The 72,089-nt window shown below is 39.3% G+C and overlaps 1 protein-coding gene across 9 annotated transcripts; it reads right to left on the bottom strand.

The window, feature by feature from the left end:
• Window positions 1–24,290: 24,290 nt before the first annotated feature.
• On the bottom strand, window positions 24,291–67,819 carry AKAP11 (A-kinase anchoring protein 11). Of its 9 annotated transcripts, none has more exons than XM_015635784.1 (12): window positions 67,763–67,819; window positions 59,709–59,816; window positions 53,664–53,780; window positions 50,185–50,232; window positions 48,690–48,824; window positions 47,505–47,769; window positions 42,400–47,056; window positions 39,975–40,130; window positions 36,092–36,205; window positions 35,331–35,377; window positions 32,778–32,938; window positions 24,291–28,644 (listed from the first exon to the last, which is right to left on the bottom strand). In XM_015635784.1, the coding sequence occupies exons 2-12, from the start codon at window positions 59,766–59,768 to the stop codon at window positions 28,498–28,500; spliced, it is 5,907 nt and encodes a 1,968-aa protein (XP_015491270.1). In that variant the 5' UTR covers window positions 59,769–59,816; window positions 67,763–67,819; the 3' UTR covers window positions 24,291–28,497. The 9 variants fall into 9 exon arrangements, with proteins under 9 accessions (XP_015491270.1, XP_018863193.1, XP_018863194.1 ...); XM_019007648.1 differs by having other exon boundaries at window positions 36,092–36,175; XM_019007649.1 differs by having other exon boundaries at window positions 39,975–40,085.
• Window positions 67,820–72,089: the final 4,270 nt, after the last annotated feature.

The following is a 72,089-nucleotide window of genomic DNA, read 5'->3' as shown; positions in this document are numbered from 1 at the left end:
AGATTTCTGCTTATAATGTTTCTAAGAATGACTTTGTGAGAGTGCATGTCTGTCCTTTCCTGTATTATATAAAAAACTGTTTGTCAAGGAGTGTGAATGACATTGAGTCAGAAAGACACTTTTAACAAGGGACTGCACATCACTGGTTTTATAGCATCATTTGTCAAAGCCGAAGCACAATTTAAGTACAATGACTTCACATTAATTTGAGAATTCCAAGTCCCTTGAAAATTCTTTTTTACTCAGAATATTAAAAAAATCAATAAATAAATGGAAGTAGGAAAAGAAGTAAAATTATCCCCCTGTTATGCTAGCGTGAGGAGTGCACTTTTATCTTTACGTGCTGAAAAAAATATTCCTACCATCTTTTAGCCTGAGCTCTTTTCCCAACAACCAAGTTCATATTTATCAGGAAAGCCCATGGATTGTCTGGTCATGGTGGGGGGAGATGTCACTTTTCTGAGAAATGTAGAAGAATTGTGGTGGTTCCTAGCTGACTGACAGATACCTTGCCTCAGTGTCAGAAGTGTAGGCTTGGAAAGCAGAGTCCCACGTCTCTTGACTTGACCTTTGATCAACAAGGATACTTACGGACACACCACCCAAAAACACCAACCCAATGCTAAAATCACTCCAATAAATTGTTTCCCTTTTAATACCAGTTCAAAGCTCATTTCAAGCCAGTCCTCTCTATATGCAGGAAAATAAAGCACATCAGGCAAAGTTTTCAAAGCCTGATGGAGTTTCCTGCCAGCCATGGCCAAATCATTCAGCCAGGCGGGTGTTCAACCAAATGTCCACTCTGGCACCACCAGACCATTCAGCTGTTGGGAAGTGGATATGCAGCTGAAAAACTGCTTTACACATGCAGTCAGCATTCCTAACAATACTTTCCTTGCTATTGTTTCTGCTACATCTAATCTGCCACAAAATATTTGGTCCATCCACTTACTTCATTTTACTTTTAGCAAAGTTTGTAGGCTAAAGGCTGCTTTTGCTTCTCACGTGTTCAATCCACACAGTAAAATGAGGTTCCTGTTTTGATAGCAGCTGCTGATGGTTACAAATAATAGCAAAAATAAACTGCTGCTACTATTTGACATGACCTATTTCCAGATAGGAAATGGTCTATCATAGCATAACTGAGAAGATAACCCATTATTAACTCCTGTCTCCAAAACTTCCAAGAAGACTGATTATATGGTTCACCCTGAAACACTGCAATTTTACTAACATATTTGTTGAAAGCAATTATAATCTATACAGTACTTCATAGATCTTGGAATACAATAACTTTAAATGGAGTAAATGGCTTGCATGTCCTGATCTCAATTGAAATATGACACTATTATATCTTCAGAGGTTACCAACAAATCTCTTTCTCCTGGGTAAACAAAGGAAATCATGAGGAGGAGAGAAAAAGAAAATATTTTGAAAACTTGTGAGTCCAGTTGTTCTCTGCCAACAGCTATGCAGACACAGGGGCTGACTTGTTGCCAGAGTCAGCACACTAGTTAGAGCTCTCACATTCTGCAGGCAGCAGCTTGATGATAAAAAAGGAAAAATCTTTCCCTTCTTGCCGCCTTCAGCAGATGACTCCAGCCTAGAAGGGAGTCAGCCCAAGTGTTTGCAACAGCAATTTGTTGAGTTTTTGCTCATTAAAAACTTTGCCAGAGCTTTACTCCATGACCCGAGCAGCTGGCTGACTGGATGCCTCTTCCCGGACTGAGGAGGCTGAGCCAAGGAGGCACTTTTCTCGCAGCCTCGTGTCCTAAATGGGCAAAAGGAGAGGGACTTCCACCTCTCAGCCAGACAAGGCTATGATAGAGAACTGCTGAGTGGCTCACGAGGGACCACTACAAGAGGTCCTGTTCCATCAGCCCATCACGCAGGTCAACCCTTGGGCACAGGCAGCAAGGGTCCCAGTGTAGCACTCTGGTCTGTGTTCAGAGCACAGTCGACACAAAGCAATATCTTAGGAAGCTACAGAGTTAGATTTTTGTCCTCTATTCTCTCCTGCACTAGGGCACTGCAAAAGAGCACTGCAGGCAGGGACCACAGAACCATGGAATCAGAATGGTTAGAGTCAGTAGGGACCTTTAAAAATCATCTAATTCCAACACCCCCACGTGGGCAGGAATACCTTCCACTCAGTCTGGTTGCTTGAAGCCCCATCTAACCTGTCATTGAACTCTTATCTGGGGAGCAGCCCTGCAGAAAGGAGTAATCTGAGGTGAAGTGTGGGCCAGCTGTGTCCTGGCAGCCAGGAGGACTAAGGACATCCTGGGGTGCATCAAATACCCTGGCATCACCAGCCAGGCAAGAAAGGTGATTACTCCACTGTAGTCAGTGCTGGTGAAGCCCCGTCTGGAGTACTGCACACAGGTCTGAGCCCCACAACTTAATAGGTGCATGAATGCACCCAGAGAAGGGCAACAAAACTGATGAAAGGGCTAGAAAGAGTGTCCTGTGCAGAGCAGCTACCGATATTTGGGCTTTTCTGGTTTGGAGAGAGGGATGCTGAGCTGTGACCTCACTGCTCTCTACAGCTTCCTGAGCAGGAGAAAGGGAGAGGGAGGTCTGAGCTTTTTGCCTGGGATCCACTAATACAATGTGTGGAAATGGTTGAAAGCTGTGTCAGGGGAGGTTTAGACTGGACATTGGGAAGCATTTCTTTACCAAAAGAGTAATCAAATGCTGGAACAGGCTTCCTAAAAAGGTGGTCAATACCCCAAGCCTGTCTTAGTTTAAGAAGCATTTTGACAATGCCCTTAATTGTATGCTTTAACTTTTGGTCAGCCTTGAACTGGTCTGGCGGTTGACTAGATGATCGTTGTAGGTCTCTTCCAACTGAACAATCCTTTCTTTTCTATTCAAATTGAATTTAATTTCATCATTTCCAGTGATGAGGCACCCACAGCTTCTCTAGGCAACATGTTTCAACGTTTCTCCACCTTCATCATAAAATATTTCGTCCTTATATGCAGTATAAATTTACCCTAAATTTACCCTCTTTTTGATTAAAACCATTAACCCTTGTCCTATCTCAACAGGCCCTGCTAAAAATTTTGTCTTTGTCTTTTTTATTAGCCCTCTTTAGGGACTAAAAGACTACTATAAGGTCTCCCTGGAATCTTTTCTTCTCCAGGCTGAAGAAACCAAATTGCCTCAGCCTTTCCTCATAAGCAAAGTGTTCTATCCCTCAGATCATCTTAGTGACCTCCCTCTACACTCACTCTAACAGGTCCATGTCCTTCTTGTGCTGGGAACTCCTGAGCTGGACATAGCACTCAGAATAGGACATATGAGAGCAGAGCAGAGGTTCAGAATTGCCTCCCTCACCCTGCTGGCCTCTCTGTTTTTGATGCAGCCCATGACATTGTTGCTTTGCAGGCTGCAAGCACATGTTGCTGGCTTATGTCCAATTTTTCATCCAGCAATATCCCCAAGTCCTTCTCATCAGGGCCACTCCCAATCTCTTCATTCCACAGCCTGCATTATGTTGGTTCTGATAATTTCTCCAACCCACAGTTCAATGACCATTATCTATGCAGCTCCCTGACCTGACTGAAGATCTGTTGCCTTATCTATTGATCCCACAGCTCTCTGGCTGTGTTATGGAAATAACATAGATTTTTTAACAAAATAGATTAAGATTACTCTGAGTGGGGATTCTAAGGCATCCCTGTATCCCTAGTCCTTCCTCCTGACTGGGTGGAGGTGGCTTCCCAAGAGCATGTTTGATCCTTGATGCCAAGAGATGGCCTGTAACTCCATGATAGAGAGCATCCAGAATGCTCACCTCAGAGTTTGGGCCCTGCTCCTAAGCACCAAAATCCTACAAGCATCTGTATCCCTTTCCACTATTGTTTTTTAAAACTTCCCCATCATGGAGGTCTCCTTTTTTTTTCCCCAAGGCTCAATCCCTCAATAAGGTGAAATCAGAGGTTTCTTCTGGGGAACCTTGGATGTGAAGGAGGAACCTAAAGAGGCAATGGCTGCTTCCCCCTCGATGAAATGGATAAGAAAAGATGAGGTTCTTCTTTGTCCGTGTGGTATGGTTTTGTAGCCTGTTTCCCAAAAGCATCAAGCAGAAGCCAAAGAAAGTAATTTGTCATGCCTCTTCCTGCCTGCACATTGTGTGTGCATCATGGGGGCAGACCTGCTAAGAGGAAACTTAGGGAGGATGTGATGTACCAAAAAGAGTCTGGGGAGTTTTTGGTGGTTAAAATACACACCTCTGTCATCAGTTCTTAGCAGAAAATGAGAGTCAAAAGACCAAAGTATCTATGAGGTAATTTAGAGAAACTGAAAGGTCCTCAAAATAACAGAGGTTTTGTCTCTGTAATCATACTGCACTGAGGAAATCCATTATCTTATTTATGGTTTGTTTTTCAGCGTCAGAGCAGACATGGTGCTGTATATTGAGAAATACAGGTTGTAGTGCTCTAACAGGTTGGGCCTCCTCTGTGGGCTTGTCATACGGTCCTGTACAGTCTATTTTAACTAGGGTGTACTCACTGAGTATACAAAATCAGTTAGAACTTTACTGAAAGCCAGGCCAGGATCTGCTAACTTGCAGTGTTTTAATTCTGTAAGACAGTCCAAAGGAGACTTTGTAAACCTAATGCAAGAAACATGAACTCAGATTTAAGAGGACAGCAGATAAAAATGTCAGGACACTTAGTGTGTTTCATTTGGCCAGGAGAAGAGCCAACCAATTTAACTGCAAGCATCTGCAAGGAATGGGTAGTATCTGCAGGGCTCTTGAAACAAGATTCACAAATTCCATCAACAGCAATCAACCAGATATTGCCACTCAGAAGCAAAGTGGCATTTTGCAAGCAAACCATGTCTGCACAACAGAAATGAACAGAACAGAAAAGAAACAGTTCAGTGTTTATAACAGCTCACAAAGTATCCTGTGCTTCCTCACCTGCTTTCAGTAATGGAAATACAGACACTGGCTGTGCCTTGCATCTCACCTAGCTTTACATCTGTTCCATGCAGTAGTCAGCTCTTGAGTTAGGCTCCTATTACTGTCATCCACCCTCTTCTTCTGACCTATTCCAAGTGCCATGGAGATTAATAGCGCCATAGGAGTCCTTCTTCATTGACCAGAAAGTGAGTCAGGGGGGATAAAGATGACTGAGAATGGCTAACACAAAATCTACACAGAGAGATGAAGATTCATCAGTTTGCAAGTGCAACCGCGTCAGCTCTTGGTTATCCAGCTGGGGAATGGTGGAATCAGAGAAAGTTTGGGTGTGCCTATCCCCAGACTTTCCTAATGACTTTTCATGGCAGTTTCTGAGGAGCCATTTGCACTGTGTTCTTTTCCAGAGGGCTTCAACATCACTTTCTGACAGCTTGGAAATGAAAACCCAAACTCCTAAATCATTCTTGAAGTGTATCCAGTATTTGTGGTTTAATGGTTGGGACTGAGCATGTTTGGTTGTCTTCTTAAAGCCCTAGACCCTAGAATGAGGTTATTTATTACCTGAGAATTCCACCTACTTTCATCTGAAAGCCACTGTAATCACAGGGAGATCACAGGAGAAAAGCCACAAGGGAACAGAGGGGAAAACATGTGAGTATAAAGAAAAATAAACAAGTAGTTCAATAGTAATGATATTGGGATCCTAATGATTCTTAATCAAGTGTCTTGATTTGCTGGAGTCTGACACGGGTTTTGAGCAAATTGGGCTATTGCCTGTCACTATTAATTTGACTGGTTCTTCAAGTTCTGAGGACTTCTTTAATTTCCAGCCTTCTCTCAGGCTTCAAAAGATGAAGGTGTGCACCTGAGAAACATGTTCTTCCATATTAGCCAACTTTTCTTTAAAATGAGTATCTGCGGATAGTCTGAATTATCTAAATTAAACTAAAGTCTAAATTAACTTCTTTGAGACCAACTTGGAAGTTGTTTAACCAAAATGATTCTTGTGCTGACCCATGGTCTCTTCTTGCATGTCAGTGTGAATTTCTACAAGCAAACCTCATGCTGTGAAGGAAGTGGCACATCAAGGACAGAAAGTTTCCAGGTTTCCTGCCAAGAGGGATCACACATCACTGTTGCCTTGGGGTGGTGGGCATATGCCATTTTCAGAATTTCCACAGCCCCCCACTGCTTGCTTTCAGTCTGAGTAAATCTGACCGATACTGTGAGTAGGCTGGTTTCAAGCAAAGGCAGAGTGGGATGGGGTGGGTGGATAGGGTAGGAATTAAGATAGCTAGAAACTGAGCATAAGATGGTTGGTGTTCATTTGTACCAAAAAATCCTTGTCCATCCCAGCTTCTGGATACAGCATCGTGATCCCCTGAGCTGCTAGAGCCTGCCTATAGCTATTTTGGTCCAAAATATCCTGGCACAGGCAGGATGTGTCATAACATAAGAGTGTGTCTTCCATCCATCTGGTTTACTGATAGCTGCCTCCAAGTGCTTTGAAAAGTGCTGACTGAAGATACAGAACAATAAATCCACAACTTGCCATTCAAAGCCTCAAGAAAAATAATAACCTTGAACCCTGTCCTGAAATTTTATCACTTCATGCTCCAAAAGGACCTCAATGTCTCAAATGGGCTATCCATCTTGAGAGCCATGTTTTATTGGCAGCTCACTCTGACACAAAAGGGCTAAGAGTGCATGCCTGGCCTTAAAAACACCCACTTGAAAGTTTTCTGAAAAAAAGCTCAAAAAGTCTGCCTGGCTGGTGGCTTGGTTTCTTGCTCCACTACCAGTAACTTTGCATTTGCTGTCTCACTCAACAAATTGATGGGCTGAAAAGTTTCTCTTTGGAAACTTCTTTTCCTCCCCAGCAACTGATAGCTTTCCACCTTCCTGGTAGCAACCCCCAGGCCAGCTGTCTGAGGGCACCAGGCCAGCACAAAAGTGTGTTCTGCCACAATAAATTGGGTTCTTTTAAACTATGTTTGCTAAATTAATTTTCAAGCAAGAGAAGGGAGCAGCCATGGGGCAGCAAGACCCAATGCCAGCATGACAGAGGGTGCAGGGGGGCCAAGGTGGGCCTGGCAAGGGGGAAAACCTTGTGTGAAATGTGAAACCCCAACTTTACAGCTTCCCTGGGTCCAACCAGCACATCCCACCTGAATGCACCCATTGTGCAAGCCCTTGAAGATTCGCAGTCATCGCTTCTCTTGCACACTACCAGAGCCAACAGTGCTGCTGGCTTTGCCAAGGCTTGTGAACATATTTTCTGCTTACAGAAGACCAATACAGGACAAAACAAAGGCTTCCCCATCTATTTGCTTCTCTCAGGTGTCCCGTACCTCATTGCAACCCCTTCTACTGTTCCCACAGCCTTCTAGTTCATAAGGTTCTGATCAGCTACCTCATTGTTTTACCTCTGAGGAATGCAATTATCTCTGCTTCTGCATTTGTTGCTTTTGATATCAGCTCCCCCATAGCCATAAGCCATCAATGTTTTGTGTAGGTGAGAACATCTTTCTCTCTTTTTCCCTTTCTCCTCTACTCTGGACAGTTTTTCACTCCAGTTTCTACCTGAGACCTGCTTTTAAGTGCTCTCAAATGCTCTCAGTCCCCTCTTCTTATTGTACTTCTTGTCCTTGCAGCTCAGCCTTATTTTGTGACACATATTCCTTCAGTTCAGCCATCAGACCATGCCCAGTGTGCTGATGGTGTCTATAGGTAAGTAAAAGTTCTTTTCTCCATCCCATCCAAGTGTTTTGTAATTCTCTTCTGTGGCACTAAACTCTGTGAAAGACTGCAGTTTTGGAAAAAAAAAATAAAAATTCTCGTGCATGATTCATTTTGCTTGTGTCAAGAGTTTACTTCTTTCATCTTTGCAGATGAGTAAATGCATTTGCTTTTAAGTCTGGCATTTTAGGCTCGTCTTTTGTCACAATATTTATCAGCAAGTGAATGGGATGGCTACCCACCATCGGGAACCAGCAATGCTAGTGGCAGGGAAGAGTATGAGGGTTTTCAAGGATGAACCAAGTTACCTGTTGTAACTACTGAAACACAGTGATAAAAGCAAGGCATACAAGTATGTAATTCCCCAAAAAGTACTTAGACAATCTGCAGGTCAGAACTGTGTCACTTCTCCTCTTAACATCATCCTTAGGATAGGCTGTTTAAAACATTCCTGATTTTTATTTTTTCTTACAGGCTTCTGTACTTCCAGAGTACTTCCAGCATACCATCTGGAAAAGTCTCTAAAATGTTCTGATGAGGGTAAAGCTGAAAGGCACGTTCCTTCAAAATCTCATTGTTATGTAAGGGCTGTGATAGGAAATATTTGCTGCCCAGGATACTAAATATTTCTCTAAATTATTGTATGCCAGGTACATCTCTAGTAGCTCTGTCAGCCCAAAGACTGGAAGCACAGAACAATTAATCCCTGTCCATAAGAACCCTAGCATCTCACAATGGCACTACTTCTGTACACTCCATTTGGAAGGGTCCCTTGGCCACACCACCCTCCAGTGCCTGCACAGTATGTGCTGATTACTGGTACCAGTGGTGCTAGTTGGTAGAGCCCACATGGCAGTTTTTAACCTTTCTCTTTTGGTTTCTCATTTGCCAGTAGCTAGTGATGAAAACAAGGCTCAACCACTACTACAAAGTTCCACCCAAAAGAAATGCATCTTTTCCAATGGGTTTAATTCAATTACCTGTGTGTGGGAATCACGGGCAATAACCACGTAATACCACTACTCTTCTGTCCAGTAAAGGTATGAGACTCAAAGACAAAACCATTTGATTCCCAAGCATGTACTGAGAAAGGAGAGCAAATGCATCGAGGCTCAGCCAAGCACACAAACTCAGCCACAGGCTGTGAAATAATCGAAACTTGAGGCTGAAGCGGGATCTTCCATTCCTGTTGAGGGGAGCAGGAGCCCAGCTTTTTTGATAACATGAAGTGTACTCAGCTGCATAAAGGCTCCAGCTATCCATGCCAGGTCAACAAGAGATGAGACAGAGCAAGATATGCTCTGACATCTCATCATAGGGGGGAAGGTTTGGGACCCAGAGGCTAGGGATCAGACCATGGGCCTGTCATCATATCAATTTAGTGATACAACACACATTTGCAAATTTTGCCTTGGATTCCCTGACTTAAAAAAACCACATTTATGAATCTTTCCTTGGATTCTCTGAGTGAAAAAAAATGAAATATGTATTTAAAGGCTTTAATCTGATTTTCACCTGCTGCTACATGTCCTATGTACACATGCCAGGGTGAGGCCCAGAGCTGAATGGCAGACTCTAGTCAGAACATTGGTGTTTGGCTTCTGTAATTATTTTCAGCATTTAAAATCTATGGACTAGTTTGTGGACCCCCATGATACACTGAGTGACTTGTTATAAAATGAATCTTTAAAGAAGCTGAGAATACCATTAAAACCTAGGGAATTACTAGAAAAGCTTTTGTTTTAATTTCTCTTACCTAATTGAGGTGAATGTATCCATCTCTTCCTGTACATACAAAGTCTAAAATGCCTCCTTCAAATGAAAATATGGGAATGCATATGCATATGCACCAAGTCTTCCATCCAGCATCTTCCATCTAAGAAGCTGAGCAACCTCTTTGTTATCTCCTTGTTTAGAGGAATCATGCTTCATTTAGCCCTGGAATCAACAGATTCCCATTTGCATCGGATGTTGAATTTGTTGGAGTCAAGATACACTAATGAGTAACAGTCATTTCTCATACCTCGAGGTAACAGGGTTTGCTCTTGTTTACAGAGCCTCCTTTCATAGCTGTAACAACTTGCCCAGGCAGAGAGGAGATGACCTGCTGGCGACTGCCTGTCCCCCTGACAGAGAGCCAAGACTGACAGTGCAGCGCGGGGCGGAAAACGTAACAGGAGACACGGGGAGGATGTCCTACACCGCAGACGGGGCACAGGGCTTTTAGTGGTTAAGATGACAACAAATGCGCACCTCTGTCATCAATCCCTAGTAGCAAGCCATATCCATGGAGAAATTTAGACAAACCAAAAAGGTCATCAAAAACGAGTGAGGTTTTGTTTTTTGAATAATGATAATGTACTGAGGAAAGCCATTATCCTATTTATGGTTTGTTGTTCAGACTCCCAGCCAACAGCGCACCATACTCCGTGAATATATACATTCTAATGATATGATGGGGCAGGACACAGATGTTACGGGTTTGTCACACAGTCCTGCCTGGTTTGGCTTCACCAGCACGTAATTGCCAAGCATATGAAGCACTTGCAATTTATAATGACTGCCAGGCCAGTGTATACTAATTGCTGTACCATGATTACATATGACAACAAGAGAGACAGGGGAAAAAGAAGGAAGTGATAAAGAGATGAATTCAGGGGACCAGTCCGAAGAACAACAAAACTGCATTCTGAACAATTCAGGTTGAAACTGTTTAGCAATTTTGTTGAAGCAGAACTGGAACTAATTTAATTCACTAAAGAATGAAAGGACAGTCTGATCTCAAATACTGCCAAAGACCACTTTCTGCTCGTCTCTAGGGATGGTCAGGCAATAGAAAACCTAACACATTAGGGTTATGTATCACTTTGCCTCTTCCCAGAACCACCGAGGTGGAAATGTGTTTCTCAATCATCATTCTCATTCTCCTTTTCTTGTGTGCTTTTGCAGCCAAAGTCTTAACAAGATTTTTAAAGTCTGGGGATTTCACATATACATGCCTTTCCCCTCAGACCCATCTAACATTCTACTTCCCAAGAAAAGCTTGTAAAGGTAAGAACTACTTGAAATTCCCCTAGACCAAATTCTGGGTCTCTAGTCAATCCCCTAAATATCTGAGGCACTGAAAATGAAAGGCCATTGTCAAAAGAGTTTTTCGTGAATAATCTAGGTCTATCCATCATGGAAAATTGGAAAAATGCTCAGAAAAAAATTTATTAGAAGAAAAGTGAATTGTTGATACAGCACAAATAAGTGTTTACTTGTATGTGGAGCTGGATTTTTGAAGAGCGTTGATTTTTGCTACATTTCAGTGTTAGATTTCTACCTCTTTTGTACAATTTGGTGTCTTAAGAGATAAATGAAAGAAGGTGAATGCCTGAAGTGGGATCCAAATGGGCCTTTTGTCCTTACTGTACAAAGCTGACCCCAGTTTACAGCAGGTTTTCCCTGAAGACAACCTCTGAGGGATGTCTGAAATTGTGATGGAGAGCAAGCCAGCTCTTCAGCACTGTGGATAACTGGGGCTCACTTCCCAGCCCTTTTTTATTTGGCCATGTAGACATACCCTTAAAATCCTTCCTCTGTCTCTGCAACTGGACAAGTACATCCAGAAGCCAATTCAAACTTTGGGAGAGCTGCCTTATCTTCCTTTGGATATACCTCTATCCCTCCATTGCATATAGTGAGAGCCAAAGCAATTTGGTAACTAAATCTTCTTGTAAATCTAGCCACTTAAAAAAGAGAGAAACAAACTGAGATTGTTGTGGGACTTGAATTTTTTTTTTCTTTACAAAATATTTGAAGATTGTTGAGGAATACATTCAGTCCAGTTGGATCAGTGTGAAGATACAGTGGGAGCTGCAGTTGAGCTCTGGGTGGCCTTGGAATGCGACTGCCAGTGCCTTACAAATGCTCAGAGTGGGAAGTTTCCTTAACAAAAAGCCATCACATGCTTATGAGGATGTTAAAAAGTCAATCACATTTTGAGCACTTTGGAATATATTAGCTTGTCTGAAATTTCATCCAGAAATACATTATTTGCTTCAATTATTGTATCGTTCTGTTGGCAATCATAAAAATAAAAAAAAAGCACAGCATTTTGTATAACAAAACTATATTGTGAGGAGGTAAAATGAACCTTTTCTCAACAATCTATATGCAGAAGTGCTTTTATGTAAACAGATTCAATAACACCTACGAATACCTACAGCTAATGAAAAAAAGGAATTTCCCTCTAGTGAGGAAAGAACAGAGTATGTTCAAATCTCACCATACTTCCTACTATGGGAGAAAGCATGAATTTTGTATTTTAGGGAAGTTATAGCTCAGACAGAGGTCTAGGCTCTCAGGTCAGATCATACTTCCCTGCTGTATGACAGCCACAGATATCTGTGATGCATCTCATAGAGAAGATGTATGTCAAAAGCCAGGAATGGCAGCTGGAGAGCTCTACTCTCCAAAAAAAATGAGGTTCTGGAACTCAAAAAAGAATCCTTTAGAACTTTAGAAGGCATGGGTTAATATTAATACTAAATTAATCTTTTTATTTTTTCATTTGGATTCTGTCAAGCAACTCCCCAAGCATCCTGGATCCTCCCAACCAACAAATGTTACGTGTTGATGGAAACATGTCAGAAAAAAAAAAAAAATTAAACCATCTTCCTGTGGTAAATTTTGATTTTTATGAGAACCACATTTTCCATTTTTAAGATAGAATTTCCAAGCAACTCCTAAGTATGTCTAAAAAACATATCCACAACCATCAGGAATCGATGGTTAGCAAATGGAAAGAAAGCTCAGGTTCAAAACAAACAATGTGGGTTTGCAACCTTTTGAGGTTTCATTGTAGGTATCATGATAACCAGCTCTTTTACCCCTAACACCCATCAGCAAGAATTTGTTCACTGTCTCAAACCTCACAAAGAAAACAAAAATGTGAGCCCTGAATGTTCAACCACCAGCAGGAAAATAAAAACAACACAAGACACATTCTTTGCACATCTCTCAGTTTTGACTGGTTGGGGTCCTGACTCATGAGTGTTGAAAGTTTGGGGTTGCCAAAACTGCTTTTGTTTGTCACTAATAATCACTCATCCCAAGGAACATGTGGTTTACTGTCTCATGCCAGGCCTCCAATGCTAGGGGCTGAGGTTCCTTGGTGAGACAGCCTCTCCCAGCTCCAAGACATGTTCTTCCGCATTATCAGAATATTTTATTTTTTTAAGCATCAACTGTAAAACAAATAGGTTTTTCCCTTGATAGACATAACGATTTTTATTTTTTTTAAGATTAACTTTGGTAGCCACAGAACTTTTGCAATGTTTCAAGACCACTGATAACTGACCAGGATGGAAAAGAACACAAGTACATGCAGCTTGCTGTTTGTTTGGTTTTAATTACTTTCTGTGCTATGGCTAGAGACTTCTGGAATTATCCTCTTGGTGGAAATAAAGTTAGGCAGTTGGGATTTCCTATCAAAATACTTAGCTGCATCATAAGGGCTGGGGAGAAAGTAACACAGGGTGAGTTTAGAGTTGCATCGAGTTGTCTGGTAAGCAAAGGTACATTCTTCAGAAGTGCCCAGATAAATTGCATTTTCTAATGTGTTTTCGTTCTCTACACTCCCACTGATAGAACAGTCTCAAGATTAGTCATTTGGTTTTCTATATGGCCTCTTACAGGCAGATTCAGGCAGTCCACAAATACCACCTGCCCCAGAGAAGGCAGTGCAGAGTTCTTTTATGGCAGCTTCTTCTCTAGGAAGAAGCTCCCGTAAGAAAATACTCCAGTCCCTTTTCTGCTTGGCAGTATCTCTGCATGAACAAGCGATTAACAAGCAATTCCACTTCAAACACTGACTACAACTGATGTCCATTCCCTGCTCCCAGTTTCTTCCAGGAATATGGTAATCTCAGAACTATTCAGAAAAAAGTCCTTCAAGCAAGTCATATAGACAGAAATTTAGTGCAGATATCTTATGGGACTGAGCACTTATTCCAAAGGGCCAGATGCCCAGAATGGGACTCAACTCTTCTAACATCAAACAACCACTATTTAATCATCCCAGTACAAGAAAGAAAAGTTTTACCGTGAGTGTCCTCACTCATTGGAACAACCTCCACAGAGGCAGTATGTAGTGCTCCTATCACTGGAGGTTTTCCAGTTAGGACTGGACAGGGGGCTAGATAACTTCATTAAGGCTACTTTTCCCCCAAAGTATTGGACTAGATGATCTTTCAAGTTCTCTTTCAACCTGGACTGTGATACATGATTCTGTGATACATATCAACACATTAACTAGTAATCCAGATTCCTTTATAGTTTTAAGCAGGTGAAACGACTGAGGAATAAGTTTTATGGGGAGTGACTTAGAGAGTGGGGGCTGTTTAACTTGGATAAACGGACACTCAAGGAAGACCTTATCATTCCTTTCTCACCTGAAAAAAAAAAAAAAAAAAAAAAGAGGCTGTGTGAAGGTTGGAGTCAGTCTCTCCTCCCAGGTAACAAGTGACAGGACAAGAGTAAATGGCCTCAAGTTGTAAATGGCCTAGAAAGGTTTAGATTGGATATGGGGATCATTTTCTTCACTGGAAGGATGGTCAGGCATTGGGAGAGGCTGCCCAGGGAAATTGTGGAATCTCCATCCCTGGAAGTATTCAAAAATATGTGGTTCTGGCACTCAGGGACATGGTTTAGTGATGGACCTGACAGTACTGGGTTAATGTTTGGACTCTGTGATGTTGGGGGTCTTTTTCTACCTTAACAATTCTATAATTCTCTGTTTCTGTGATTGTTAAAAGAAATAGAGACATTTGCTCTGTTTTCAAATGTCTCCATGAAAAGAGACAAATCTTCCTCCAGAAGGAGGTTTAGTTTCCCCTGATTCCTACAGGGAACTTATAGCAGCTGATTCCAACATAAGTGCAAGGCGAAAAGTCTTTTATTACATTGCAGGTTTTATGGCTGGGGTTTCAGCTATACCCCAAATCACTGCTGTAATTCCAGACTGGAGAGGGAAGGGATTCAGAACCTTATGAAATTCACTGGAGAGGCTAGCACCATTCTGCTTAAGCAGTGTCTAAAGGATGTGGACTCACAGGAGATCCATAGACAACTGAGACATCTCTTGCTGTTCTCATACTTGCTCCTTGGTAGGAACATTGCTCCCAGAAAGAATACACTTGCTCCTGTGCCTGTCTCTTCTGAGGGGGGATTAAACTACCAAGGCACTTGCACTCCAAGAGTTGATCATCACTGCTACAGCAAAATTTGACTTTACAGTTCTCACCAACTGCAAAATACTCTGTGAATGTCAGAGAGAGCAATAGAAATAAGAGGAGCGTTCTGACTGTAGCTCCATAAATTTGCTTCTTCTCTGAAAACAGAGAATGTCTTGGTCTCCCTTCTAGGCCTGCTTATGCATTTTACAGGTCTCATTTAAACTACTTTAGAGAAAATGCATAAACAGTTGTGTTAGAGCTGCCAAAAGGGGGTCCCAGGCCCATTCCTGAAATTAAGCCTTAAATGCTTTGTAAAATGTCTTTCCATGCCCACCTTAGCATACAGAACTTGGCCCGACTATTCATAGGCTGGAGCCAATTGGATTTATGCTGTCAGCCATGCTAAATGGAATGGAGGGGAGGTGCTATAAGAAAATAAAGATATCCAGCAGCAGATCAGGTATTTAATCCTCTCAGCCATTCAGAAGCTCCCTGCAGAAGTTTGCAGTCTGCACACAGCAGTACTCATGGCCAGTCCTCAGCCTGTCCATCAATGGTCCGACGCTGCCTTCATACCTGAGGACAGGAAAACAACAGAGGTAGTCAGCAGTGGGCTTTGGGCTGACAAATGTCTGCATTCTTCTAATGGGCTGATAAGATCATTTTCAGCATGAAGCAGTATGCGCTACTATATTGTCAAATACTGTTTTTCTATACACAGGCCATTGTCCTGCATGTTTCTGGGAAGTAAAAGTTAAGTGCTGTAAAGTTAGCCCCCAACAGAAGAAATAGATTTTGTCTACATAAACTCACTGATTTTAATTTCTAATAGTAATTTTTTGGTCTAATAAAGTAAATCTAATGACACCACTGTGTGTTTATTTCTGATTCTGAAACCTAAAAAAAGCCAATAACCCAGTAAGGAGTCCTAGCTATTTATTTTCCTCTTGATTCATACCCATTAGTCTATCAAAGTGGCAATTTTCCAAACAGGCACTCTTTTTGACAAATGCATTTTACTGACCCCTTTTAAGAGGCCAGACCTTGGAGGGTATGTAGAGGTTTCTGTAGAAAATTACCTCACTGTTAAGTAGTAAGGACGCCAGACATCTCCATCTCAGCCATCCATAAGTCATCTTGATTTGTCAGATGCATTGGCTTTTATAAAAGCTCAAGGTAAGAACAGCCACAGGAATAACAAGCCTCGTCAGCTTCATTTTATGTTTCTAGCAACAGTCAATAGCAAAGGCGTCATCTTCCAACATGATTCTTATGCTTCCAAAATTCTTCCTTTATTTACATACTGCCATCAGTCTCAAAAGACTTTCCAATAACTATAAATTCCAGTTTAAATAATTGCCTAATTGGAAATTAGGACCAGGATTTTCAGCACTAAAATCCTCAGACTGCAGCCATCTGTGATGCCTACACAAATTCTTCTCCCCGAGTAACTCAAAAGCTTCGTGAAACTGCAAATTTGAGAACACTGTTTATCTTCCTTCTCTCTCTCTCCATCTAAAAAATCCTGCCAAAAGCTGGGATTGGTGACACTGCACACATCCTCTAAAGAGCTAAAAACTGTGGACTGACAAGCTTCCAGTGGCAGAGTCCTTATCCTAGAGCTAAATATGCAGAACTCTATTTATACCAAGTGCATATATTCAGCTGGGCTTAAACCTGGGTGTTGCACATTTATAGCAGTTCAGGTGTTCAGCTAAATGTGAGCTTATGCTTATAGCCAATTTGAGAAACAAGCAGACAGGCATAAAGTAATGACAATGCCAGATTTGATGACGTGAGTACTAAGCACGTCCATCTTTGAAAATCTGTTACTTCTATTTGGCTTCACTAGGCCTGTAGTTTTACCTCTGTCCAGACTTTTATTTCTGGTTCTGCAAAGTGTGACATTTTCTTCTTTGGCTGCACACTGGCTAGAGGTGCATGTACACAAGCCAAAAGATCCTGCCTTTCTCCAAAGATCTCTTATCGAGCACTCACCTTACAGCAGAGTTGTCTGTTTCATTTTTTGCATTAAAACTCTGACAAGTTATGGTGCCTATTTTTGCTGTTACTTAGAATTCCCCATCTCCAACACCTCTTTGTTTTTCCAGTAATCTCTTCCTTTTCTTTGACCTATATACCCACAGTTCAGCAACTGAGCCATACTGGGTACACCACTGGTGCCTGTGGGTAACCTCATTCACCCCTTGGCCAACAGCTCTTCTCACTCTCTTGCAACACGTATCAAACGGGAAAATCCACTTTGCAGAAACCCATCTCTGTCATCTTCACAGATGGGTAAATCTACATTTTCTTTAATTCTAGAATTGAAATCACAAAACCATAACAAATTTCCCACAATCTGGAATTGCCACTCCTACTGTGATAAGGAGGAAGGTGACAGGGTTTTAAAGCAAAGCAAAGATTTTTCAATTCAGTTATGAGCCAGGTGTTAATTTCCAGAGCAAAGTTATTAAAAGGAGATGCAGAAAAATGTAAAGAACTAAAAATGGGCCAATATCCTCTAAATGGTCCCAGGACACTACTTATGTGATATTGCAGATGTTCAGTCTTTCTGACAGTGTTTTTAGTCAAGTGAGGGTGGGAGGTAGGTGGAAGATGCGGAAGATCACTTAAGGCTGCTGAAAATAAAGACACATCTATCTCATAGATGCAGTTCACAGTAAGGACCTGATAGGAAATATTTACTTCACAAAATGTCTAACCCCACAATTTAATGTTCTATGTTCATCCTTAATGAAAAAGACACAAACAATTGAAACTTACCTACTAAGAGAATATACATCCAAGGAAAAAAAAATATCTGAGTAGAGACAATTTTCTAAGCATTTAAAAGTCTTATTTTTGTGTCATTCTTTTCCTTAAATGGCTTTTGAAATTGTCAGTGATTAGTACAAAGATTAAAGCTGAGCAGAAGTATAAAACTATGTGTAAGCTAAAGAGGTACATAAAAAGGGAGCAAAATAAAACAGCAATAAAAAAAAGGACCGGATGTACTCACTCATCACTAGACATGTTACATGATTAATCACTTGTCCTCATTGTAACAACGAAGCCAGGAAATCCACAAAACCTCAGTATGTATGTAATAGTGCATTTCTAGCTAACAAATTACAGCTATCAAGCTACAGAGAGAAGCATGCACTACATTTACTATAATTTAACATACTGCCCTTGCCTGAAAACCTGGCAAAGTGTGCTACCATGCAAGCCCATAGCATCAAAGCTCTGTATTTCTATGAGGGTGAAAATTCAAGCATTTACATGAGACTCAGGCAGAAAGACCACGACAATATGCAATATGTGCAGAGTAGTTCATTGTGAAGGTGCTTGCCATGGTCCGGTCCAGCCCAAACATCCATCACTAACCATGCACACAGCAAACATTTTAAACAGGTTGTGGTGGCGTTACCTGGAGCCAAAGCACAAGCCTGGCTTCATTTCATGTCAAACCACTGACCAGCCCTGCTGCCACTTGGAAAGTATGGCTGACATCCGATTGTGGGCCGCCCCGTGAGGTTCACCAAACCACCAGCAGGAGAGTGGTTATGCTGCTTTCTTCAAAACATTTTTGTGGCTTTCTTGAGAGCACGGTATTTGTCAGGTGAGTAGCACAGCCAGGATGGTTTTATCTCCTCGTTGCTATTATATGTGCTTCAGTACCATCCCAGAGGCCTCTCTTCTGCTCAGCTGTAAATAGAGTGTATGAAGAACCATTCTCTGGAGGGGCTGCAAGCGTCAGAACACATTTTAAGGCTAACAAGGAGCACTTTCAGTCTGAACTCCCATATGCCAAGAGGAAATACCCAGTTATTTATGTAACTCAAAGTATTTTTTATTTCTGTCAAACATAACACAAAGAACACTTTTACCTTTTCTGCTGCAATTTTCAATCATGTCAACCCATGACCAATACTTTCTCAATGGGAAAGGACTGCAATTCTGAAATGGGTACTTCAGGTCTTAAGGGGTGGTTAACTAGCTGTTAAATTAGCTCTCTGCACCTTAATTAACACATGACCACCTAACATGCCTGTTAACATCCATCTGCCACACATCATCCTCTGCCAATGACCTCTTTCCCTGGAGCCTCATCAATCAAACTCAGCTTGGCAGGAGACTTCTTGTTTGCAGAGAGAAGAGAGGGAGACAATTCCCACCACCTCCATGAGCAAAGGGCAAGCAGCATCAGTCAGCTTCACAAGGCAAGAAACAAAAAAGAATAAGACAGGAGACCTACTCAAAAGATCTCCCAGATGCCACATATCAGAGCTGAGCAGAGAATTCCCTTAATCCAGGCAATCGCAATGCTATAAACATCATAATGCAGTCTTTACTGTTGTGGCTTTTATTACAAAGTCATGCCTTTGGGAAAACAAAACAAAGAGGGATAATGTCATGTGGAACGTTATATCCTTTTATTTCTAGTGTTATCTTTGGGGATTCCTAGACTTTCACATAGCCATGGGTTTGCTACTGCCTTAAAAGGTGAGTCATCATTTAGAACAGGGTGAGACTTCATCCTTTTGACTCCCCACAGAAAGGTCAAAAATCAGACTCAGGTACTTGGAAGGATAAGATGGTTTGGGTCAGAAGGGACCTCAAAACTCATCCAGTTTCAACCCCTCTGCCATAGGTAGGAACACCTTACACAAGGTCAGGTTGCTCAACCTGGCCTTGAATAATTCCAGGAACAGGGCATCCACAAATTCTCTGAGCAACATGTTCCAGTACCTCACCACCCTCAGAGTGAAAATTTTCTTCCAAATATTCGATTAAATCTCTCCTTTTTCAGTTTAAAGCCATTCCCCTTTTTCCTATCACTACATGCCCCTGTAAAAAGCCTCCCTCCCAGCTCTCTTGCAGACCCCTTTAGGAACTGGAAGGTGCTGTAAGACCTCCCCAGAGCCTTCTCCTCTCTAGGCTGGACAGTCACACCTCTCTGTCAATGTGTCTTCACAGGAGAAGTGCTCCAGCCACCTGATCATGTTAGTGGCCTCTTCTGCACCTACTCCAGAAAGTCCATGTCCTTAGGTTGGGGGACTCATAGCTGAACTTACAAAGTGATTACCTTCCAAATTATGAGGATTTTTCTACATGCAACCAGTTTGGGACTGTCCCTGAATAATTTCCAGATTTGCCTGAAAAGGCCCACAGTTTTTAAGCGTTATTAGAGGAAAGTACCTGAAATTGTAAAATATTCATTTGATCATATTTGGGAGAGTAATAAAAATGCTAACTATTGTGGGATTTGGTAAATACAAGTCACTGTGAATGCCCAAAACTCTTTGGAAGAGCCCAGGATCATTATTCCATTTTACAAGTTTCATTATTCCAACATATTTCATCTCCTTTGACAGTATCAAACCTTCTTCAGGGTCAATGAAGTGTCTGCAGCATAGGACTTGAGGTTGGGAGAACTTCTAGGAACCAGAGAGTAGTATCAAAACCAAGTCAGGGAAGCAAAATGCAGAAATTCCATGGAATAGGTGCCAAGGATGCTATGTAGGGTCAATGCAATCCACAACTGCTGCTGAAAGGTATTAGCCCAGTAAGGACACTACAAGCAAAAAGAAAGAAAACCTTTGCAAACTTTATTCTTCTCAACAACCCAAGACTGTAGAAACTGCACAAATTTGAAAACAGATATGGAATTTATGGAATATATGGAATATAGGAATTTAGGACACAACCGTGTTTGAACATTTGACTTGCAAACAAAAGACAGTTGGTAGGAAATTAATTTCAGTTCAAATTAAGTGAGTTCCAGGGTCAAGACTGTTTGCGACCACACTTCATTCTCTTTCATTTTCTCCTGGTTAATTAGAGACAATTTCATGAGTTTTAGCTTTACTGCACTTCCAGTTTAATTACTGGAAAATGTTTACATTTAAAGAAAAATAATTGAAAATGAATGATGGAAACAACCAACCTTCTCATTGCTGCCATGTATTCAGATTAATGGTTATTTCCCTAATTAATCTAAATCACTCATCCAGTATAGTTTGTATAGCAGCAGGAAGGATGACTTTTTTGTGTACTTAAATTTTTTCTTAACAGTTGTGGCAAGCTAATAGATGGACAAAAATAAAGGAAGTAGTATTTTAAACACGCAGACTACAAGATGGGCATATACCATAAGCAGTGCCATTCCAACACTTGCAGAAGATGAAAAAAATCTCACAAGATAATTTTAAACAAAAATTACCAAATTCTCTGAAACTATGTCTCTAGGAGCCTCTCAAAAGCACTTTGATCATACTGATGAGGACTCCTTGGGGAATTTCCAACACCCACCTCTTTATTTTCTCAGGCAGTCACAGGAAAAGAGGTTTTGTTGAAGATGCCAGCATATACTAGGCTTGTCAGGATGTTTCAGGCTTAACCCTTAGAAGACTCTGATTGCCCTGAAGATAAAATATTCACATTGTGGTTTACAGCATAAATTAGGACGCAAGCCAAGTTCTGAACCACCTAAGCTAAAAGAATGAAAAATGTGTATGATCTGTTGCCACAGAAATATTAGTTAAGCATCTCACAGTCCTGTAACAGTTAGCTTGGATGCTCTACTATTCCCAGTGCTTTTTTACTCCAGTGGATTTAGCTGTGAACTCTAACTCTCTGATACATACTGCATAACATACTGTAAAGAGTTCAACAGGACACCTGAGTATTGCCATTTCTCTTGACATAATTTCTCTGGTTTTACAACTTGGTTTTTAGAGCCATATTTTAATTTCCCACAGAACCATCATGAGTCTCCTCTGAACTACAACTTCCAGCAAAGCAGATGGTTCTTTGCTGTATTTCTGTCCATATTGTTAGCACTTCCATAGCATCATGTCTGATTTTTTGTGGTTATCAATCCAGTAAAAGCATCTGTTCACAGCACAATATCACAGGGCAATAATATGAAAATAAGACCTTCTTAGGTCTTGACTATTTGCTATTAAAAGTTGCTATCTATCTAAATTGAGACCTGATGTAACTGGATGAGATAAGTGGGATTTTGCCTGCTTTCCAAAGGACTGGACTGAGTTTTGCCCTGTTTCTGGAAGCCAACCAGCAGCACACTGCACATACAGCAGCACGAATTATGGAGTATGTTAGAGTTACATTATACTTCAGTATCAGCTTAAAAGTTACTTTTAGATCAGCATAAAATCCAAGGGTTTTGCAAGCAGTAAATTGGGTTCCAAACCAAAGCAACCACAGATTACTTTCCTACAGGAGTGAAAAACTCAGCCAAAAGCAAGTTTAGCTCTTCTTCACTGCTTGATGATTTCTGGTAGGCAAGCCTTATTCCATAGCCTCACAGCTAAGACTCCCCTTGCTGGTTTTTAACCACTTCCACCAGACAAGAATGAGAAGGCCAGAAGTCACATCAGGACAACAGAGCAGGGTCAAAAGAGAAGCTGAAGATGACAGCTACACTACGAGACTTGACAAGGGACAGAAGAAAGGAAGAAAGCAGCAACAACCCTAAGGAAAGTGTAGGAAGAGCCTGATTTAACTTAGAAATGAGGTGGAGGCTGGAAAAAGTAAGAGATTGTAATTAAGTGGGTTACAGGGGCAAATAGCAGAAAGAAGTACCACATTATCACACACTTTCTTTTCTTAATATTCATCTGATTCCTGGTTGAAACACTGGAATTTCAAAAATCTAAGTTAAATGAGTTTCACAAGTGTTCACTTTTGCCCTTTCTTAATTAAAAACAAACCAACCAACCCAAGTAAATGCACACAAAGCTCCCTCAAGGTCCTACAAGCAGCAGCAATTTTCAGAGGGATAAAGGCAATGCAGACTCTATGTTCTGACTACGTAAAGGTCCTAATTTCAGTTTTTGCAATTTCTGTGGAAAGGTGTTGTGTGGTCATGGACTAGAGAGCCAATGCCCTGACCACAGACACGGCCTCATAGTTGTCACTGTCAGTTCCCTTGCCCCAAGCAGTCACACGCTTCATGGTTTGCCTCAACAGCAGTGGAAAGAGACAGCATTTGATTAATATGGTGCTCAATAACCAGTAAGGTCAGTGATCTGGGTACATTTCTGAGCCTTGGCATGACTCACTTTCCGTAGCCACCTTCCAATCAGAGGCCCTGAGCAATAGCCGGCATGGAATTCAGTCACACCAGAAGCTCAGGCTAGGGACTGAGAGGAAGGTCTGACCAACAGCAGCAAGAGATGGAGTAGCACACATGCTGGGCGAAGACTATGGACTAGCTGGAGACTTAACTCTCAATTTAATACACCAAGGTTAAACAAAGTGCATGGATACTGTTCTGTGGTTGAATGTAGCCAGCCAGAACCAGATTGCTGAATGAAAGAAAAATAAAGTCCAAGGCAGGAAGAAAAAAAGCTCAGATTTATCTTCCACATGAATATCTTCTTTCCCTTTATGAAAATCTTTTCTTTGTTTTCAACTCACTACTTGCCATTTTTGAACGTACAGTATTTGAAGATTAAGTTATTTACTTGCTTCAGTTAACATATATTTTCCATGTGATTGACCATGGGGCATAAACCAAACAAAAAAAATCTTTGAAACAGATATGGCAATGATACACAAGAATGCTCCTTTAGAAAGCAATCTCAAAATACTAAAGAAACCTCCTTTAAGCAACCATTGCAAAAATAATAGTTACTCACTCTTATTAGTTTTAAAGTAACTTCAGCAAAACCTTTCCTAATCCTTGAAATGAAACACAGCTGAGAATAGCAGATTCACAACTTATACATCAAAAGACATTAGGACAGCTATTTGCAACAGCAGTAGTTCTAAATCTTAGAAATGGTACCTGTGCACATCATCTCTGCTCAGCATTACTATTTCAGGGTACTTGACAATATGCTGTTTGGTGGATTTGTCAAGATTCCAAAACACTTGAAGATTGTGAAGTGAAATGTCCTGTTCGATACATTTTCATTAGCAGAGTATTCCTGGATTTGTCCAGAAAATTACAGCCAAGTTCTAAGCTAATATCCCAAATACTGGACAATATCCCTAAGTCCAACCTCAGTCCACATGGAAATATCAAGGCAACCTTATTAACCCAGCTTCCAGGCACGATGAAGCTGACTGGCTCTTACATCCCCCTCGTGCTGTGAGTAGAGTCCATGTGACACTTTACTGCATGTCAGCGGAACTGCGGGTTCACCTTTCAACCCAAAGACAGTAAAGCAGGGTCCTCACCCCTTGCAGGACTCCAATTTAACTCTGTAAGAAGTATGCCATCTACTGATGCACTCTATACTATACCTTTCCTCAAGTGCCTTCACACAGCCACCGAACAAGACCGGTTTTAGCTGTGTTCACTGAAAGGAAAAATAATATTCCATGAATTTACAAGAAATGACAGCACTCTCAAAGCCAGTGAAATGTGTTTTATTTTAAGCCACTGCTAAAACAAGGACAAATTTAGTGCAACCTGGAGTTCATAATCTGAAAACTGAATATAGTTAAATTACTAAAATGGCAAAACTTGTCACCATTATACAGTACAAGACCTTCATATTCATTGAGTACAGTTACATAGACATTTAGTTATTCAAACTGCTTTTGGTATACAATTGCATCACTAACTGGGCTGTGAATTACTGTAACACTGCACAAATAAGCAGCAGTTCCAGCAAATTATAATAAATTTTATTATTAAATACTGTTCAGACATTAGAACAAAGGCCCTCTAAAACTACAACACCAGCTATACAACAGGAATGTACAAAGATGGTACAAAATAAAGTGACTCCAGTGGCTGGGCTCTGTACCTGCTTCTTCAGAGCTCAAGTACAGTAAATGCTTGACAGTAGTGGCTCTTGCTGAAAAGCCAAACTTCTTACAATAAAAATCATTCCTGAATCTTGTATTTTTTCTTTGCAAATTGACTGTCTAGAACTACAGGGGTTTGCGCTGGTGTTTACTGCTCACTGTGTTCCCGTCTCCAACAATTTGCCTCTTCATAGAAAAGGTCCCAGACAGAGTTACATTAGAAAATGTAACATTTAAAATCTGATACCATTTTTGAGAGACCTAATTAGTCTCGGAATGTGGGTTTCTGGGTTTTGGGGTTTTGGCTGGCTTTTTTCTAAAAAGCTTACACAATCTTTTAAAACTCAAGAACAAAGATACTACAGAAATTGCATTCATGTACATCGTCTGAGCTGCCTTTTCACATCCTTGTTTTGAGACAGCAAATTCTCTTTAATTTTAGAATATGGGTTTGAGTTTTGTTTGGTTTTTATTTTAAGGCTTTATGCATACTTTATATTATTTATGCACCCCATTCTGAATGTTTACACTTGTTTTAAGTATGGCCACTTGTAACTTGCTTCATAGAGAGACTAGTTCTCAAAGTGCTTTTTCTACAGAATCTTCCAAAACATCACAACACTTTCATTTTTCAGAACACCAAATGTATTTATGAAGTGTTTGGTGATTTCTGAAACAGTAACATCCTGGGATATACTTTCCTCAACATAAAGATTAAATTACCAGGGTTTGCCATAAAGACAAAATGCAAGATGAAACAAACTTTACCTTATTATGTTTGTTTATAAAGCAGAGATGTTTGTTTTAAAGGGACCAGAATGCGGCTCTTCATGTTTTTTACAGTTTTCACCTACATTTCTGTACTTGTGGTCAGGCATTTTAAACAAACTCAGTAAAAGTGTAATTTAAGACTTGCACTAGCAGGGAACAACTTTCCCACTAATATGGCAGACAGCACCGGTTAGATATACTCAGAGTAAGATTTTCAAAGATTATTAAAATTATTCAATTGTAATAATTTTGCCAGGATAGCTTAATGCTTTTTAATTTCATACAGAAGGAGAAAAGTCAAGTCATTCAGAATAAATTTAAAACAATTTGTGTAGAAAATTGGTTTGGCTTTTTTGCTGGTTTTCAGTAAAAATAGAGTCTTTTATAGCATTTTTCTCATGAAAATTTGGAAACTATGCTATTTTTGTCAAAGGCTAATAGAACCATTTCTTCCTTAATGTAACACAACATATTTGACACAATCTGAAAACAGGATTCTATTTATAAAAACCATTTACAGTGCAACTGTTGTCCACTTCACTTTTTCTGAATAGTTGTAAGCTTTGTGAATGGTGCAATCTTCTGCCTTTCTCCAAAAAATAAATGAAAAGAAAAAAGCACTTCACCAACTTTATAAAATCCATCATTGTGAATAAAGGAGTTAAAAAATGGCTGTTCTTGCAGTGCTTTTTGTTGGTTGTGTTGTAGGTTTTTTTAAATGTAAGGTTTTGTATATTTTGCAATACCTTCAATATCTTTCTCACTGTACAGAATCACTTTCCTATACTGTATTGTATCCTCATGCCCTGAAAATCCACTTGGTGAGCAAAATTTAGTCATGTGGCACTGCTTTCAGCATTTCATTTCCTTGACATTTCAGTTTTATGGGTAAATTTGTACGAGTATATTATTGCTGTGCTAAGGGGAAGGTGTTATAACCAGGGAATTATTTCAAATTTTTGTCTAAAAACAATGTTGAAAATCAACCTTAAAAAATAAAAAAATGGAAAAAAGGAATATGGATGTTTGGCAGAGCAGGAAAAAATCCAGACAACCTTTGACCAATTATTAAAAAATATTTGCTACTAGAACTATCTTCCAAACATAGGAATTAAATAACTTCCCCTGACATGCTTTGGGCTCTGGAGAAAAATCATGCCTGATGCCTGGATTGTATTACCTATAACAATACAAAAGACCTTGAAGTGGCTTTTGGTCTTTTTGTCACATACATCAATTTTTCAATCAGTGAAATGATATATGAAGTGAGGAAATAAACTGAGCATAGTGGAATTTTAATTTAATGGTAGAAGTTTGCACCAGGAGTTCACAGCGGTGAGATCTCATACAGATAACGACAAACATATCTGTGTGCATTCACATGTGTGAACACATGTATGTGCATATACAAAAACATTAAAAATCTTTGGCTCTGTGAGAAAGGTGAACTATGTGAGATCCAAGGCAGAAATCCAGATGACAAAAGAGGACTAAAACCAACCATGTGTCTGCAAAAAGGCCAATGGAACGCTTTCCTGAAACACAAATACACTGCAAGAACAGCGCTCTTGAGTTTACCAGTGTGACACTTCATAGCAATTCATGGGGTAGGGGAAATCAGATTTGTACACAGGCCATTAAAATTCAGGAATAGATTTGGAGACCATATCTCTCCTTGTTTGCAATCACAAAACTGTGCACTGTATCAACAGTATATTTTTCTGTGAAAAAACTTACTAAGAATTTTTTTGTTCATCCAAACCTCATTTATGCTCTATGACTATTTGCCAAGTTTCAGGTGGCAACCTGGTAATCAGCAGCACAAGCCTATTTCTCTCAAAGGATATATAAAAAAAAAAACAAATCCCACAAAACATTTTCAAACCACAGGATAACTGAAGGTCCACATTTCCCTTCAGACAGAAAATCAAATCAGCAGCATTGGTGAGAAACCTGACAAGACTGCTAAAAATACTCAATTAAAAAGTGCCTTTAAAAAAAACTCAGTGAAGGTAGTTAACAAAAATGAAAAATCAATTTGCAAGAAATTTCCCCTTTACTCATTTTTATTAGCTTTCTTTGCTAAACACTTCCATGCTCACCGAGTAACAAAATTTTTTATTCATTCATAAAAAGAAAATTCATATGTGGCTGCTTTGAAATAAAGAATTAAAACTATTCAAAAAGATGGTCAAAATCCTCAGAAATTTCTATCTTCTACTTTTAACAGATCTGCATGAGAGATTAATGTACAAATTTTTGACACGGAGCTAGTGTCACAGAAGTATCTGTATACAAAAAGCCTCAGTAAAAAATTTAGCAATTTAAATCTGATTGGCAAGCTTCAGGAAACCTTGTTGAAGAATTACATATGAAATTATGCTCAAATTTTCACTCTGCCCTTCAACCAGAAATTACCAGCTCTATGGGACTTCATGCATTTGCACCTCAGCAATTTCAGAGCAGACTCTCCAATCCTCATATGAAGTTAAAACTGATAAACTAGACCGGATTAAGGGGTTGCTCAGGCAGGTCACAATTTTCTTCCTGCCAATGCAGCTCTTGGGCACATAACATCTGGCCAAGATGAATAATTTTATCACTGTCTGCACCAAGGTATTCCAGAGCAGATTCTTGCTGAAATCAGTGCTCTTAGTCCTGCTGTGAATATAGCATACATAAGAGTGGGAGAAAAAGCTATCCTGGCACAAGGGGAATCCTGAATATCGTGTCCGAGACTGTCTCCTGTGGACTACGATCATAGACAAGGGTTGTTCATAAATATCTCAGTGGTATGAACACAGCAGTAAATACAAGTTATGCGTGGGTGGACAACACCAATTATGGACTGAATAAACATACCATGTGCACAGTATCACAAAGCACAGCACAGCTATTTTGACTTTCACCTCAAAGTCTTTTAATGCTGACTATTACTTAAACATTCACTAGTTGAATTTTACTTTACACGTCTGTGTTCCTTCTATCTCCTTTCAGAAGAGGAATGAATCGAAGAGTGTTGCATCTTTGGATTTTTCAGACATTTTCCAGAAGCCAACCAACCAAAGATTTACTTGGAACTTGCTCTCCGTCAGGTGCCATCTCTATCATTTCACAGTATTTCAGCACTGCTTGCAAGAGATCTCCAACTTTCCAATCTCTTTCTCTCAGTCTTCTGGAAAGCTAAAGGGGAGACAGGGGAACACAAAACAAAATATTTTGATTGGGACATCCTGATTAAGTTACAGAAGTTATTCCTGAAACATTAGGTCATAAGAGAACAGTTGTAATGAGTTAATCATTATTCCCACATCTATAAAAACAAAAACTTCCGCAAGATTCAAGAACTTTTCTTCAGGGCAGTCTTCACAAAACTTTCTTCTGGAGGGAGCACCATTTTCAAATTATGTGGTGCCACAGGTATGAGGGCTGTGGTTCATCATGATTGCAGAAAACAGGAAATTCTGAACACAAGATTAAGACATTTGCCACCCCTCCCACGCCAATAATGCATGTATAAAAAGACAAAACTCTGTCTTAATAAAAGGATGTGGATTTTCCTTTCACAACATATAGTGTGGTCGGGGTGGCACAGACACTACCCTCAATGAAAACAGTGTCTTCAAAGTTGGGAAATTATAACATCTTGAGGAAGAGGAAAAGGTGATGATTAAGTTAAACTACCACTCAGGAGAAGAGATCAGTGTAGCTGAAAATATTTATTTTCTCCCAGGATCCAAAGAAAAAAATCTTCCATTGCTGATGTGCCATGCTCAGCTGTATGTGTAAGAAAGCCTACCCTAAGGAAAGAATGAATTTGACAGCTTGCCCAGGAGTAACAAAGCTAATAACTTTTAGTTTAAATAAAGAAATAAACACCCACATAAACTATTCTCTGTAGCTTTCTGGACATCTGTCAATGCTGCATTTTGTGAACACACTTTAGACACCCTATTTTTTCTTCGGAGCTGTAAATTTTTACCCTCTTTTATAGCCCCTATTAAGACATTCCATATATTAAGTTTAAAAATATCATACACAGTATTCAGAGAAATACTTTCCACAGCTACAAAATTAAAAATTCACATAGTTTCTACTATGAGACCTGTCAGATTGCAATATAATGTCCTATTTAAAAAAAAAAGGAAGACTATCTTCCCCTGCTTCTTTACCTAGCTGATGTTCCAACTGCAACAAGGCAGGTGGTAAGACTGACAAAAAGAACATGGGCACAAAAATATGTATCAAACAATTAACTTCTTGAGAAAACCATTCATTTGAACAAGCAAAAAAATCCTCTCTAATCCTGAGACTAATTTATTCTGAACACTGGAAATTTTTCTTAGTGGAAAAAAAAAGGCATCTTTTCTATATAAGAAAAGACTGAAATCTGTAGCTATTTCTGTGAATTTTAAAGCAGAGCACAGGAAGTAGGAGTTTTATAGCCTACAACATGCAATTCTGTAAATGATGTTTGATGGTTTATAAAAGAATGGTCATTTTTCTTTCTTCTGTCAGAGGAAAGTGTGGCTAATGTCCAAATACCTACTTCAACAAATACAATATAAAGCTTCTGTGCAGAGAAGTTTTCCACCATGGTTTTAATTTAAGGTTTAATCTCACTATTTCTTTAGATGACCATTCTGTTTCTTACTGCCAAACAAGTGAAATATTACAGTTTACTCAAAATAGAAATATTAAAACAACTAGGTACGGTCTGACTAAAAACTAAATACACATGATTTTTTTAATCCAGGCACTTGCATACCCACATTGTCAGGCGTCTCACAAAGTCAAGAACTATCTAATTTTCTTGTTATCTTCCTAACAAATGTATTTTGTTCCATACATAGGTATTTAGCTTCCTTTTGCCTTGCTGAGCATAACAAGTATCCCTAAGGAAGAGTTCACACCCAGCCGTGCCTGACACATGCCGGGAGTACTTCTGCCTTTCACGCAGCCACATCACACCGGCGGCTCGCTACCGTGCTGTGATCAGCTAACACAAGCCTTTCCTCCCTTCCAGAACTCACCAACTGCTCGTACAGGAAGCAGCTGTTTCCGACGTGCTCTAAGCCCGGGCCGGCTCCCCGGGAGGCCGAGCTAAGTCCCGAGGCTCCCCGAGAGATGCCCGGCCCGCGGCTGCCGAGGGACCGCCGCACCGGCCGGGGCTTCCTGCTGGGCTGCAGCGCCCTCTGGAGGGGCTCGCTCAGCTTTACAGGACCCGGGAATCTGCTTCCAATTTCACTGGCTCCGGGTCAGAGATCGCCCCAGCTAGGAAGCGGGATGGGATAAAAAACAGCTAATCGTTCTCTGCCTCCGGGGAGGGAAACAAAATCTCAATTTATTTTAACATAACCGCATCTGGAGAACTAAAAATAATCTATAAAACTAACTGAAACAATTAACTACTGCAGCATTTTCAGGACTGCGTGATTACTGCCTGCCAGAAGGTCTTACCTTAAGGTGTCAACTCGGTATCAATTTATGACTGAAGTGTCAAGTACAAAAATGTTATAATTTTTTAGGAGGGCACACATAGCAGACACTGCTATTTTCCAGAGTGCTCTTCTCAGTATGTCCTCTCATTAAGGTAGCTGGAGTCATGCTCAGGAACACAGCCAGCTAATAATATCTTTCCTGTGAGTCCTGGAGTATTGTCTCAGATCAAATCCCACAACTTTGTAGTCTCTTAACTCAGCTGGGTGAAGAACGAAAGACTCAAGGAAAATTTAAAATAGAGGCACCTATCTCTTTTCTGTCTTTCATGTTATACTGTTAGATACACGTGTCTCAGATACACAGAAAATAAATTGTTATTAATACTTGTGGGTCCTATCACTATCCTACCCAAATATTTACAACAAGCATGAAACAGATGAACAGATCTTCAGAAGAAGGTAAAAAACTTTGTGAGGTCAGAATGACTGTTATCCCTAAACCAAACTCGTTCACATCCAAAAACCTGCAGAGAATACTCAGCCATGCATGAGAACAGAAAAAGTGATATATTTTTTCTTTTGTGTTAATGCACTTATAAACCACAACAAAGAAGAAACATATGAATATAAGGACTAAAACAAAAAAGTTCAAATAGCACAGATAAGGAGAAAAGTATTCTCAAACTGCCTTCCAGTTTACGGAAGCACAAAGGCCACTCTGTCAGAGCCAATGTACAATAAAACATATTCTTGAAATAATTCTAAATCAAGCATACCAAGCTCCAGAAAAGGAGCATAGGGCATATATGTCTATGCAAAAAAAAATTTCCAAGCTTTCTGTGTTATTTCAAATACGAATGCGTAACTTCCTATTCTCAAAATCCAATGCACATTCCATACAGTTACATAGGCAGAAAAACATACCGAAATTATAATTTCATTTGTGTGCTAGGAAGGGAGGAAGAAAGGGATTTCTCTTAGGAAAATGCAGACCAGGTACAATCCAGACTGGCCTCTAGGAGCCTTTCACATTCTTACCACAAGACTCCAGTAACTAAGCACCATCAGTGCACACATCCATCCAGCTCTGGGAGTGTTTTGTCATACTGACCTTTACCTCCCAGTAACCTCCCTTTTCTCCTGAAATGATGATGTAAGCTTTGGAAAGCCCCAGATAAAGAGTCAATATTAAATTTCAGAACTGAGAGCAAGCTTTTTCTTCCTTAATATACTGGTAAGTACATTAAGTCATTTTTGCCACAATCTTAATTGTCAAAATCCTATTAATGTCATCATGTTAACACTTTTTCACATTATCAGGTGACAAAATATAATTATCATTCCTATGAACCTCATCATTAGAGACAACGCCTATATATCTATTAAGTTTGCTTTTCAATAATGAGGTAATGTTGATTGGTTGTATGGTATCCTCTAACAAGAAAATGTACCTTTGCTATCAAAAAAAGCCCCCAAAAATCAAAAAAACTAACCCTAGGCAGAATTTATTAAGTTAGAAAAAAATTTCCATGACCAAGTTCTCAGAAAGATTCAATTTATAGACAATTAAATACTAAATAAAAAACGCTTGAAAAAATATAATTTTCATCAAACAGAAATGATGTAATTGCATCCTTTTTGGAGTAAAACACTTGTCAGCGAAGAAGTGAAACAATCAGCATTGATGAATACTGGTTTATATATGGTATATACACAGGCTAAATATGCTGTTCCACTTTGACCTCTTGGGATTTAAATAATTACTTTCCTCAGCATTGAAGAGCAAATGAAGTAATAACAGCTGGTGTATCATAGCAAATGGAAGTCAAGGAAATCCTTCCCCATTCCCAGCACCCATCAAACCCAAGTACTTACAAAGACGAATTCCCTTGCAGCAGTGTCACGAAAGTGAAGATCAGACACCTCTGTTTCAGAAGCTGCCAGCCACTGAAGCGCTGCTCTGAGCTGTGGGTCCACTAGATTTGGTTCCAGATCAATATTCATTATTGATAAAGTTTTTCGCATTTGCTCCAAACCTAACATTAAATATAAAATAATCAAATCTATAGCTTCAAATTGTTTAAAAAAATCTCAGTAGATATTTGTTTATAGACTGTATTACCTTAGAAAAACTCAATTTTGTATACACAGATAATATGAAAGGAAAAAATTAGATTGGTCTCAAGTGTTTCAGCACTTTCCCATTAGGAAGTACTGTTTATCTCATTTACAACTGTGTGCAAACATAGCTAAGTATCAAAAGACGCCTAAACCATAATGTATATTCCAAATGACAAGAAATTTAGCACAGACTTTCATAAAGTGAATAGCAATGGTTCTCACATGGTCCATCAGTTCCTTCCATTTCCAGCTGCTATTTTTTGCTATGCCTTCATCAAACTGATTTTAAAAGGTGTGAATTTCTGAATTTTTTCCTGCACTAATCAGACTGCCTCTCTTGAACTATTCCAAAGTATACCGCTGGTTTTACTGAGGCATATCCAGTTTTGCAACATTTCTTTTACAGCATAAACTCCAAAAAATTGTACAGCATTGGAAGAGTAGTTGTGTTAATAACACTTAGGAACTACAGTATTGTCAGCTTCTGATCCCAAGCTGACTTTCTGTATCCAGCTACCAGAGAGATCCTTTGTCACACTCCCAGAAACAACTAGGCACATACTTAGTGCTCTCCAAGTTGGAGTTACTGCTTCCAGACTACTGAACTTGATGCTAGAAACACTGAATATATTTGTAACGAGAACATATATTCATGTTGAGTCTACCTCAATCTCAGTACTCTCCTAAGATTATGAAAATTGAGGTATGTGAGGTATTCATTCCTAACTGGCCAAGTCAAGCAAGTTGAAACAGACTCCCCCAGAAGTAAGAGAAAATTAAGTAGCAAAACTGTCAAACAAAACTGTGTTTTTAGTGGATAACATTTGTCTAGGAGCCCCAAAACTTAATTTCTTTATAGGAGAAAGAACAATTTAAAAAAAATTATGATAGTGGGTAGAGAGCATTGTGGTAACATTGCTGGGAAATTTTGGTACATTTTTTAGACTTATAAAATAGATGTACATTTGATAATAAGGCTTTGATTCAAATTCTTTGGTGAACAAAGCACAGTCAGCTTAGAAAAAGCCAGACATTTCCAGGTATGACATGAACAGAACTTCCAAATGTACAAGACCAGGTACAAAGGTTTTCTACCTAGTACACTGTTTAAACAGTCCTACAATTACACAACAGAAAGAGCCTTTTCAAAACAATGGTGAGAAGGTGAGGAACTTACACTGAAAAAATTTCACTAGAAAATCCTTAATAAAGTATAAAAAAGTTTGTTGCACTACAGACAGTAGGTGACACCTAAACGGTGTAAAGAAAATATCCAATCACTATCCTGAGCAACCTGAGATGCCAGAACCTTTTAACATTGAGACCAAAAGAAAGCAAATATATAGTGATAAAGTAGATGAAAGCTACAGAGCAGAAAATATTTTAATTATAATTATTCTGAGGAAAAAATACTCAATAATTTAGCTTTATTTTCTAAAACCCTTAGAGTCACATCTGATTTAATAAAACAGAGATGTTGGGCCCTTATATACATTTTCCAGGAGCTTAAAAAGAAAAAAAAAACCAAAAAACCACACATCTTTCTGCTAACATTAAGACTACTTGAAGATGTTACACAAGAATATCCTCTGTCAGGAAGTAGCACAAGTTTCTGCAAACAATTCATCTTCAAAATATACCCGACACAAAGAGCTCCGTTACAACTTGTTCTAAGATCAGCTCATCTTAAAAATCATCTTCACACACTGTGTATTCAGGCTGTTTTCATTTTAGTTAACCTTTGGCACATCAATCAGACTGGAAACAGAGCACAGAGATCTTCTATAAACCACAAAGTTCTAACAAGATTGTGGATAGAGCCTATGTTATACTTCACTAAGAAGGAAGAGAGAATAGCAAATGCATTGAATACAAGATTTGTAGTGTTATTACTCTTTCCCAAGGCTAATTGTGTCCAGTTGGAGTATCTTCTTTAGCATGTTGAACACAGCCATGTGGATGCATTGCCATGGCTCCTTAACAAATAGGTTTTTTTTAAATGTTACACTCCGCATATAAATTCACACTTTCAAGAAGCTGATCAAAGTTCCCTACTATATGTTATTAAATTCATGTAAGCATCAGTAACTAGCACTTCCCAAAGGCTGCAAATTTCAGTGCCTTAGGAGGATTATTTAGTGTAGTAATCTAGGACTGCATTCTGACACTTGATTGACATTCATTATGATGAGCAGGCATAATAGAGTTGTCACCTCGCTTTGCAGACTACAAGGCAAAGAATTAACAAAAAAATTAATGTGCAGTGCACAGGACAAGAACAGTAGTATATGCAGGAACTGACATTACCTTCTACAGCATCCTTGGAGTCTTCATCTTTATCTTCTGTTCCATCACTGGTTTTTTATTAAGAAAACAAAAATATGAATACAATCCAATATATGCACTAAATATAGTAAATTCTAAGACTGTAATGAAGGTTAAACAACAGGAAGATCATAAAAGAATTAAGGAGTGATCATGAAAAGCAGCTTTGCTTCTAACACCATTTCATGTTGTAAACAGACATCAACTTCTCAAGATTTGCTCTTAGGAAAAAAAGGGAAAAGAGAGAAACAAAAGAAAAGTGTTAAAGGCGCTACTTATTGATTTTAGTAGTTTTGCTTCATAAGTGAAAAGGTTGAGCCACGCTATGTCACAGATATGAATAGCTATAGGTAAGCCATAAGTGGTCAATAAAAACCAATTACTAAGCAATTCTGAAAGTTTACACAAGCTAAAGGGAAAAATAAACCCAGAAATCCTGTAGGAAGCAAGCTCTAGTCTGCATGAAAAACATGAATCTAAAGACTTGTAAAACTGCAGGCAAGAACATGCAAAAAAAGGACCTTTTGCAAGCAAAACATATTCATCAGTTTTAGCACAGAAAAATTTAATCATTCAGGGATGGATCAATTAATGAAAAAAATCATATTGTGATTAAGCAAAAAGAATGTGAATAATGTATCAGCATAAAAAAAAAAAGTACTGTATTTTTATTTCCAAAAATTATGATTTCATGCATTAATTATGAGGAACCCATCTGATTTGTATTTCTCAACTCAACCAACCTGTCTGATGTTGGAAAGGATAAATTCTCCTCATACATATCCCCTTCTAAACCAAGACTGCTCCAGCTACTGCTGTTACCATTACTGCCAGGAGAAGAAGAGAAGACAGCTGAACTAGAAAAGAACAATAGCTCAAACTAGAACCTTCATTTTCCTTACAACTCTTTTGTCATGACATTTAATGCAAGAGCACTGAAAGTTTTCTAGACAGGTTTGCTGGAACAAACATGACTCCCAGTGCTATCCAGAGCAGCAATGTGCACAATAATGCAAAGCTAGCAGGTTTCAGTACACTGGTGAAAGTATTAATTTGTACTCATTAATTTTTCAGATCAGTGTTAGCAGGAATTCTGTCCTCAGGTCTAAGCACATCACTTGTTATGTATAAAAGTTCAACAATTTCAAAATGATTACTCACAGGAGAATGGATTACATCTGTATTATTTGCTTAAGGAGCTGCTAACAGTGAATAAAATTATGTATTGTGAAGACAACTTCACTTACAGAATCCTTCCATCTCTCTCCAAAAACCCAGTAACAATCTCCAATAGCCTGATGAGAAGGAATTTCTAAAGTAAATTTTTTTATTTTTATTTTTAAAATTGTTCTGCAAGTTGATCTTTTTAAAAATAGGTACATAAATCTATGAAAACAATACTGAAAAGATTACTTCACTCACAGCTCACAAAAATACTGCATTTATTCTATGACTACATTCAACCCAATGCAAAGAAAAAACTGAGCCTGTTTTTACACTTGTTAATTTCCATCATTATAAATAGCACAGTTTGTTAAGCCTGTCAATACGTACAAGATTGAGCAACTCATATGATTAAATCTCCATTCCCCAACTTCATACCTCCCCCAGAGGACGTCTGGGAGATGTCCAAGAACAGGACTTCCAAATACCCAGCATTCTTCCAGAAAGTAAACCGTCTACTAGAGATGGCATGAGAAGCCATGCAGTAACTCCAGAGAACAACTGGTACAAGAAGATGCTTTCTCCACCTAAGTCTCATGTGACTGTTGAAGCTCATTTCCACTCTTACCACACAAGGCAAATAGCAAAACAGTGGAAGAAAACATTTCAAGAGACACACACTGATCTCTTCCAAGTGTTTGCCAGCAGCATTATCACCTATCAGTGTCCCTTGCTCTCCAGCATGTCTGCTTGGATCCCAATTTCAAAACAGTAAACAGCAGGTTAGGAAGTCTACAATATAAACACACTCAAATAACATGATAAAAAGTTTAAGAAGTTGCAAGTGCCTTATTCAGTATATTGTTGCTACATGTCCAAAGAAAATTCAGAGTTCTCTTGTTAGGCAAATAAGAAAAAATAAAATTAAAGAGCAGAAGCTTTTGAAGAAACCATCTCACAGAAAATACAAACCTGGTCTAAAAAAACATTTTGTGAGCTACTGTGTGAGACCATCACACTCTATAAGAGATATTAAATTTGGCTTAAAATCATTAAATTACAGGTACAAAAGAACTTAATAGAGCCTATTGGTATCAATACTTCGCACTCAAAGCACCTCTTTCAATGGAAATTACAGATGTATAACATAAATAGAAGGAAAAGCTGCCCTGGTTCTCATACTAAAGGATAAAGAATTTGTAATCTAACAGAGTAACCGCTGCACACTACTGTTCTGATTAGGAGAGAGACTTAACGCACTTACAGAGGTCAGTGTTGGTCTGAAATAATCATATACATTGAACCATATGATTACAGTGAGGTATGAGAAAGGGATGAGCTCTTTTTCTAATTAACATCCAAATTAGCAGCCTTTAAAATAAACTCTGTAACCACAAGCAATAAACAGTCAAAGGCATTATAATGTCTCTATAAGGGTTCATGCTGCTCTTCAACAGGAGCCAGCAGAAGAATAACAAACAAGAGGTTTCTGCTCTGAGTTTAACCCAACCTGGATGCTAAATGAAAAGCCTATGTCTACCTACATATGCCTATGCTCATACCTACACATCAACTAGACAGAAAGCTTAAGAACCTTTTAATTCTAAATCTAAGTCACTAGATTTAGGCATGAAAAGCAGAAGACACAAGCACTTCCCTGCATAACTACCTAGCAAGTTCTCTAAATAACTTTCATCTTAATGGAGCTGCCCACAGGAAGCAGTGAATTAATTTCTTGTTTCGCTTTGCTTGTGCACAGCTTTTGCTTTACCTGCTAAACGGTCTTTATCTCAACCCATGAGTGTTTTCATTCACTCCTCCAATTCTTGCCTGCATCCCACCTTGGCAGGAGTGAGTGACTGACTGGATGGGGCCCAGTTGTCAGCTGGGGTTAAACCACAACAGGGTATTATTACTGAATGTGGTCTTGTTACAGATCTCCCCCGGCTATCTTTTTTTACACAAGGCAACAACCCCAGATCCTTCCCTCCACCTGATAAACCTCGGCAACACAGATGAACACACATGCTGTTACCAAGCCACAATTAGTTCTGTAAAACCAGCTGATCGATTTGCACATGCCTGTTTCCTCCATCAACACCCTGCTATCCAAATTATGCCTCCCCTTCTATGAGTAACATGTTAATTCAGGTCACTCCTCCTCTAATGAGCCACAGATTTTCTTCCAAGTTATATAAATTACCTTCTTTTCATTTACATCTCTTTTGGGAATGATAAACAAATAACAAATACAGAACAGGCACTACTGGTCCAGATTTTTTTTATACTTTTTCACATTATCAACTAATCTGTATTTTATTGTGTATTTGTAACTGCTAATATAGTAAATATTCTTCCTTATACTCAAATTTTCATCATCATTTTCACTTGTTCAAGAGATGATGTTTTACTAAAATAACTCTTTATGTATTCCTTTGCAAAATTATTAAGGTGTACGAGTGATAAATTATAGTAGTGGTTTGATTAAATTATTTAGTTAAACAAAACATGAAAAATACTGCAGACATTTAACTGAGTAGTTTCACATTGGTACCAAATAGCCTATTTGGACATTAATTAAGCAAGCATATCTTCCATTCTTTCTTAAATCTCAGCAATGCTGGAAGTACGAACTAAAGAAAAAAATCTCTCTCCCATTTCTGCTGTTCTTCAACAGAAATGCTGAACTTTTTAATATCAATCATAAAAAACTAAGTTTATTCATTCCTCACACATTCCTTATATAGAAGCTTGGGACACAACTCTGTATAATTCTCCCTGGAAACAGGCAGATACATTGCAAATTTTAGAACTGCCATTCTAATCTTTGTTAGTTATCAATCAGCCAGGGACACTGCAGTGACAAGCTCTGTAGAAAAAGTTATTACCTTGAACAGGTAAGTTTCAGTATTACACACCTGCAAGTACATGGTTAGCAGTATATAAATACTCCACCAATGTCAATTAGAGCAGTTTATAAATTCCAGTCCCAAAAAAGACAAAAGTAGCTGTAAAAGCTCATCATGCAAATTAAGCTATTACTTATATTCAAAAATAAGTGAATTTATATAAATATTTTCTCAAGGATTAAGTTTTAATATTTTAGAGCACAACTTATAAACTGTATTCTCAAGCTGTATTTTACACAGTGTGGTTGTTTTTAAAATGTTTACATCTTTTGCTAATACTTAAATTTTATATGTACAGTTTTACTTGATGTGACTCCCTGGTATCAATGACAATGCATTCTCCATATATTTAACAGAGTATGAACATTCATGGCCAACAACATTTTGTAAGAAAACAAAATCATAATGTTAGAGCCATATTTAATAAAAAAGTCATTGTGTGTTGAAGACAAAAATAATCTCTTCTCCCCCAAACCCCAGGAGAAATATCACTTGATGACAAGTTATTTGATGTCAAGGTAACTGTTTAACTATACTAAATCTTTATAATTACCTGTCACTTAGGTGAAGAAAACTGCTGCTCTCATCAGGATGTTCATCTTCAAAACTTAGATTGGACCAACTCCCAGTGCTATCATCACCAATACTAAGACTCATCTGCTGGCTAACAACAGATTCAACAGAGTGAAATCCTTCTCTTCCAACAGAGCTAAACAAAAATTTAAGACAAAAACATCACTGCATTTCATGCTGATCTGTGTTTAGTTCATTCACAGCAATTTAACACCATTCCAAAGACATTAAATTTCATTGGAAAAGAAAAGGTGGGGGATCCCTTAATGTGTGCCCTATTCTTAACACAAGAAATAGTGCAACCAAATTAATCTGAAACATCAACAGGCTTAGCGATTGCTATTTGGAATCTTCCATTAGAAATCAAAGAGAGTGGTACAAAGAATTGTCTCATTTGGAATACTATTTGCTATGAAGCACAGAATGCACTGTAGCTCTCCAGACTGTGTACCAAGGTACACTTTTCAAGCAGAAGACTTACCATTTCTGAATTTGTTCATGCTAGGACTGTTTGGCTATTTTCCCTGGTCTGCCTTCAGTACAAGCCGCTAGGTCATCTACTACTGAGGGCAAGGTGATTAAGTATAAACTGGTGTCTAAAATATTAGGATCCTGTTTTTAAAAAAAAGGTTTCTGCAGAAAAAGGTTTGTTGTTCTCCTTCAAGAAAGTGTAGCAAAGCATGACTTGTACAGAATTTTTCCCCTCAGGAAGCAAGTTTCATTTTTTTATCCAGAAACCAATCAAGCAACCATACTCCATAGAGGTTAATCTTTAGAAGACACCTTAAACATTTCATTTAAAGAAGTTTGAACTCCGTATTAAAAAAAAAATCAAATTAAACCCAAAAAAAGCAAAACAAAACAAATAGCCTTACAAAACAAGAATATGCAGTTATGAAGTAACTTTCATGTGCACACTGTGATTATATATATATATCTGAAGTAGGAAGCTCAAGAAAAACAATCAGCCTACTCCCACATAGCAAGCACCCACAGTAACATTCACTGTTTAAAAAGCCAACTTTAACCACATCATTCTTAACACTTTGCTCCAATGAGTACAAATATGTAGCTGAACTGGAACCCATCAGGGCAATAAAAAAGGTAATTTTTTCCCATTTTTATTTACAATTATACCAGCACCAGTTCTCTACATGACACAGGGCAGTTTCTCAAGGAACATATGTATTACATACCACACACTAGATGACAATAGAAGAAACATTTATAAATTCTGTCACAGCAAAATTCTAATATTGCCTCCTTGCCCCCAATTTAATAATAAATAGTATCTCTTTGAATGTTGTTGTCATATTCTAACTAGAATTTTTAAATAAAGTGTCATCTTTGATTCCATAGGTATACAAAAACATAACCACGTGACTTTCTTTTCATACACTAAGGACTCAACCCTGTTGTGCAAAGACCAACAATATACTACTCAAAAGTACTTTTATGCTGTATGTACATATTTCATATCAAACCTTGAAAATTTTAGTTCAGTTCCAGTGCAGCCTTTAGCCACTGAACATATAAAAACCAATTCACTGTTCATCATGATGCCCCTCTAAACACCAGAGAAAGAAACCAGTATGAGGAATTCCCCTCAAAAAAATAAATATAGTAGGTATGTAAGTATTACTTCAAAATTAAAATGAAAAAAGGTACGGACTGCTCTTGGACCAGAAAAGATATCACTCTGATTACAGCACAGTCTGTTTTAGGAAACAGTTGTTTGTCACAAATTTACTGTGGCAAATATCCTACTTATAGACCTATTAAAGGAAACAGTATGTTACCCTTTGCTAAATACACAAGAATTTCAAAGTCAATTCCTTCGTTATCGTACTACAATTTTATAAGCTAAAGTGTGGCTTAACAGGTTGTTTTTCTTAAAGTAATAGGTTATTTTTTTCCTAGTAGTAAAGACACTTACAATACAGCCATAAATAATAAAAAATATTAATAAAAAATGAAGTATTCATACTACAAGGCAATGGCTCATTTGATCAGCATCTGATGTTGAAGAGGAAGTATGAACAGGGATCAAACCTGGATTCTATCATGGCTCATAGATCAACAAAACCTGTAAGTACTAGTATGTACAACTGTAGATACTATTTTGAAATTGAAACAGTAAGTTTCACTTATTGGTCACCTACTGGAACATGTGTGTGCTGATATACATAGTATCCTTGGTTTCAAGCTCACAAAGGTGGAAAAAAGCTTTTTTTCCCTAGTTCTGAGTCATTTAAATATAACCAGAAGAACAAAAAGAAAACATTCAGAACATAATGTGTATCTTTCTAAGAAAATATATATTAAAATTCCTTCTGAGCACTTATTTGTAGTAGCAATCCTTTTTTTGGTACAAAATGCAACAAATAAGAGAAAATTAGTATTACCTTATGGTAACTGCCTGACCAATATTAGTCATAGCTGATGTCATTATTTCAGTAGTAAGGCTTTCAGCAAAACTGACTCCATCTTGTCCAATACCACTGTCAGCTGTCAGACTTGTGTAACTCAGCTCTCTTTCTGCTTTCTCTATGGCCGCAGCAGCCCCCTTGTCAGAAAACACTGTCCTCTGTTCTACATCAACGTGAATTTTGGGAATATCGACCTGAAACACTCTTGAATTTTGACAGGCACCACCCAATCCAGAATGACGAAAATGCCTCACTGGAATGCAGGTTTCTTGTGCAGGTAGATGATGGGACATACTTTCTGTACAGTATCGATGCTCCTTCATACTGCAGCATCTGCAGACAGTTCCAGAAAAAGGAGACAGTTTCTCAGTATACGAGAGCTTATCCCCATTTTTTCTGTTTTCAGCCACGTGGAGAAAAGCTGACTCTAAACTCATTTCTAGAGTATCATCTGCTACTTTCCTAGCATATTGTTCTATAGCTTGAATTATGCCTTCGCTGTAGCCATTTTCATTTATATTACCTGTACTATGATAGAGTTTATGATCTGGGGAGAAAGGACGAAATGTCCTAGAAAACCTTGTTTTAATGAGATCCCCTGTGACTTCATCTAATTCAGTCTTTTTATACAGACAGGAATCTGTTAGAGACTTTGGCAAACATGCTCCCGACATTTTCAGTTTTTTCCTGACATCACAAGTGATACTGTGAGCAAGTGATTCGGAAAAATGTAAAAACTCTGTACATTCCATCCTCTGTGCACCAACACTCCTCTCGAACATTTGGTCTTCGCCACGATGAATGCTGCTTTTCACTTGCTGTACTGCATCTTTATTCCCTGCTTTGATCAGCTCCAGCCTACCATTTACCTGTGCATTTTGCCCAGGAAATGTCTTTCTGCTGTATCTGAGTTTGTTTTTTCTAGCAGCTTGCTGCAAGCCTGATTTAATAGACCTGTAAGCAAGTCTGCTGGCATACTGTTCCACTAACAGCTCAGCATTACCGCCTTCTCTTTTCAGAACCCGGATAACATGATCTGCGTACTCGTCAGTCACACTTTCACAGCTCGGGTACTTGGAAGTCAAACCTGCTGGGCCTGAGCCTTGTGGTAAAGGAAGCACAGATGAATCTCTCTCCCCCAGACACTGGTCCTGTACTGGGCCACGCCACTCTTTTGAACTACCATCTTTATCGCCTTTTCTCACGTAAGAGAAATCCACCTGGCAGTTAACCCGCTTCAACCTCAACAGCTTGCAATGCCTTGATTTCACTGCTTTCTTGGCCTCATTGATGACTTTTCCTGCCATACCACCTGCATAATTCCACAAGGAATCACATGTCTCTTCTGGGATATTTATAAATGCAGTATATCCACATCTTTTCTTCTGCATCCCTAACTGAACCTGCCTACCAGCTTCTCTTTCATTTCTTTTCCCACCTAAATGGGAAGCAGCCATTTCGGTCGCTACTGAAATTATGTGGCTAGCTAAGCAATCTGCATACTGAATTGTTTTTGCTGAATGCTCTTCCTTCTCAACAGGCATTTCAGAATGATCTTCATCTTCGCTACTTTCCACTTCTTCAGAAAGCGACCGCATGAGTTTCAGCATAAATTCCTCGTTTTCCAAAGAGTCATGTTCAGTTTCACAGGACTCAGTAATGGATGGATTGTAGGGTGTAGAAGGTGGCGTTGCAGGTGCAAATTCCTTTGCTAATTCTCCCTTGAGTTTCTTGGACAGCTTTCTTAGGTTCCTTTCAGAACTACCTTGACATGGTACTAGAGGAGTAGGTGGGGGTGTATCAGGCATTAAACAGGTATTTCCATGTTTCAGGCTTGATTTTTCTTCCATCTGCAAAGTACCTTCACTGCCAAACATCTCTGAAGAAAAACTATTTGCATGCAGAAAACAATCAGTCTGCCTGTAATTCAAAGCTCCTGCTGATAGTTTCTGGGTATTGCTTTTTTTGGAAGGCTTGTTTAAGCATGTTATTGAACAGCTTCCTGTGTCAGTACAGTCCTCTAGAACATGCCTAGCAAAAGTCACAGTGGAACAAGGCAGAGGTGATTTTGAAGAAAACTTGTTCCCTTTTTGTTCCTGCCAACAATCTTTAGATTCTAAAAAACACTGAACAGAATGAGTTGGAGTAAGAAATTTACATGGATTATTCAAAGGCAACTGTTGTTGTTCAACAATTATAGAAACATTACTTTGTTTCTCAGCTTCTTGCTTCTTTATCACACACTGTTCTTTTTGGTTGGTATCTTTGTAAATCTGTGAGCTCACGTTACATGTTAAATTCTCACTGGTGTTGCATAACAGAGTTTTACTTTCTTCCACGGATTGTTTTATGACATACTTGGCCAAATGATTTGCAAACATGTTCTTGGGGGAGTCTTCACCAGTACCTTGCACATAAGGTTTCTTATCTGTTACTTTTCTTGTTAAAAAATCTGAATACTCTTCTACTGCTTTTGTTACTCTAGATGAGGTTATGGTTTCATAAGCTTCATTTACAATCATATCTACCATAGTTCCAGAGAAAGTGTTAATGCCTTTTGACCCACTTGTCAATTCTGTATTATTGTTCATTCCAGAAATCCTGTTTGTTAGCTCGGTATCATTCTGGTTACAAAAGAGTGATGGAGTACTTTTAGTACTTTGACTGTGATCCAAAGTTAGATAAATATTTCTGAAAGAAGCAACTTCCTCCTCTCTCCTTCTGCTTGTGAAAAACGGATGAGTGGAGTCTTTGAATACTTTTGTACTGTCATCAGCATTTGGAACAGCGGTTACTTTTGCTTTGTAAGCATCAGAGGAAACCTGGTGCTGACAAAGAGCTCTTCCAGCTAAGGGCACAGGTATTGAACTCACAACACCAGAGGTACAAAACAGAGCTTGCTGTACTGTATATTCCTTATTGGAGTCTTGGATTGGCTTTAGTGCTACCCTATCATTAAAATTAGGAGAAACTGTGGAAGTCTGTGTTGACTCTAACATACTTTCTGCACTTACATATTTGATATTGTCCATGGAAACACTAATGGCTGCTTGTGTTGTGAAGGTCACATCAACCTGAGATAGTTCAATAAATGCCTCCTGAATGACAGATTCAGACAAATCTCGGGCATAGGATCTTACCACTTTGTTTTCATAATCAAATGATGAGGGCTGTGAAGTAGGTGTTGACGGATATGAAAACTGGCAAACTTCCATTATTCCCTCAAACACAAGTTCTTCAGCGAGGTCTGCTGCAAACCGTGCAACGGTGTTGGTAAATATTTGTTTCTTTACCTGACGCAATTCTTTCAAAGCACCAGTTATAGCTTCACTCACCAAAAAGTTTGCTATGCCATTAATGGCACGCTCCTTTAGTGAGATTGCTCTACGTCTCCCAATCTCATAAAAAGCCATTTGAAAGACTGAAGAAGTCAACCTAGCAGCCAAATGGCAAAGTGCATTTGTGCATGAAGAAACACCTTTCTGGATGTCTTTAAATGCACTGCCAAAACTTTTTTCAACCAATTCACTTGCAAATTTTTGAATGCTGTCCCTTATCATTAGTGACTTATGCTTAGATTTTGCTTGCTTCTCTGGTTCCTTACTAGTTTTCATTTTGAGATCTGCAGCTTGCCTCTTCTTCTCTTTCGAAGTAACCCTCTTGTGCTTTGAATCATTCTCTGCACACATTTGTTCTGATGAGGACTCAGGAAAAAAAACAGAACCCAGTATTTCACATGAAATACTGTCAGCATACGCTGAGTAACTGTTATAAGCTGCATCACGGTGACCTTGACCTGTCCCATCTCCACCAAGATTAATTCGACACAAACATTCAGAAGAACCGCAACTCCCTAGGGGGCTGAAGGCCGATGTCCTAATGGGGCTGAAGAAGCCTCCATTCTCTTCCCCTGCTGTTTTAACCGGGCGAGGGGAATCTGGGACCTCAAAGATGCTGCTGTACGGTGATTCTGGCTTACGAGGAGTTGGTTTCTTTACGTTGGCTGGAAGAGTGGGACGATCAAATTTGAATTTCTGAGGATTCATTGTAATGCCTGCAGAAGACAATTTTTCACGCGCAGTCCTCCTTTTCTGGGCAGGATTCCCTAGGATGGGATCCCTAATAACTTTACAAGAGTTTTCCAAGGCTTGTTCCAGCTCATCAAACTGATCAAAACTATCAAAAAATTCACTCACTTCTGAGTCTGAATCCTCTATACCATCCTTTACTACTGGAATTTTTGGCAGCTGAAGTTTTGCCTTCAAGCTTTTTTGATACCCTTCTTCATCTAAGAAGATGATGGGGCTTGGGCTGGAGCAATCTGACTCAGAGGATTCAGCTGGAGAGGAAGAAAACAACGTTTTACGTAAAAAATTAACACCTTGATCAGAAGGTTTATATGGCTTATAGAAACTCCTTTGTATCCAAGGATCAGAAATTGAAGTTGTAACTGAATTCTTCACTGAGGACAGCTCCTTAAGTGCCAAAATATCAATCAAAGTAGAAGATCTGGCAGATGATTTTTGATGTGCAGAACCCACAAGAATCTTTGACTCAACAGCTTCTAAACATTGAGCAGGGATGGTCTGTGAAGCAGCATCTCGATGGTTTTGAGAAGTAAAGCTGCATGTACCTGGACAAAAAAAAAAAAAAAAAAAAAAAAGGTAAAAAGAGATTGCTTCAGAACCAAGAATTTCCACAGAGCTACAGCAAACTGTACAGATTTTAGCGGCAACTTCTGGGCTTACTATTATTGCAAAATGCTAGCTCATCTTTCATGATTAAAGCAATCTTTCGTTTTCTTTAAATCCTATTATACAAATCTAATCACCGTTTTTTAGCACACAAAGTAGGACAAGATTTAATTTGATATTCATCTGACAATGGGATTAAAATCTTCAGTTTATGAGTTGGTTAGCTGTTGTGAAAAGAGCAAAAATAAATGTTTCAATTGCATAAACATCCCTTTACAAATCATGATTAGTGTAAAAACAATTACAATTTATTTACATTTATTTTCTTATTCAATCCCAACAGTCTAATTTTCAAATACCAATTTCTACTACTGTGCAGGAACTTACCAGCACTTAGTATCTTTGAAGGTTCATCTTCATCTAAGTGTTCAAAAGCAGTGACAAAATCATCCTCGATTGAAGAAACTGACTGATTGGTGTCATCATCTTCTCCATGGGTTGTCTCTGTTTGATGTTTTTGTGAAGAGTTTATTTCCACTGCATATCTTATGCCTGTGGTATACTTGCTTAGCAAGGTAAATATATAATCAACTTTGATCCTTGGGAACGAAGGAGACAGTCTCATCACACAAAACACTTCAGGAAGCTGATTCTTGAAAAAGAGAGGAACGAGAAAACAAACACAGCAATCTTCAAGGGATTCCTTCAATGCATTTTTATGAAGAGTAAATACTTCTAAAATATTTTAAATACAAGAAAATGAATTCAACAGTTTGTGCAGAGAGATAGCTAGAATGACTTACACATTTCTATAAGGTCTGCATTCTGAATAAATCATTGCAATAATGTAACACAACTATGATAACATGTATCCAAGAATTCCTGTTAAAAATTTGTGGAGGAACACAGTATTTCAGAGCATGTTTATGCTGTATAATATTTCAGTTTATACGATATCTATTTCTTCAAGGTACCTTTAATCTTCTATGCAATATTTGTACTTGGAATGAATATAATTAGCATGGTAATAATGGAAACAATATAGAAATAAAAATAATGGAAATTATATCATTCACAGCATTTAAATTTATTTTTTTTTTAGGAAAAGCGATCACTGAGTTTTATGAACACCACATTCCCTTAATTTTGGGCGCCTCTGTTTCAACAAAAAAAGTCCACTGAAGATGAAAGCTATCTGAGCAGTTCAAAGATAGGTAAGTTGACAAATTTCATATTCTATCCAAATTGCCAGTGAAGGGGACTGTAGCCTAGCAGAAGCATGGGATCAGCACTGTAATTAAACACTTGTTAAGTATTTTCTGTAAACAATACAGCACAGTTTATTTTCATGACACAACAGAAATATAATGTTAATACTACTGTGGCTAAGATGGCCCAAAACAAAAAGCTAGACTAAATAATAATAATAATAATTATGATTAACATACATAACTTATATTAATCTAATATATATTAATTATAATTTAACAATAACAATAAATAATAAGACTAAAGTCTTTAGAAGGCAAAATGTAATGCTGCTGACATGCAAGAAGACACAAAAAATTTTACCTGATTTTTCATGACATAAGGTTTTGCCAAGGATTTCTTTATGTCTTTTAGAAATATGGCCTCGTTTTCTTTTAGTTTGCGCAACTGGAGTGATTTCAGAACATCTGGAAGCTCTACAGAAACAGCTGACAACTCCTGATTTTAAACAGAACACATTGAGAATACAAAATCAAAAAATAGCACGCAAATGACAGTGGGGTTGATTTCATTCCTCCCCTAAATCCTAACATCTACTAATTCTGGTAAAGTTTTTCTTTTCTTCCCTACTTCTTACTCTATCCTCCACTTACTATCTCAAACTGTGATATAAAGCTTGTGTAACCAAGATTTAATTCAGTCCATACTTGGAAGATGCCTGAAAGTCATAAAGCAGAACCTTGAATTTGCTGAAAAGCAGCTGCATGTCCTACAAAATACCCAGCTACACCGACCTCAGCTAATGATGGTTCTCAATGGATCTCTACATGTTCTTTGTGCTTTATTGGAACAGTGTTCTAGCTCCCTATCACAAAAACATGAGCAAGGCACTTCTTTAACATGACCCTGGAAACCTTTAGATTTGTCTAATACAAAAAGGCCTACGAAAGAGTTACACTTTTCTTTTTCAACAGTCCAAACACTATCTACCCCTGTGGTTCAAAGCAAATCTCCACAAACACGTTCTGTCCAGCTGTCTCTAAATTCCATCTAATGCTAAATGATCAAACAGTTCTTACCCATACTTGAAAGAATATCTAGTATTATAATTTCAAGAATTAGCAACATTGATCTAATATGGAACACAAATGGATTCAGAGTTTCTGTTTTACACTTGAAAACATCAGCAAACTATTTATTACAAGCAATCTCTACAAAGATCTAGACAGAGTAGAAACATGGAATTTTACTGTGAACATTTGTTATGAATTATACTGATATGTAAACTGCACAGGAAGACTAAATCCTTAACTTATGAAAATGGCACATCCTAACTCTTGTAGTTTGCTACACCTTTTAAAATATTTCCTTATCTAAATCTCCAGATTAACAACTTGAGATATAACCATAATACTGACTCCTAAACCTCCACCAGCAATTCACAGAGGTCAGATCAGTAAATTTTAATTTCACACATGCAACTGCACCATATCAGTAAGTACAACTCAACTAAGTGTAAGATAACAAACCAAAATACTGATATACACAAATTCTTAACAAAAAAAAAGCACCCACAAAAACACAACCAGCTGAGGCCCTTCCCACCCAAACACCCCTCCCATCCAATCATCCTGTCCCACTGCATTTAAGTTGTTCCAGCACATCCTAGTACAAAGACTGACCCAGGTAACTGATTATCATATTAAAATAATTATTTTTCAACCTTTCAATGACATTTGAAACTTAGGTTTCTAAATACTAAGATACATCTATTCCATTTCTTGAACACCAAATTTCTTACATTTAAAAAATTAGGTGCTACTTAGAAGAAATTTTCCAGTATAGATATATACTGTACCTGCAAGTGAGCAGTACCCATCTCTTCCACAAAACCTATAAACGTAATCTGTAAAATAAATACATGAGTACAGTCAAGTACAGTAAAAATGGGTTTTTGTTTCCTGCAGATATTTAAGAGTTAAAAATTCAGCAGACTTTAAGTTAAATTCTATATTCTACTGCCACAAAAAACATACCTTAGGGCAGCACAGCTTGCTCAAACAGTAGCACACAGTCATACATAAAGAATGGTAATGTTATACTATTTGACTTGAGAAAGGTCAGACCAGACTAAAGAGCACAGCCAAAAACTCACTACATGGGAATTATTCTAGTGTCTGGTATATACAGAGCAACACATACAAGCCTCATTACATTTGTTAAAATAAAGATGATTTTGCAAAGATCAGTGCTCATCCATCCTTGCTTCAGGCTGGGCAAAAACAGTTCCAGTCTGAAATGTGTCTATGCTGATAAACTGTTACACATTTGGATATACTGAATAAAGCATAATGCCAACACATTATGCAATTTACCATGTAAATTGATTAGCCTAAGGCCAAAACACAACAGATTACTTAAGCCACATGTTTGCATGCCTCTGCCAAGTAAGCAAACCCTAACATAAAAGAATTTAAATAGTCAACCTACCAAAAAAAAAAAAAAAAAGTCTTGTCAGGCTCAGGAACCTTGAGTATCCAGAAATATCAGTTTTATCTCGGTTTTTTGCGCTTGTGGAAAAGGGAGATATTTTATCACATATTGCCCCTCTCTTTTGTCTACAGGTATTTTGTACCATTCAACACAGACTGAAGAGAGTCAGTCACTGCTCAAACTTTGTTTCAAATGCCAGATTTCCTTAGCTCTCACTTAGTATTTCCCTAACAACAAATCGATAGGCCATCTGCATACAAAAAAAAAAAAAAAATCACCAAGACATTTATTTTAAAAACAAGGGTGTCAGAATATAAAATTTGCTTTTTGCTTCCATTTTGTAGATATGGAATAAAGGACAAAGACTAAATACTTCCACTGATGTTTGAAATTAAGTTTTATATGGTTTGAGTTCCATTTCTTCAGAGCACTATATAATAGACTGATTTTTAAGCTATAAGTCATAAATTTGGAGCAGCTACTCCAGTTACTCCAAAGAACACCACCATGTTTATATTGATATATTATTAACTTGTTCAGCTACCTGCTTGTATATACAGAGAATCTCTTTAAGTACAGAGCTAGAAAAAACAAATGGCCAGAATTCTATTCTGAACAGTATTTGTGTTTTGAATACGTCCTTTCAAAGTGTGAGTACAAAACAAACCCCAAATTTTATTTTCAACTGAAATCATACTACGAAAAATTCTGTCTTGTTTATTTCAGGAGCTGGATTTCATGCTAGGAAAAAGATCTTATGCTTCCAGTTAATATCTTCCTGCTTACATCCACTTATCCTTATGTCAGGTATGACAAGATCATAAAGGAAATAATGCTTCTCTGTAGCATTCCAAATGGCTCCAGATAAATGACACATCTGCAGGCTGTGTTAACTGTGAAACAATCCTATTTGAGCAATGTTACTCTTCAACTCCTACATCTTCTCTTCTACTCCTACACAATTCATCTGCACAACACCTGCAAGACATTCTTCAACTTCTACATTTTTTTATCTGTACAGTATGTACAATATGAACTGAATTCCTCCAGAGAAGTGGAAAAATATCAAACAATTTAAACTACCTGGGAAATAAACTAGTTCTCTAAAGATTTTGAGAGGCTCTAGAGTTTGTTACTTTGGGGGTTTTTTTGGCAGTTTTGCTTCAGTTTTTTAATGAGTGTTTATTTTTTGTCTTCTTTCATGTCCCTTCCTCTTTCTCAAGATAATGATTCCAACCCTTATCTTCTCCCATGGGATAACTCATTGTGAAAGACAAGGCAGTGAGCAGGAGTCATAGCTATGAAGGGCAATATTACACTGAGATCAGCAGACAGCTGTCAAAGGGACCACAACACTAGTCTGTCTATTTCTGCCATGATGACAAGGCTAATCTGGATCTCTTTATTGTGGTCAAACCCCAGTTTTCACAGAAAAAAAAAATCACCTTTTAACACCTTGAATATGTCTGAAGTTAGTAGATCAGTTCAAAAGTTATTGGGGAGTAGGCCAAGGAAATAAAAAGGACATCAGTAACACAAACCCTTTCTTTAAAGTAAAAATAAGTGTATGAGACACTGTATTCGAAGGCTTACACCATAGGTACAAAGGAAATAGTACAGGAAAACCTAAATTCTGGTTTTCTCAAGTCTGAGTTTTTCTAACATCATCATCCATGTAAGAATCTTTTCCTGTGTTTTCCTAGGGAAAAAATACCTGTTTTGTGACAGGATATTGACCCTCTTACATTTCAACCAGAGAGCTCTTAATTGCTTGATCTCATAAGGTAACTAAATATAGTCAGCTGTCTTTCTCCACAGGGATCATCACTGCAGGCATATAAAACATGTTCCCAGCTATTTGTCAGGTATTTTCTACAGGACAAAAAAACCTTTATAGATTCTAAAGCATGGGCTGCCTGATCAGATAAAGACAAGGTTTTGCTCACACCTCCACTGCATAGCTCTTCATCCTTACGTTAATCTGTCATAGCTTTCATCCTTTGCAAATTCAGTTTCTTACCTGCTCCCCAAATGTCTCAACCCATGACTGTATGCACTCAGCTACACACACAACCTCTGGTGTTATCCAGGCAACCCTAACACATCAATCAGCCTCTTGTTACTGCTCATGCAATTATCAGTATTCCCTAACCACTTCCTCAGTTGTCTTTGCTTCAATTCTATGTCAGCCCCACTGCATGGCCTGTTCAGGTCAGCCTCTCCCTGTCCAAGCTCCTTGTCAGACCTGTCAACTACAAATTAGTAGTCTCATAAAACCCATAATACAAGTTACATGGTACACCTTGCTTTTACTTTTTTTCTTTTCCCTTTGGGGGAAGTTACTGTTAGCCTTGTAACTCAAACAGTTCTCGTAATTCCTCTTTACAGCTCGAGATTTATCTAGATAATCCCACATTCTGTCAGGTCTACTTCTCTCCAGACCTTGTCCAGCTTTCAAGCTTTTTCATAAGTCTAGACCTGCAATTCTGAGGGTTCAGTTTTTTTCTTTACACCTTAATCAAAATGTTCTGCTACTTTGTTAGAATACCATCTATACAACCTTGATGCAGTGCTCACAAATGCAGTACACCCAAGTCATCTATTTACACACTTTGGTTTTCTAGTTTTACAAATTCTCCAAAGCAATGTCACCTTGAAATGTCACAGCCTTTGTAAGACTTCAGTGACTAAATTCAGGAATGACAATAGAGGGCATAGATTTTAAGGCCAGTAACTTGCAGCATTGTTCCTATTTACTATCCTGCAGCTTTCCATACTGCTTCGAGAGATGTCATTTTCAATCGTAGCCACAAAATACATATAAGTGGGAACATTACAGCAAACCTCAATAAAATAATCTTGTTCTTCCCGATTTAAGCATTCCTCTGCTGATACACTGCATAACTCTTTCCTGCTGTGTAGCAGTGACTTCATTGAGTGCAGGATACTTTCACCAAAACTCTGAAAAACAATGAAAAAAAATTTAAGAAAAAATGCATGTTCAATTTCAGATACATGCTTCATGCATGTATTTGCTGCTCCCCACAAGTTTTGCTACTCTGATTATTATTTCAAATTAGTTTGTACATAAGTCACCAGGTCTGAAGTTTAAATTTACTTCAAGACACGAAACTGAAGCAGGTACATTTTCTTCAAGCAATACTTTTCTTTCAAAATAGTTTTACATTCTATATTAAAAAAAAAAAGGAAAGATGAGATCACAAAGAAAAAAAGAACAGATGAATCCAAGAAGAAATCCAAACCCCATCTATTCCTTGCATTGCACCCTGCATATGGAACTTTTCCATCAGTTTTTCCTTAAATAGGATGAAAAACAATTTTAGCCAAGAAAAGTAATGGAGGTGGATTCAAAAGTCAGAGGGAAACAAAACAAACAAACTAAAACACCCAAGTAAATCCACATACACTCTTTCCCATTCCATGAACATAAAATAACTGTGACTTAATCCCATGTAAATACTTCTTGTAACATTTCCTGTAATTACACTTATGGTGACATGCAAGCAGCCAGGGATGACTAAAAAAGGCTGAAGAATCCAAGACTTTCTCCCAGTGGAACAAAGCATAGCAGAACAAAAGAATCAACACTATGAAGGCAAATAAGAATACAGAACAACAAAAACTGATTCACTCTGCTTGTAAAAAAGAAAATATCCTCTCAATTGTTTTAAGTACCCAGAAATCTTTTTTTAATTTAAAATTTTCATCTTCTCTAGCAAATTGGAAGGTTAAGAAGACAAGTAAGAACATCGATGGTTAAAAACTGTTAACCCAGTAATTATTCTCTGTAAGACTGCCCTGTTAAAAATGACACGAGAAATCAATATGTCCAATTTATGACAAGGTATTTCAAATTTTCCTAGCTTCTCAAACAATAGCAGAAGTGCTAGATAGCCCAATTTGGACAGAGAATATTTTGCATTTCTGGTACTTCCACATCCATTTATAAGAAAAAGTGATCTTACATATTACAGTTAAACCTCAAGAAAGATTTTATTTTTTTTCTGTATAAAAACCAGTATCAAATACTACTAATGTTGAAAGCCTAATTATTAGAGCAATGTCACCGTGGTTGTGCTCAGGGCAACACAAAATTAGGAAGGCACTTCTAGAATGAACAGACAAAAGCAAAACAGAACTTCAGGATCTTTGAAATTGCCAAAATACATTTCAGAATGCTAGCCAACAAGGCTCAGACTGTCACACTGACAACCAAGGTCAAGTAACACTAAAGGAGTTAGTTTTAAAACAGTAAGTTTTATAGAAAAGTAACAGCTAAACTATTTCTTAAAGTATTTTAGGCAGTTACTGGGTCATTTGAAATAAATTAATGATGTGTTCACCTGATTTCCACTTTTATCTATTCCCTTGCCCACATATGTTTAGCTACAATTTGCTCCCACTTTCTACTTTCCAAAGAATGCTGTCAATGCCTTTCTCTAATTCTCTGGATCTTCCAAATTTACAGGAGGCTGCAATACCAATTGTTGCTCAAAGACTGTTCCCCAGTAATTCCTTCATTCATCTTGTACAAAAGTAATTTGTGAAGCCAAACAAGAATGTTGAAATGTCTCATTTTCAGCTTCTACAATAATTTAATCAGTAACAACATTCAAAATAGTAATTAGGGGAAAAAAAAAAAAAACGTGACCTGCTATTTTTTTGCAATCTGATAGTGCTCCAGTTTGAGAAGGGATCATTGTTATCCTCTAGTTGGCTTTCCTAAAGCTACAAACTAATACACACACCTTATTTATAAAACAGTACCTTTCCCTAGTTAACATCTGAAAGGCAGAATGGGTAACTAAGAACCAGAGTATGGTATGATGAACTACTGAGGTGAAGGACAACTCAACATTTTGGAGAATATTAAGTTGAAGAAAAAGAAAGATGAAACAACTGGAAAAATCTCTCTAAGGTCTGGGAGGACCAGCATACAAGACTATATGCAGGTCTGGTAGCCCATGGTGGCACTATGCAACTGAAGAGATAAAATATCCATAGGTAAAATGAGGAGGAATGAAGGTACATTGTTTGGCAGATCATATTAATGAATATAAAAAACCCTAAAATGTGAAAACATAAATTAACAGAAACATACACAGAAGAAAAATTTTCATCTATCTGGACTTCTGCAGATCACTTAAATATATTAACAGTTAACAAAACCAGGTACAGACAGAATTAACTAAAAGAGCTGGTTTTGGAAATGAAGACTTTACCTGGATGGAGATAACAAAGGGGGAGTTTTGAGAATAGTTTATATAGGTCAGTAAGCAACTTCTTCAAAATTTATCTTGAGAATGATGTCAAGCACCATCATCATTAATAAATTTAATGAGCAAACAAAGTAAATATGAAATGAAGACAGTTGATAATTTGAAGTAAGCAGGTGTCATCAGGTAAGAAAGAGAATAGCAAACCATACAGGAAGAACTTGCTCAGCATGAGTGTTTTAAAAAACAGCCATAAGAAACACAAAGTTATGTCCTCAAAAACTAAAAGCAAGCTTTACAATTGAATTGCAAATTCACAAGAAATAAAAGACTTTGACTTCTTGATCATGGCATAGAAATGAATGAATGATCAATATGATACTGCACTGAAAATAGCAAACATCATCCTATAGTGAAAGAACTGACATCAGTCACTGAGAAGGACATCCTGTGTAATTTCACATACAGTATTATCCACATGTAAAAAGAAGATTAACTCACAACAAGCACAGAAAGTAGGACTATGAAGGATAATCACTGGAATACAGAGGCTTTCATACAGAAGCAGACTAAAACCTTAGTTTACACAGTTTCCAAAAACCAAGGCTAACAGAGGACAGATCACCAATTGTAAAAAAATACGAAGGATGAACATCAGCAAAAGAAAAGAAATTATTTGAGCAGAAGAATAAGGATATCCATGAACCAACAGGTATAAATTTTCTGTGAGGAGCTTCAGCCTGAAATTCTTAAGTCTCAGTCATTACCACACTGTGGTTCAAAAAGACAAAACTAGTGGTAAGTTTGGGGGGAGGTGCTATTATTCCTAGGTCCCCTACCCCTCTGCTACTACTGTCTGCCCTGCAGCGGCCAGGGAGGCAGGGGAGGTAGATTAGTTCGCCAGAGGAGACCCTAAAAACAAGCTCTTTCCCTTAGCTGAGATTGCAGGTGCAGCTTTATTTCTTGGGATCCTTCAGGGTGAGATGCAGGAGGGAAAGAGGAAAAGGTATAGATGAGCAGTCCTTTTTCAAGGCAGGGGAAAGGGGTGTGGGGGAGTTTACACAACCAATAAGGGGAACTGGGGAGAACAAGATAAGGGAAAGAACTTACAAGTCTACATTTTCGGGGGTACATTTTTTGGGTCATACCATTTTTCCTAACTGCATTACATCGAGGTGTTTTAAAGCCCTCATTAACTAAGAGGCTATATTTAGCCTCTTTTATATTTAGACTCTTTAGCCTTTTTTATACTCTTATCAAAATTGTGCTTGTGACAGCAGAGGACTGGACCCAATTTCAGAGAAATCTTCCTATGCAACAGACAATGACGCAAGTTCTCTCACAATCCTGAACTAGGAGATGCAACTACATTAAAAGATGAAAACTAGCAAGTTCCCAAGACTATCACCTCAGTTTAGGTAAGGACAAGAGGTCATCTTCAATGAAAGAATGTAATTTTTTTTCAAAACTAGTACATTTTCAACGTACATCAACATATGGGCAAAAAACACCAAAGCAATCTATAAAGCTCTACTTGCTAGGCCTCTAGGACTTGGTATTCTTTCCTCACATAAATTCTTGCAAGAAATCCTATTTCATTCACAAGCACAGATTTCAAATTTACTAAGATGTGCCAGGGGAAAACCAAAAATATTGTCAAGGTGCTCACACATGAACAGTGAAAATCCTTGTCACACCTCTAGCTCAACTGAGCAATTCAAAGATTTGCAGTGTTCCAGCAAGTCAAGAAGAATTATCAACCATCACAGTACATTGGAGTAAATATTTGATCTCATGAAATGTTTTGAAAACCAACTGTTTTCTAATATTTCCAACAACCTATAAGATGCCACAATCTCTAGAGAAATGAAGAGCAGTGCTGGACAGCCACACTTCCTCTGCTCCTGAGTAACAAAGCAGCTCTTCCTGATTTCATCTGCTGTAAGATTTAAAGGGACTGAATATTCTGAGGTAATTTTGTAAAAATAGAAACTAAAGCCTTAAATATGCATACCAAAACTGTGCACTGACTTTTTAAGAGCTACTACTGCAACAATTCCTGTTAGCTGCAACAAAGTATTACAAAGAGGACAGGAATCAGACTGCAATCTTCTGTAAATCAACAGAAGGTGAAACACAGTGCAGTTCTGACCACCTTACTGCCTGGCTCTATGAGAATGAAATTTCCACACCATAACCTAAACAGACATCTCACAGGTAAACATCAAGAGGAGGCAGCCACAGATCAAAACAATGGAGTCTGGCTGCAGGAAAATGCAGAATTCTGCAAGAAGAGTTGAATTATTTTTTCTAGAACCACACAGTCCAGAATGTTTAATAGCAATTAATGAAGCAGTTCACAGAGGTAGTATTTTAAGCAACTGTTACAATCAGTGAGGAATCACTGGTCACTGTCATTATTAGAAAGATGCTTCTGTAACCCATAACCTGGGCAGAGAGGGTGGTATCTGTTTTGTTTAATAAATTGAAACAGGAAAAGAAATAAAGGACAGATTTTAGAAGTTCTTTAAAAGTAAGTTTACGTTCAGTTTAAGGATGCAAAATTACTTGACTGTAGTGAAGATCTCTATTTGAGCTGAAGAGTTCTCATAAACCAATAAAATACAAGTTTTATACCATGTGTCTTAAAGTGAAAGATTATTACAAATTGCTTAATATATGGCAGTGAACATTCTGTGTCAGGACCTGGAACAACTGGCTACCTGCCTGTCTGTCTCCTAACATTTTCCTCTGCCTTCGAACAGGACATACACTACAGACACTGTTTCTTTAAAACAACAAAATCTGCTCTTGAAATACAATAATACAATTTTTACTTGACAGGATGCTTTCTTGCTCAGTTTCTCCTCTTACTGTTGCAGCAACTTGCAAATAAGAAAGTTATTAATAACCAAAAAAGACATAGAAAATTACTCATCTGTGTTCAACTCCTTAGAGAAATACGATTAGATAAATAAATCTAAGTTTATCCTTCAGGATAAACTGCAACTTTCATTTCATTTCATTTCGTGCCTATAGAAGTTGCAAGAAAATTTTAGGAACAGTATTTATATTCTCCAAATTCAAGTGGCAAAATTATAAAAAAAGAAATAAACTTAATTTAATATTAGAAATCCCCACTAATATCCTTTGTAAGTGTTAACATTTTGTTTTTCACCAAGGCACTTCTTAAACGTTCATGCAAACACAAGGATAAACCAGACCAGGCACCAAGATCTAAAGATGAAGATACTACAAGCACTAACACAGGCTTTGCAGATTTCAGTAAGACTATATAGTCGTGTTTTAATTTATCACATATAAACTCAAAAAATCTGCTCTAAAATAAAAGCTATATTTTAATAAACAAGGTGAATTCTAGGAAATTAATACATCACAATTTTATCAGATCATCTTGAAAGACAAAAGCACCCTTTCCTTAAATTATGCTGTCTCACAGTTCAATTACACTAAATACACCTAAATGCAAAGCAAAAGCGATTTCTTTGCCTCCTTGAAATGTCAAACAACCAAAATTAAAACATAGAAAAAAAAAAAACCACACAAAAAACCCAAATAAATCAATTCACTTGCTTCACTATTAGATCAAAAAGCTCTAAAATACTTCTTTTATTTAAATACAGGTAATTACCTTTTCAACAGATATTCTTGATTTCATGCGGTTGCCCTGAGCCCTGGCATACACATCCATGATCTTATCAATTCTGGTATTTGATGAAAGACGTCAGCTCAAAAATGCCTACAAAAAACATTTATATTTGATTATTTTATGTTTATCCATTTAGTTCACATCCACTCTAAAAATGCAAGCAGACAAAACAAGAACCAATAAAAAGAATTAAAAAGCATTTTTAAACTGGGCAAGATTAAACAGCACACCATCCATACTGACAGCTGCCTTTAAAAAAGTACTGCCTTAATGACCTTCAAAACCAGACATGAAATGCAGAACACAGACACTTAGCAGTATCATTTAACTAGAATTTCAAGGCTGCATTGGGGGTGGGGAGGGACATTACATTAACTATTGTTTCACTGTCACTCATATCATCACTCTTGCTCCCTGATTCCCCTCTGGATAGCCCAGTCTCTGCTGGCAAAACATGGCAGACCACATGCTTTTACCAGCACCCTCAACTGAGTAGGTCACAAGAGTTTCTGCTCAAGTCAGCTGCCCTTATTTATCCTAATTCTAACAACAAGAAGATAAAAAAACAGAAGGTATTTTCTTCAAGTTTCCCTCTTTAACCAGCAGCAATGGATCCAGTTTGTTTCATTCATCTCTGCATCCAACAAAATAGGCAACCGAGTTTTAATAAAGACAGAAAGCAGGTGGTGAGCTTTTAAGTTCTATGGAAGTTTTAATACTTCCTGTTTTCCCATGGTCACACAATTTAATCAGGAAAAAGAACTCCTAGACTATATAAAATAAACCAGGCAAGAAGAAATTATATGTAAAAATGATTGCAAAGATAAAGAAAATAAACACCATGACATCAGAGAATGGGTCTTCACGCAATTGACCAGACTTGTTTTGTTGATCACACCTCAAGCACATATTTAACCTTTACATGGGAAATAAAATTTTCTATGGGTTTGGTCTTGAGTATAAGTCATTTAAATAAGAAGATCAGCAGTGTCATCAACTATTCTTCATCTTTCTCTACTTCAGCACCTCTAAAAGTATAAAACTTCTTCAAGAATATAATATCAAGAGGTTATTATTAGGTATATCTGTTTGCATTTAACTTTGATTACTGCTTTCCTTAACAAAGATAAAATAGCTAGAATCTTAGAAAATAAGTTACACTTAGGCAAATAAACTGCAATATTTTCAATTCTAGACGACAGCTTATCTCAAGTTTGGAAAATTAAAACAATTACACGAAGTAGAGAGGTACATGACCACAGACTATGTATATAATATATACAAACAAAAAAATTAATTACACAGTAAGCTATGGCTAGGAGACTAAACACAACAATGCTTCTGCTAAAACTCACGTGTTTAAAAGAAAAAAAAATCACAAAATATTATCTGTCAATAAAAAGAAATTCGTTTCACCTGTCCCTACTGCTCTATCTTAAATGGCTAATTCAGTAAAAATCCAAACCATATTGGGGAAATACTCTTAAGACACTCCTTGTCATAAGAAAAACAACCTATACAAAAAGTTGGGTTTTCACACAGGTACATCAGCTCTACATTTTTGGATGTGAAATTATTATCCATTTTCAATACAACAATGGTCCAGTCATGTGAGAAGTACACAGACATTAACACTTACTGAAAAGGAAGTGAAAGCACTGACAACAAATACAGCCTGGAAAAAGATCATTTGTATAAATTAAACCTACCGTTTAAAATTGCTTTTACTTCTGGATATTGAATTTGACTATTAAATTTAATTTCCTCCTATTGTTAACTCAAAAAAGGGAATAAATGGCAGAAACATCACATATAAGAGGAACAGGACTTTCCTGCTACTAAGTATCATCAGACAAACAAAAAAGGGAAAAAATCGATCACACAACTACTTTAGGAACACCCACCCCATCCTTACCTTTTTAGCAAGTTGGATCACCTTAAATGCACACACCATAGGCAAGAGGAGTTGGAAGTCTCTGTGCTGCTAGGAAGCTACAACTTAGTTGCCATTACTGGAACTTGGAGGGAAAAATTTCACAGCTGGAGTGTGGCTGTGGATGGGTACAGGCTGTTAAGAAGGGACAGGCTAGGAAGGAGTGGCTGAATGTTGTCCTCTACAACAAGAAATGGATAGAGTGTGAAGAGCTGTCTCTGAAGAACAGCCATGAGCAGGCTGAAAGCACACTGACAAAACAAACAAAACAAGGTATTGAGAGAACCTTGTGGTTGATCCAGGGAAGCCTACTGAGGAAGCCTTCTTGCTCCACCTATGGGAGGCATCTCACTCATACGCTCTTATCCTGCTGGAAGCCTTCAATCACCCCAATATCTACTGAAAAAGTACCACAGCAAGCTATTTCAGGAGGGGACTCTGGGAATGCACAAAGGATAGCGTCCTAAGACAATCCTGATCAGAGGGGATGCAACACTGGAACTGTTAGCTACCAACCTAAGTGAGCTAGTCAGTGACGACAAGATTGGTGAAAGCCTGGGCCATAGGAGTCACACACTGGTGGTGTTTGCAGCCCTGAGGGACATGGAACAGGCAAAGAGTACATTCAGGATCCTAAGTTTTGGAATAGCACGTTTCTGGCTGTTAAAGCAGCTAAATCCATAGGACCCCCTGGGAAACTGTCCTCAGAGATACGGGAGCAGGATAGAACTGGCAGATCTTTAAGGATACTTTCCATAAGGCCAAAGAGCTACCATTCCTTGGGTGTAAGAAATCAGAAAAGGAAGGCATGAGACTAAAACTGTTGAGTTGAGACCAAACTAAGAGCAGCTGAGCTCAAACTACAGGGCAAGTAGATGAACAGGCAGTGGAAGCAGGGACAGGTATTCTGGGAAGCGTACAAGGCTACTGCCGAGTTTTGCAGGGATGAGGACAGAAGGCCAAGGTGAAGCTGAAGCTGAACTTGGCAAGGCATCAAAGAATAAGAAGGGCTTGTACAAGTATGTCAGAGAGAAATTCAAAGAAAATGCATTCCCACCAATGAACACAACTAGCAAACTGGTAATAAAAGAAGAGATGGCTAAGGTACTCAACTTCTTTGCCTCAGTCTTCACTGGCAAACCCTTTTCCCACACCTCTCCAGAGAACAGATTGGGAGAGCAAAGAGAAGATCAGGTTTGTGACCACCTGAGGAACCTGAATGTATGTAAGTCTATATGACCTGTCAAGACACGTCCCAGAGTTCTGAGAGAATTGGCTGATGTAGTTATCAAGTCGCTCCAATCATATCTGAAAAGTCATGGCCTTCAGGTGACTGGAAAATGAGAAACATTGTACCCACCTTAATAAAGGGTAGAAAGGCAGATCCTGGGAACTACTGACCTGTCAGTCTCACCTCTGTGCCTGAGAAGATCATGGAACAGATGCCCCTAGAAGCTGTGCTTCTCCACACATGGAGACAGGGAGGTGACTGAGGACAGCCAGCACAGTGCCACCAAGGACAAGTCCTGCCTGACCAGTCCAGTGGCCTTCTGTGATGGGGTGGTTGCATCAATGGACAAGGAAAGAGCTACAGATGTCCTCTATCTAGACATCCATAAGGCTTTTGACACAATCCCCCAAAACATCCTTCTTTCCAAATTGAAGAGATATGGATTTGATGGGTGGAATGTTCATTGGATAAGAAACTAGTTGGATGGACCCATCCAGATGAGAGCAGACAACAACTCAAGGTCCAGATGGACACTGGTGACCTGTGGTGTCCCTTAGCAGTTTGCAGCAGGACCAGTGTTATTTAGTATATTCATTAATGACATGGGCCATGTGAATCAAGTGCACCCTCAGGAAACTTGCAGAAAACACCAAGCTGAGTGGTGCAGTTGACATGCATGAGGGATGGGATACTATCCAGAAGGACCTGGAGAAGCTCAAGCAGTGGGTCCATGTGAAGGTCATCAGGTTCAACAAGACCACACTCAAGGTTCTGCACCTGAATTGGGAAAATTTCCAGTGTCAATACAAGCTGTAGAATGAACTGATTAAGAGCAGCCCTGAGAAGAATGACTTGGGGCGGGGGGGGTGGTGGTGGACAAGAAGGTGGACATGATCCAGCAATGTGCGAGTACAACCCAAAAAGCCGACCACATCCTGGGTTGCAGGAGAAAGCCAGCAGGGTGATTCTCTGCTTTGGTGAAACCCCACCTGCAGAGCTGCATCCAGCTCTGGGGTCCTCAGCACAGGAAACACATGGATCTGCTAGAGCAGGTCCAAAGCAGGGTCACAAAAACAATGACAGGGATGGAGCACCTCTGCTATGAAGACAGAATGGAAGAGTGGGAATTGTTCAGCCCAGAGAAGGCTCTGGGGAGACCTTACAGAAGCCTTTCAATATTTCAATGGAGCTTATAAGAATGACAGGGACAAACTTTTTAGCAGCACCTGTTGTAACAGAACAAGGAGGAATGGCTTTAAACTAGAAGAGGGTAGGTTTAGATTAGGTACAAGAAATCTTCTACAATGAGGTTGGTGAGGCATTGATGCAGGCTGTCTGGAGGTTGTAGGTGCCCCATCCCTAGAAATATTCAAGGTTAGGCTGAATAGAGCTCTGAGCAACCTGATCTAGCTGTAGATGTCTCTGCTCTCTGTAGGGTAATTGGACTAGATGGCCTTTAAAGGTCCCTTCTAGCCCAAAGAATTCTATACATTTATAAACTCATTTTTTCCAATGATTTGCTGAAGAACACTCTTCTCATCAGAGCATGTAATAAGCATTTAGCTTGCTTTTCCATATATATGTATCCTTGTTTGAATACATGTAAGGAGCAAAATTAAATAATCAGCTTAAGGGAATCCAACAGGAAATTTGCCATGGATTTAACCTCTTTCTGTAAGTCTATCCCATGTTTAAATTTACTTTAAGTCAGTGTATATTGAAAAACCTTAGCTGGTAGAAAAAAAAGAAACTTTATTTTTTTTCTGTAAATTTGCTGAGTAAATCTCTTCAATTGCTATAGGGGCATATGTGGACATGTGCACATCTATGTTAAGCACACACATGTTATGACAAATTTGAAAAATAAATTTAAAATATATATAAACCTTATTAAAATTAAATTTCAAATAAGAGATTCTAGGCAATGAAAATAATATATCTATATTATGTTTTTAAAAGGCATTTTAGTAGTACTAGAGCAAAAAGAGACACCTATCTTTTAAAGAAAAAGTACTTTTATTTTTGTCTTCAGTGCACAGACCTGAATCAGCCTAGAGAACTCTGATGACGATTTGCAAAAGCCAGGCTTAATGCAACACTGAGTTTTGAATTATTCGTTCCAAATATGAAATTTAAAAATACCTTAAGAATCATTAAAAATACCCAAGAATCATAAAATCATCAAGGTTGGAAGAGGCCTACAAGATTATGTAGTCCAACCATCCACCTCCTCTGGTCCTCCCACTGCAAGCATGGCAGAAGAGACTGTCCCCCACCTCACTACACCCTTGTTTCAGGTGGTTATGGTAAGTAATGAGGTCTCCCCAAAGCCTCCTCTACTCCAGGCTAAGCATCCTCAGCCACTCCCCATAAGATGTGTTCTACACATTTCATGAGACTTGCTGCCCTTCTCTAGATGTCCTCCAGTGTCTCAGTGACCTTTTCGAAGTGAGGGGCCCAAAACTGAACACAGGATTCGAGGTGTGGCCTTATCAGTGCCAATTACAGGGGGACAACCCCTGCCCTGCTCCTGCTGGCCACACTGGTATCAGTATTGCTGATACTGGCCAGGATACCATTGGCCTTCTTGGCCACCTGGGCACAGCTGGCTCATGTTCAGCCACTGTCAACCAGAAACCTCAAGTCCTTTTCTACAGCTTTACAGCCACTCTTCCCCCAGCCTGCAGCACAGAGTGGGGTTGTTGTGACCCAACTGCAAAACCCAGCACTTGGCCTTGCTGAACCTCATACCACTGGCCTCAGCCCATTGATCCAGCCTGTCCAGGTCTCCATGTAGAGCCCTCCTACTCTCAATCAGATCAAGACTCCCATCCAACTTGGTGCTGTCAACAAATGTGCTGAGGGTGCACTCAATCCCCATGTCCAGATCATCAATAAAGATGTTAAACAGGACTTGCCCCAGAACTGACCCCTGGGGACACCACAAGTGATGGGCTTCCAGCAGGGTTTAGCTCCATTCACCACCACTCTCTGGGCCCAGACATACAGCCAGTTTTTTATACACTGAAGAGTACTCCCATCCAAGCCATGAGCAGCCAGGTTTTCTAGGAGGATGCTGTGAGAGATGGTGTCAAACACTTTACTGAAGGCAAGATAGACACCATCCACAGCCACCTTTCCCCCGTCTAAGTGGGTCACTTTGTCATAGGAAAACAGATTGGTCAAGCAGAACCTTCCTTTTGTAAATCCATATTGATTAGACCTAATTCTCTGGTTATCCTTCATATGTATTTATAACCTGACCAAACAATTGCTAGTGAAAACGAAATTAAGGAAGTCTACACTAACAAGCAGGCAGAACAGTCTAATGGATCCTTCTCCATTTCTCATTTCTAATGATTTATCAGTTTACTGATCAGGTCAGCAGCCTTGAAAATGTCCAGGTATGATACACAAGTTGTCTTAACCACAGCCAGACCCACAGGAGCAAATGAGCATTAATGACAGGCTGGGTCCTCTTTTTCTCGCTTGGTTTTAATTCTCTTATATTGTATTTCTGTCACATGGAAGCAGCAATTGCAAAAGAATCCATCATTTTTTCTTAGATCGTCACTAGCAAGTTATCATCCACGGCTTTCCCCGCCCAGTCCTGGGTCTCAATTCTCAAACACTTCCTGGGAAAAAAAAAGTTACTTGATGCATCCACTGGGGATATCCATTGGTCTGGATTTTGTGGCTTATGCAATTAACTGTAAATTTCTGTACTTCTGTCTGTTGTATATTTTGTACATAACAGAACCAAACCAAGTAAGATGGGGCTATTATTTTCTAAGGTGCAGCATCTTCTCAAGAAAACTTATTCCCACCTAGAGGAAATTTCACCAGAGAGTACCTTGTTTAGTTCTCAGAATTAATTAAATATAGGTGGTATCTGTCGATAAAGTCTAACTCTACAATTCTGAAATAATCTTACAAACATGAAGCCATGTAAGACTCTTCCCAAGTGTAACCTGGATAAATTTTGAGCATTGTTAGCATTTATTTCAGTATCACTGATCATTCCAGATACAATGTAAGCAGGATTTTTTTCCTCCCTATCTCACTCTGGCAATACATCAGAGATGAGAAGGCTTTATCTTCAAATACAGTTCGGATCAACCATTTTCTTTCCATTTTGCATATTGGATTTTTTTTTTTTTTTTTGAAAACCAGAGAAAAACACTCTGGTTGTAATAAGGAAAAGAAAGTCCCTCAAAAGAGCCAAGAAAGCAAAGGAGGAACCCCCCTTGTTCGTCGTCCCTTGAGGGAGAAGAGGAACTGGGAGGAGGACGTGCGGCGGGAGGGAGAGAGGGCGAGGAGACACTTTCACAGCGAAATGCTGAGAACAGGCTGAACTTACTTAACCCCGGTGCGCACCGACCACAACCCAAACAACACAGGAGGGAACGTAAACTCACGAAACCTCCGTGCACCGACCACGACTGCACCAGCACGAGTCAGTCAGTCCCCAGCCGAGACTGCGGACGGACAGACCTGCCCCACGGGGGCACCGCGGCCACCCGCGATCGCGAACCCCGCACGCTCGGTCCCGGAGCCGAAGCGCCGCGCTACCCCCTCTCACCTCGGGTCACCCCCGCGCTGCCATCCAGGGGGCCCCGGCCTCGTCCCCGGCCCCCTCCAGGTGACCGGTGGGGCCCGCGGGAGCTGCGCTGCCCCAGAGGAACCTTCCCTGGGAAGGGCGGCGGAGGATGCGCCTCCCCGCGCCTCCCCGGGAGCCCCCGGGCCACCTGTGGCAGCGAGCCCCAACTGACAGGCCGGCGGCGGCGCCCCGCCCTGCGCCTCAGCTCCCCAGCAGGGCGGCCCGTGGGGGAGCGGCCGGAGGGGGTGGGATGAAGAGCGGGCGCTCCGTACCTGTGGCTGTGGCCACGCCGACCGCCGCCGCCACCGCCTCCTCAGCGCCCGCCGCCCGCGGCCATGGCCCCGCAGCGCCCGGCCAGACCCGCCGCCCCCGCCCCAGCCCGGCCGCCGTGGGCCCCGCCCCCTCCGGCCCCGCCCCGCCCCGCCTCCGCTCTCGCGACGCTTCCCGCCCAGCTCCGCCCCCGCCGCCGCCGCCGCCGCGCGCTCCCATTGGCGGGAAAACGGCGGCCGCCCCGGAAGCAGCCGCGGCGGCGGAGCCCGCGCAGGGCCCGTGCCGGTCACGCCCCGCGGGGGAGCCTTGTGTTCCCTGTCCCCGTCCCAGCCCCTCCTCGAGGGGAGTGCCCGGGCCCGGCCTTGGCAAAGCCTCGGGAGCCGTGTGCCTGCCAGGGGGCAGGGCTGTTCCTGCCTGCTCCGTAGGGCTTGGGGGCTGTAGCCCGCTTGCTCGGGGTCGCCTCTCGTAGCCGGCCGGCCGCCTCAGTGTGCCTTGTAGGCTGCAGCCCGGTTTTAGTCAGGCGAGGCTCAGACGAGGCTTTGAGACCCTGTCTGAAAATCCCGTGCTGCCTCTCTTCCCTTCACACTGACACCTTAAATCAGTGCTGCCGGATTCCTCAGGGCATCGGGTGTGCTTTTAGCCAGCAGATACGCGATTGATTTTCACCTCCTGACGAGTTGTTCTGGTGTCTGTGTGTAAGTGTAGGTGCTGCTGGGGCCTGGGGTTTCTTTTCGTTTGGATGGAGGCGGTAATCTCGTGTCGCTGCCCAGCACATAGCTCCGTTCCAGCTGCAGCTCGTCCAGGCTCTAACCTGGCAGCAGGGACACAGCGAGGAGGTGCTGAGCAATGCACAGTGGATCGTCTGAGCAGTGTGGGCTCACAATTCTGTCCCCTCAAAAAGGAGAGGCTCCGGGAATCGGGACAGGCCTTCCCGACACCCGGCATGTGAGGATGAAGCTCGGGGAGGAAGGACAGAGTTCCGCAGGGTCAGACCGGGCAGTGTGTGCCTGCAGCAGCTTCTGCAGCACACAAAAGAGCGAGCCCCCAAAGCTACATTCAGCCAAAAAAAAAAAAAAAAAAGAAATCGAAAAACAAATCATTAAAAAAATGTTACTCTGTTACTCTTACAGCTTTTTCAGCACTGCGTGGTTTCAAACTAACCTACCCCGTTTTACAGCGACAAACAGAGAGAAGCTACCCTAACCCCCTCATAAATTGCACTTTTCTTCTGGATACCGCCTAAGACCTATAAAAAGGATATGAGAATATTTTTGCTTGTGGATCTCTCTTTAGATAATTTCTGCTTCGGCCTACTGTCTGTTTTTACTTAAGCTGTAGCTTTTATTTCTATTTGGTTTTTCACGAAGGGCTGTTTCTCAGTTCTACAATAATTTTAGACACTTCAGAAGTCAGGGGGTGCATATTCCTTTTTGCCAGCTGGTAGGTGAACTACATTTACCCTAAAAACTACTAAGCTGTGCAGAAAGACATGCAAAGACTACACAGATAAAAGAAAAGATTGGTTCTAAACTGTGACACTGTATGCCAAAAGTGGAATGAATAAAATATTCCCGGGACCTGCAGGTCCCTATGGGAAGAAGAAAAAGTAAATGGATAATAGCCTCAAATTTACTCAAGGTAGTCGTCATTTCAGTGCCCGTTGAGACCAGCCTGATTTGGAAATACACTGTCTTTTGAATAAAGACATTTTAACAGTTTGCTCATCTTCAGCTTGACAACAAAATATCTCCTTTTGACCAACTCCATCATTAAATGCACTTCTTAGTTTTCATGAAAGATAAAAATTCTGTAAGAGGGTTTTGTTGTTTTTAATATATCATTGTTTTTTATGTATCAACAGTAAGTAAAAAATTTCCAGAACAAAATATCTGTGGAAGCAATGTAAACACGAAAAAGCATGCTTTAAAAATAAATTCAAGCCTTTTATTCCCTTTGTTTTAGAATTCCCCTTAGACTTAGACTGTTCAGAATAATGAGTTCCTATGGCTCCCTGCCAAAACCTTGAAAAAAAATCAAGGTTTACCCTCATCAGGAAACTATGAAACATAACCAATGGCATGCCATTGTTTGTCACAAAAAAAAAAAAAAAAAAAAAAAAAAAGATGTTCTTTTCTTTGCAGTAATAAAAATGGGGATAGCTTTGAAATAATGATGTTTTAATTTTTTTTTTTTTTACAATTGATTTAAATACTGCCAATGGTAAAGCACAGGAAACTTGTCGGGTCAGCTTAAAATTTATATTAATTATGAAGAAATACAGTGTTGGTTTCTGGGCTCTGGTATTTTCTGTCCTGTTCATTTTCTGTTTTTCAGGGCACAGTCTGGCCTGTCAGAGCCCATCCCACTGAGCCCAGCCAGGGAGGAGGGTGAGCTCAGCACAGCCCCAGCCCTGGGGCATCAGGCACCTGTGGGGACAGGGATGGGTTTAGGCCAGGCTGGAACACCAGTCCATGTGTGGTGGTCAGGATCAGGCCCCATGAAGGGAATCAGCATCAGGCAGAGCTGACCATGCACCTCTAATGTTTTCTGCCTGCTCATTTGGTATGAGAAATAGGCATCTTTAGAATCTTTTTGTCAAAACTACTATCATGTCCCTGGTACTATCCTGACTCACTGGCTGCACCTGTTTATTAAGCTTGATATTTCAGGATCACTGGCTTGGAACAACTTGTTCAAAGACTGTCTCAGAGTGAGTTATATATAATTTCTCATAGGTATTGAATGCCAGTTCTATAAAAGGTGTTGAAGATCTATGAAAGGTGTTGAAGAAATAGTCTGTGGTTTTATGTGAGTTTTATTTTGTCTATTTTTTTACAAGTCACTTACTTATATTTTTCCCTTCAGTACATGAAAACTATGCAGTTGCATGATTGTGTCAGTGTTGTTTTGCTGGGGTTTTTTTTTTGATGGTACTACCTCTGGAAGATGTCCCTCTATAACTAAAGCTTTATTAAGTTCAGGCCACACCTAAAATTATATCCTGTAAGCTGCACGTATAATAATAAGGATTGCCTTTTCAAGGGCAGATGAGTAATTTATAGTATTATTTCTACCTTTAACAGGAGGAGCATATTCTTTTGGTGTTAAAACCTGTGTAAGCCTTTTCCATTGATCCCCTTGCAGCAAGCTGGGGAAGATCTGCCATACTTGAAAATATTCCACCCTCCTTCTTCCCTCCCCAGCCCCCCAAAATAAAAATCTAAAGCTCATAACTCACAATGTTATAATTTCATGTATGACTTCTAGTGGCTTATCTGTTTGTAACATACCCTTCAGCTCTCCTGCCCAGCTCCCTGCCCTGTATCTGCGCTGTTTCTGGCCTGTGCCAGTGTGAACATTTGTGAAATCAAGCGATAAATGAGATTGAACTGAGAGGACCAGAGAACAACCTGCTTTCCTTCCGTTTTGCTGATCCAGTTCACCAACATAATAAATGTGTCAGCGTGGCACTGAGGACAGCACAGGCACAGCTGAGAACAGGCACAGCTGAGAACAGACACAGCTTAAAAGGCCTTGTTCTGCTGCAAGTGCACACCCAGGCGCTGACTTGCTTTGTTGTTTAGTGCCAGTTCAGTGTCTCCTTGAAAACACTCCCGACACCCCTGACACCTCCAACACTGGAACTCTGTGTCTCAGTGGGTAATTCTGTGAGTCATCTTGTCATAAACTTGGGCTGGACCATGGTGTTTGTCTCCAGCAAGGGTTGGGCTTATGGCATTATGGTATAATGTGATGGCAATTTTTGGTCTCTCTTCACCAAATCCTTCACAAATCCATTGTTTCCAGTGACACGATTGAGGAGTCACTTTTATTTGCATGTTTATGCGTATTTTAACTCCTTTTTTCAATAGTGAAAACCCAATAATCTTCATATATGTAACTATGTTGCACTTATTACTGGTTCCTCTTTCCTTGGAGTTTGATCTGTAACCTCTGTAAGTTTCCAAAACAATATGCATAGAGGATGTCATCCACAGATTCTGTACTGAGCGGGCCAGTCATGTCTTGCTGACAGACGAGTTCTCAGAGCCAGGCTAGGAGGCCTTTTAATGCAGAATGGAAAGCATCCCCTGCTAACCTTATCAAAAGATGCATTGTGCTCCATAGAGATGGTTGCAGATGCTATGAGATTATTATCCAAAGCCTTGGAAAGCTCCCTGAATTCACATCCCTTCTGTGCATTGTGTTTATTAGAGGATGCGATAAATGCCGTCACTGTGTTACACAAGACCATACAATAATAATTGGAGCTGGCTGGGAAGTGAAATTTTTATTCTGCAGGAAATTCCAGCTTGTCAATATTTTGTT

Source organism: Parus major, chromosome 1, assembly GCF_001522545.3.
Source record: "Parus major isolate Abel chromosome 1, Parus_major1.1, whole genome shotgun sequence".
Classification (NCBI taxonomy): Eukaryota; Metazoa; Chordata; class Aves; order Passeriformes; family Paridae; genus Parus; species Parus major.
The sequence above is the reverse complement of the archived record's forward strand: the minus strand, read 5'-3'. Positions and strand labels throughout refer to the sequence as shown.

What these genes read in the sequence shown, in the direction of transcription:
- AKAP11 (XM_015635784.1), bottom strand. Translation starts at nt 59,768, where the DNA reads ATGGATGTGTATGCCAGGGCTCAGGGCAACCGCATGAAATCAAGAATA. An exon ending in GGTCAGGCAGTTACCATAAG is followed by an intron (nt 40,131 to 42,399) that starts GTAATACTAATT and finishes ATTTTTGTTTAG; the next exon opens with CTCTGTTGGAAGAGAAGGAT. An exon ending in CTGCAAGGGAATTCGTCTTT is followed by an intron (nt 28,645 to 32,777) that starts GTAAGTACTTGG and finishes TCTCCCCTTTAG; the next exon opens with CTTTCCAGAAGACTGAGAGA.